We start from the raw sequence: 72,089 nt of genomic DNA, 5'->3' as shown, positions 1-72,089 counted from the left end.
GTGGCATGCCCCAAACACAATCGTGCATGTTGAGGGGCGTGTAACTTTTTATTTTTTCTTATCTTAAGCCTATCTTTTTTACATCACCCTAACATGAGGCATGTCCAAAGGAATGTCAAAGTACGTATTTTTTTTTTCCTTTTTCCATTTGTTTGCTCTACACACCTCTATCTAACAACACCAAAAACATAAATAAGGATATAAAAATACAAAGCAAACAAGAAAAAAATATGAAATAATCTAAAAGAAAATTTGTATTGCCTAAGTAGTGCTTGATTTAACATCTCTAGCTCAAAATACCTTACCAATTAAGCATCATGAAGTCGAAAGAGCATTACATCCATCCTATTTTTCTTTCCCTTGTTCTTTCAAGTATTTTCTTAGTTGATGAAAACTTAACTTTAATGTTCTCTTGAGTGGATAGATTATCTCTATAGTGCCAAACAATAACACTCATGTGATAGTAAACGACCCAAACCATCTAGACTTGAGGTTGCTTGGGAATAACTTGAGACAAGATTTATAAATCAAAACTTCATCACCTTCTTTGAGCAATTTAGTTTGCTCTCTCAAATCAAGCTTCTCAACCCATATTGTCTTTCTTCTCACCATAGGATCAATGAGTTTTAAGGGATTGACTTGTTTTATTGCCACAAAATGGTCACCCATATTTCCGTTGTGGATCAAGCCCCTTCTTTAATGGTCTTTACAACGGGAGATCTGCACACAATTTGGAACAACATGATCAATAAAAATATAAAATCAAAGTGACAAATTTTTGTGTGGACCATAATAAAAAAAATACATTTTTAATATACTAAATGTACATTGTTTGTGTATTGAATGTATATTATACAAAATAATGTACTTTTAATACTAAATAATATACTTTCTCTCAATACAAGGTACATTATTAATATACTAAAAGTACATTATTTTTATACTAAATCTACATTATTTTATAACATATGAAATTGGTCCACATGGTCCACACAATAATGGTTGAGTGTCATCCTTATGGGCCAATTCCTTAGGTTACCCAGACATCAAGCCACCATTAATTATATCGTGGAACATGGTCCACAAAGCTTTGTGGACCATGGTCAAAAAATAACGTCGATTCATTAAGAAAACTAACGGTCGCCATTACATCTTAACGGAGCACGAATGTTTACTGTGTTAATTACAAAATGAAACTACTGTGTATCTCAAATTAAACTGCTTCACATATTATTTTTATATTATTGAATGAAACTATAGTTATATCGATATGAAACTGTAATTGTGTTGAAATAAAACTGCAGTGTCTATCAAATGAAACTGAATAACAGTTTCACATATTTGAGTGTATAATGTTGAATGAAACTATAGCTATATCGAAATGAAACTACAATTGTGTTAAAATGAAACTACAGTTGTGTTGAAATGAAACTGGATAACAATTTCATATATTTGAGTGTATAATTGTCCAATCAAATTGTAGTTATATCGAAATGATATTGTACTTATGTTGTAATGAAACTGTAGTGTATAATGAAACTAAATAACAATTTCACATATTTGAGTGTATAATGTCGAATGAAATTGTAGTTATATCGAAATGAAACTTTAGTTGTGTTGAAATGAAACTGCGGTGTATATAAAATGAAATTGAAAATGTTATTCAAATAGAAGCTACTTTATACAGAACATCGCGGATCCAGTGCCGTTTCTTTTCATTAAAAGAAACGGCACCGTTTTAAAGTCTGGACCACAATATATTGTGGACTGTGGTTAAAATCGAAACTCGATATTTAGAGTTTATTAAAATCGCGATATTTAGAGTTTATTAAAATCGCGAATTGGAACGGTTGGTTCATGTTCCGAACTGAAAAGAATAAAACACATATATTGTTGAATTTATATTATTTTAAAATAAAAAATAAAAAATTAAAATAAAGACGGTTCAAAATCGCGAACCGGATCCAGAACCGTCGGTTCACGGTTCAAGATCCAATTTTTTCGATTCATAATTTTAATAAATTGAAATCCAAATATTGGGTTCTGGATCTGAATCATAACCGGAAATTTTCAATTCGATTGCTATAGTGTCTGGTTTAGTTCGAACCGAGCTGTGGTCATCCCTACGTATAAACAATAATTTGTTGAAGATGAAAAATAAATAAAATGTTTACTTTAAGGATAGAAACGTCAATTTAATATATGGGGGGGGGGGGTGTGAATGTCATTTTTAGAATAATTGAGGGGCTAATGTGCTTATATGAATAATTAAGGGAGATAATGCACTTTAAATATGTAATTAATGAAAAAAAAAGTGTTATTTTTCTTAAAATAAATAATACGGAGTAATAATTTTTTAAAATATAAAAATAAAAACAAAAATAAAAACCTAAACTTAACTAGTTGGAAACCTTAAATAAGCTTTTGTCAGAAGTCAGAACATCAACCTATTATACCTATGCTTCTCTACTTCTCTATCTATCTAGGTGTCTCTACGATCTATCTGTTCCTGTTCGTGGAGATGATATTATCTGTTCGTGTTTGTGGAGAGATCTATCTGCTGTTCGTCGATCAGGTCAGGTCTGGTTAAGGTTTTGCTTACCTATTTTATTTTCTAGATCTGATAGGGAATTGAAAATAATTTCCCGTCCCGTGGGGAATTCTGCGGGGAGTTTTGCGGGGACGGGAATTCTCCTTCCCGGTCCCTGATCAATCCCATAATCAAACACTCAAACTGTCAAATTAATACAATTTCTTAAAAAAAAAATGAAAAAATCAACAAACAATATAATTATTGAATCAATTTTGAAATGGTTTCACAGTATGTATACACCAACAAAGTAACATCAACAAACAATTATAGTATCCCAGTCAATCCACCAACAAACAATTATATGATTCATTTTTAAATTGTTTCACAGTATGTATATATACACGCAATACAGCAATACTCTTAATTCTTAAAATTATATATATATATATATATATATATATATATATATATATATATATATATATATTTATATTTATATTTACTTAATTATATATATATTTTTAATTTTGTGAAAGTCATTTGAATTTGTGAATTGTGAAAGTCCCCCGGACGGGGAATTTGAATTTGTGAATCCCCGGACGGGGAATTTGAATTTGTGAAATTTATGAATCCCCGGACGGGGAATTTGAATTTGTGAAAGCCCCGGACGGGGGGAATTTGAATTTGTGAAAGCCCCGGACGGGGGGAATTTGAATTTGTGAAAGCCCCGGACGGGGGGAATTTGAATTTGTGAAAGTCCCGGACGGGGAATTTGAATTTGTGAAAGCCCCGGACGGGGGGAATTTGAATTTGTGGATTTGTGAAAGCTCTGACGGGGGAATTTGAATTTGTGAAAGCTCTGACGGGGGAATTTGAATTTGTGAATTTGTGAAAGCCCCGACGGGGGAATTTGAATTTGTGAATTTGTGAAAGCCCCGACGGGGAATTTGTGAATTTGTGAATTTGTGAAAGCCCCGACAGGGAATTCGAAATTGGTGAATTTGTGAAAGTCTCCGACGGGGAATTTGAATTATTTGAATTTGTGAAAGCCCCCGACGGGGAATTTGAATTATTTGAATTTGTGAAAGCCCCCGACGGGGAATAATAAGTGAAAGCCCCCGACGGGGAATTTGAATTATTTGAATTTGTGAAAGCCCCCGACGGGGAATTTGAATTATTTGAATTTGTGAAAGCCCCCGACGGGGAATTTGAATTATTTGAATTTGTGAAAGCCCCCGACGGAGAATTTGAATTATTTGAATTTGTGAAAGCCCCCGACCACGATAAGAATATTATTTATCCAATACAAAGAGTCCCCAATTTTCCTTCCTTTCCACCCGATCTTGCCCCGGTTCCCTAATTATTTGAATTTGTGAAAGCCGGAATTTGAATTATTTGAATTTGTGAGAATTATTTGAATTTGTGAAAGCCCCCGACGGGGAATTTGAATTATTTGAATTTGTGAAAGCCCCCAACCCCGATAAGAATATTATTTATCCAATACAAAGAGTCCCCAATTTTCCTTCCTTTCCACCCGATCTTGCCCCGGTTCCCTAATTATTTGAATTTGTGAAAGCCGGAATTTGAATTATTTGAATTTGTGAGAATTATTTGAATTTGTGAAAGCCCCCGACGGGGAATTTGAATTATTTGAATTTGTGAAAGCCCCCAACCCCGATAAGAATATTATTTATCCAATACAAAGAGTCCCCAATTTTCCTTCCTTTCCACCTGATTTGCCTCGATTCCCTAATTATTTGAATTTGTGAAAGCCGGAATTTGAATTATTTGAATTTGTGAAAGCCCGGACATTCAAATTGTAATGATAACATCCATGTGAGTAAAAAAGACCTCAAAATCACCCCGATGGAGAATTTGAATTTGTGAAAGTCCTCTCGACGGAAAATTTAAATTTGTGAAAGTCCCTGACCCGGATCTCGCCTCCGTCCCTAAGAATGTTATTTATCCAATACAAAGAGTCCCCAATTTTCCTTCCTTTCCATTGTCTTGGTTCCCAAAACCTCTCCATTACAGTTTAGTAGGACAATAGCAGTATGTGCCTTCATCATAGTTATCATGGCGTCCTGTCCGTGGAGACAGGACGCCTGGAGGCTTCGCCTCGCCTGAAATGGTGAGGCGAGCTCCGGCGTCGCCAAGGCGTCGGCCAGGCGTCCTAGGCGACGCCTTTGGACGCCGATCCGGCGTCCAAGCCCAAATACCCGACCCATTTTATTTTATTTAAAAAAAATGGTAGAATAGAGAAGAGAGAGAAAAAACATTTCAGGTCAAGAAGAAACCCATTGCCCTCCCACTGCGTCGCCGTCCCACCACCGTCGTGACTCGTGAATCTTCTTCGGTCTTCTTGCTTCTCCATTTTCTATGGTGCTGGGAGTTTTTTTTTTTTTTTTTTTTTTTTTTTCTTTTTTTTTTTTCGGCTGAGGCCCCTTATAGTTTACCTGTCACTTACCCATTGTTTCTTTTTGGTTTATATTAGCAAAGGGGCTGGGCAGATGGGACATGGCAGTGGGCAGACTGGCAGAGGCAGTGAAACCAGTGCTTACTGTCTCCCACTTGTATAATATATATATATATATATATATATATATATATATATATATATATATATATATATATATAAATATAAATTTTCTAAGGCGACAAGGCGGTCGGGGGGCGCCGCGACTTAAAAGAGCGCCGTGATAACTATGGCCTTCATCATTTGAGAAAGAGCAATAAAATAACAAATTCACTTGGAAAAACAAAACCAGCCAGCTGTTGAGTGTTGCTTGGAGGTAAGAAGGGAATTAAATCATTGGCACAGATTTACTAGAAAACAGAGAGAGTTAGAGAGATTTTTCCTTCATCTCTTTTTCTTAGTCCTTTTTCATTTAATTATCTATTATCTGCCCCATTAAAATTTCTAAATGTCCAAATCAAGGATTTTTTAGGCATTCTACGAAAAGGATATAAATGTAGTTTCAAATCAATACATTTTGGAACAAGCTAAAATAATAGCCATGAACTTTAACAAAATCATAGGGCTAGAGATTTTTATTCATGAGACTTATGATATCAAGGTGCAACTGATTATGAGAAAGAAGACTCAACCAGTTTGTAAATGTTTAATTAGTTGAGTGAAAGACAACACAGTAATTATCTGCCCCATTAAAATTTCTAAATGTCCAAATCAAGGACTTTTTAGGCAGGGTACCTTAAAAAAAAGGACTTTTTAGGCATTTTACAAAAAGGATATAAATGTAGTTTCACATCAATACATTTTGGAACAAGCTAAAATAATAGCCATGAACTTTAACAAAATCATAGGGCTACAGATTTTTATTCATGAGACTTATGACATCAAGGTGCAACTCATTATGAGAAAGAAGACTCAACAGTTTGTAAATGTTTAATGAAAGACCCAACTATTGTGTTTTTTTCAACACATTTACATACTAAAAACACAAACACAAGTTCAGTTGCCTTTTTTATTTGCTGGCACACAGCTCTTTTTTTTGGGCATTTGTTGCAATGTGAAACTAACTCGTCGTAGGTTTCATAGTCGGTTTGACACCAGCTACAGACATGGTTTCTCTTTTCCTTATTTTTGTCCGGTTTGGACCCCTTTCCACTGCATGGTTTGGACCCATTTCCTTTGCTTCGGTTGGACCCTTTTGTGGGTTGATTTACCGTTTTAGTTCCTGCCATCTACAAGATTTCAAGTATAATTGCATATACCTATATGATCGTGAGGAGGACGGTTATGAATCTCAAACCAAAAAACAGGGAAAAGATTGCGGAGTCCTCCTAAAGTCTGCACATATATTTTTTGCAGGATCAACAACAGAATTTGGTCTATTTATTATGATTAAAGACTATTTTCAATTAATTTACTTATCATAACAACAAAACAAGGTATGTACAAGACACCTATATACATATACACACATATATACATATATTCACCAAAACAGAACTATTTAAGCAAATTATGTATCCACACTAGTTTAAATGTTCGATCCATGTCTTGGTATTTAGACTTGGCAAACAACCTTGCCACCATGCTCAAATTCTTACTTCCCCATGAAACTAGGTTGCCTCCAATGTATACACAATACCTTACACCTGGCCTTGCCACTATGCTCTCCAATGTATACACAATACCTTACACCTGGCCTTGCCACCATGCTCTCCAATGTATACACAATACCTTACACCTGGCCTTGCCACCATGCTTTAATTCTTACTCTCCTATGTATACACAATACCTTACACCTGGCCTTCTAGTCACTGGGTGATCCAACTAAAATCAGTAGCAAAAAAGGCTTCAAAATGCATGTCCCTGATTTGCAATACCTTACAATTCATTTCAATTGGAAAAAAATACAATTCAAGAACAAGAACAACTGAAAACAAGAAGACTTAAGCACAATACATTGTAAGGATGATGAGAGGGAGTTGACTCTGATATGAACAAAAAAGGATTCAAAATGTATATGTCCCTGATTTGCAATACCTTACAATTTATTTTAATTGGAAAAACACAATTCTAAGAACAAGAACAACTGAAAACAAGAAGATTCAAGCACAATACCTTGTAAGGATGATGAGAGGGAGTTGGCTCTGATATGAACACAAAAGGCTTTAAAATGCATGTCCCTGATTTACAAAACCTTACCATTCATTTTAATTGGAAAAACACAATTCAAGAACAAGAACAACTGAAAACAAGAAGACTCAAGCACAATACCTTTGTAAGAATGATGAGAGAGAGTTGACTCTGATATGAACAAAAAAAGGCTTCAAAATGCAAATGTCCTTGATTTGCAATACCTTACAATTCATTTCAATTGGAAAAAACACAATTCAAGAACAAGAACAACTGAAAACCAGAAGACTCAAGCACCCTGATTTGCAATACCTTACAATTCATTTCAATTGGAAAAAACACAATTCAAGAACAAGAACAACTGAAAACAAGAAGACTCAAGCACAATACTTTGTGAGGATGATGAGAGGGAGTTGACTCTGATATGAACAAAAAAGGCTTCAAAATGCATATGTCCCTGATTTGCAATACCTTACAATTCATTTCAATTGGAAATAACACAATTCAAGAACTAAGAACAACTGAAAACAAGAAGACTCAAGCACAATACCTTGTAAGGATGATGAGAGGGAGTTGACTCTGATTTTGGAACCGAACTAGGGAGAAATTATCACACAATCGAGCCGAAGTCTGTAAAGTTTATTTAATTGAGAAAAGAACTATTTAATTCACCAAAATAATTGGAAAATCGGTGAAAGTAGGGTTGTACCTATGATCGTATGGAAAGGGCGGCCGGCTGTGATTATGTTCGAAATCAGGAAAGAAAAGACATTCCGAAACCGGGAAATATAAAGATCACAAACACATTTACATACTAAAAACACAAACACAAGTTCAGTTGCCTTTTTTATTTGCTGGCACACAGCTCTTTTTTTTGGGCATTTGTTGGAATGTGAAACTAACTCGTCGTAAGTTTCATAGTCGGTTTGACACCAGCTACAGACATGGTTCTTCTTTTCCTTATTTTTGTCCGGTTTGGACCCCTTTCCACTGCATTGTTTGGACCCATTTTCTTTGCTTCGGTTGGACCCTTTTGTGGGTTGATTCACCGTTTTAGTTCTTGCCATCTACACAGTGATTAAGCCTGTTAATTGCAAAACAAATTCAAAAAAACAAGATTTCAAGAATAATTGTATATACCTATATGATCGTGAAGAGGACGGTTATGAATCTCAAACCAAAAAACAGGGAAAAGATGGATTGCGGAGTCCTCCTAAAGTCTGCACATATATTTTTTGCAGGATCAACAACAGAATTTGGTCTATTTATTATGATTAAAGACTATTTTCAATTAATTTACTTATCATAACAATAAAACAAGGTACGTAGAGGACACCTATATACATATACACACATATATACATATATTCACCAAAACAGAACTATTTAAGCAAATTATGTATCCACACTAGTTTAAATGTTCGATCCATGTCTTGGTATTTAGACTTGGCAAACAACCTTGCCACCATGCTCTAATTCTTACTTCCCCATGAAACTAGGTTGCCTCCTATGTATACAAGAACAACTGAAAACAAGAAGACTCAAGCACAATATTTTGTGAGGATAACGAGAGGGAGTTGGCTCTGATATGAACAAAAAAGGCTTCAAAATGCATATGTCCCTGATTTGCAATACCTTACAATTCATTTCAATTGGAAAAAACACAATTCAAGAACAAGAACAACTGAAAACAAGAAGACTCAAGCACAATACCTTGTAAGGATGATGAGAGGGAGTTGGCTCTGATATGAACAAAAAAGGCTACAAAATGCATGTGTCCCTGATTTGCAATACCTTACAATTCATTTCAATTGGAAAAAACACAATTCAAAAACAAGAACAACTGAAAACAAGAAATACTCAAGCACAATACCTTGTAAGGATGATGAGAGGAAGTTGGCTCTGATATGAACAAAAAAGGCTTCAAAATGCATGTCCCTGATTTGCAATACCTTACAATTCATTTTAATTGGAAAAACACAATTCAAGAACAAGAACAACTGAAAACAAGAAGACTCAAGCACAATACCTTGTATGGATGATGAGAGGGAGTTGACTCTGATTTTGGAACCGAACTAGGGAGAAATTATCACACAATCGAGCCGAAGTCTGTAAAGTTTATTTAATTGAGAAAAGAACTATTTAATTCACCAAAATAATTGGAAAATCGGTGAAAGTAGGGTTGTACCTATGATCGTATGGAAAGGGCGGCCGGCTGTGATTATGTTCGAAATCAGGAAAGAAAAGACATTCCGAAACCGGGAAATATAAAGATCACAAACACATTTACATACTAAAAACACAAACACAAGTTCAGTTGCCTTTTTTATTTGCTGGCACACAGCTCTTTTTTTTGGGCATTTGTTGGAATGTGAAACTAACTCGTCGTAGGTTTCATAGTCGGTTTGACACCAGCTACAGACATGGTTCTTCTTTTCCTTATTTTTGTCCGGTTTGGACCCCTTTCCACTGCATTGTTTGGACCCATTTTCTTTGCTTCGGTTGGACCCTTTTGTGGGTTGATTCACCGTTTTAGTTCTTGCCATTTACACAGTGATTAAGCCTGTTAATTGCAAAACAGATTCAAAAAAACAAGATTTCTAGAATAATTGTATATACCTATATGATCGTGAAGAGGACGGTTATGAATCTCAAACCAAAAAATAGGGAAAAGATGGATTGCGGAGTCCTCCTAAAGTCTGCACATATATTTTTTGCAGGATCAACAACAGAATTTGGTCTATTTATTATGATTAAAGACTATTTTCAATTAATTTACTTATCATAACAATAAAACAAGGTACGTACAAGACACCTATATACATATACACACATATATACATATATTCACCAAAACAGAACTATTTAAGCAAATTATGTATCCACACTAGTTTAAATGTTCGATCCATGTCTTGGTATTTAGACTTGGCAAACAACCTTGCCACCATGCTCTAATTCTTACTTCCCCATGAAACTAGGTTGCCTCCTATGTATACAAGAACAACTGAAAACAAGAAGACTCAAGCACAATACCTTGTAAGGATGATGAGAGGGAGTTGGCTCTTATTTGAACAAAAAAGGCTTCAAAATGCATATGTCCCTGATTTGCAATACCTTACAATTCATTTCAATTGGAAAAACACAATTCAAGAACAAGAACAACTGAAAACAAGAAGACTCAAGCACAATACCTTGTAAGGATGATGAGAGGGAGTTGGCTCTGATATTAACAAAAAAGGCTACAAAATGCATGTGTCCCTGATTTGCAATACCTTACAATTCATTTCAATTGGAAAAAACACAATTCAAGAACAAGAACAACTGAAAACAAGAAGACTCAAGCACAATACCTTGTAAGGATGATGAGAGGGAGTTGGCTCTGATATGAACAAAAAAGGCTACAAAATGCCTGTGTCCCTGATTTGCAATATCTTACAATTCATTTCAATTGGAAAAAACACAATTCAAGAACAAGAACAACTGAAAACAAAAAGACTCAAGCACAATACATTGTAAGGATGCTGAGAGGGAGTTAGCTCTGATATGAACAAAAAAGGCTTCAAAATGCATATGTCCCTGATTTGCAATACCTTACAATTCATTTCAATTGGAAAAAACAAAATTCAAGAACAAGAACAACTGAAAACAAGAAATACTCAAGCACAATACCTTGTAAGGATGATGAGAGGGAGTTGACTCTGATTTTGGAACCGAACTAGGGAGAAATTATCACACAATCGAGCCGAAGTCTGTAAACTTCATTTAATTGAGAAAAGAACTATTTAATTCACCAAAATAATTGTAAAATCGGTGAAAGTAGGGTTGTACCTATGATCGTATGGAAAGGGCGGCCGGCTGTGATTATGTTCGAAATCAGGAAAGAAAAGACATTCCGAAACCGGGAAATATAAAGATCACAAACACATTTACATACTAAAAACACAAACACAAGTTCAGTTGCCTTTTTTATTTGCTGGCACACAGCTCTTTTTTTTGGGCATTTGTTGGAATGTGAAACTAACTCGTCGTAGGTTTCATAGTCGGTTTGACACCAGCTACAGACATGGTTCTTCTTTTCCTTATTTTTGTCCGGTTTGGACCCCTTTCCACTGCATGGTTTGGACCCATTTTCTTTGCTTCGGTTGGACCCTTTTGTGGGTTGATTCACCGTTTTAGTTCTTGCCATCTACACAGTGATTAAGCCTGTTAATTGCAAAATAGATTCAAAAAAACAAGATTTCAAGAATAATTGTATATACCTATATGATCGTGAAGAGGACGGTTATGAATCTCAAACCAAAAAATAGGGAAAAGATGGATTGCGGAGTCCTCCTAAAGTCTGCACATATATTTTTTGCAGGATCAACAACAGAATTTGGTCTATTTATTATGATTAAAGACTATTTTCAATTAATTTACTTATCATAACAATAAAACAAGGTACGTACAAGACACCTATATACATATACACACATATATACATATATTCACCAAAACAGAACTATTTAAGCAAATTATGTATCCACACTAGTTTAAATGTTCGATCCATGTCTTGGTATTTAGACTTGGCAAACAACCTTGCCACCATGCTCTAATTCTTACTTCCCCATGAAACTAGGTTGCCTCCTATGTATACAAGAACAACTGAAAACAAGAAGACTCAAGCACAATACCTTGTAAGGATGATGAGAGGGAGTTGGCTCTTATTTGAACAAAAAAGGCTTCAAAATGCATATGTCCCTGATTTGCAATACCTTACAATTCATTTCAATTGGAAAAACACAATTCAAGAACAAGAACAACTGAAAACAAGAAGACTCAAGCACAATACCTTGTAAGGATGATGAGAGGGAGTTGGCTCTGATATGAACAAAAAAGGCTACAAAATGCATGTGTCCCTGATTTGCAATACCTTACAATTCATTTCAATTGGAAAAAACACAATTCAAGAACAAGAACAACTAAAAACAAAAAGACTCAAGCACAATACATTGTAAGGATGATGAGAGGGAGTTGGCTCTGATATGAACAAAAGAGGCTTCAAAATGCATATGTCCCTGATTTGCAATACCTTACAATTCATTTTAATTGGAAAAACACAATTCAAGAACAAGAACAACTGAAAACAAAAAGACTCAAGCACAATACTTTGTGAGGATGATGAGAGGGAGTTGGCTCTGATATGAATAAAAAAGGCTCCAAAATGCATATGTCCCTGATTTGCAATACCTTACCATTCATTTCAATTGGAAAAAACACAATTCAAGAACAAGAACAACTGAAAACAAGAAGACTCAAGCACAAAACTTTGTGAGGATGATGAGAGGGAGTTGGCTCTGATATGAACAAAAAAGGCTTCAAAATGCATATGTCGCTGATTTGCAATACCTTACAATTCATTTCAATTGGTAAAAACACAATTCAAGAACAAGATCCCGAGTTAGGCTCCGAATTTTTTATGTTTTTTTAAGGAATAAGGTTCAAATTGGCCACTAAACGTAACATGAAAATGCAATTAGGCAACTGAACGAAAAAAAAGTGCAATTAGGCCACTAAACACTCCAAAAATGTGCAATTAGGCCACTGAACACTCTAAATGTATGCAATTTCACCGGATATCAGGTTACCATCAATTTTAGCAGGTTACCTGCTTACGTGGCAGCTGAGTTGACATTTTTAATAAATTTTAATAAATTATTAGGCCCCGGAACACTCTAAATGTATGCAATTTCACTGGATATCAGGTTACCATCAATTTTAGCAGGTTACCTCTTACGTGGCAGCTGAATTGGCATTTTAAAAAATTTTTAATAAATTTTAATAATCATATTTACCTTAAAAGAAGTTGATAAAAATTAAATAAAAAAATTAAATGACAGCCACCATTTCGTTTTATTTTATTTTATTTTTTTTTAAATTATTAAAAATGCCACGTAAGGAGGTAACCTGCTATCACGTGAAATTACATACATTTGCACTTTTTTTTTTTTTTTTTTGCGTTCAGTGGCCTAATTGCATTTTCAGGTTACATTCAATGGTCAATTTGAACTTTATTCTTTTTTTAAATACATAAATTCTTATAAATTAAAATGTTTTTGTTTGAAATGAGATTTGAACCCTTAATCTTAGTTTATAAATGACTTTTATATCATTTACAAATGTGGGCAGCTGGTCAAAATTATATTTAAGGATTTTAGGCTAGCCTGCAACGTGCAACGGCTAAATATTTGGTCGTTGCACGTTGCATCACTTCAGTAGCCCAGACCCGAACACGACCCAGGCCCCTAACCGGCCCAGGCCCGGACCTAAGACCGGGAAAACGGAGCCATGGCAGATTGGCAGCAAAGCCATATATATATATATATATATATATATATATATATATATATATATATATATATATATATAAGTAGCTTTGGTTACTTGACTTCATCTTTTGTACATGTATTCGGTCTTTTAATTTTATTTACATTCCCGTATTCATCGATCACACAAACATCAAAATCCAATTTTCTTTTGTGTGAATAATATTACTCCCTCGGTCCTATTTTATGTATCTAGTTTGATTAACAAAACTTGATTGAAATTATTTTTAATCCAATTTTTCGTACTATTAAGTTTAGTATTAAAATACAAAATTTATATATTTAGAAACTACACTAATAGTTGAATACAAAAATAAAAAAATAAAAAAATCAAGAGTAAATACCTAAAATGGTCCCTCAACTATAGCTAAATTCACAAATTGGTCCTCGATTTTTAATTTTAACCAATTAAGTCCTTAACTTTGCAATTATAACACAATTTGGTCCTCCGTCTATTTGACCATTTGTTGACCGTGATCTCTGAGGATATATATGTAATTTCACCGCCGCTCGCCCTCATCTGCTGCCGTCCTCCGTCTATTTGACCATTTGTTGACCGTGATCTCTGAGGATATATATGTAATTTCACCACCGCTCGCCCTCATCTACTGCCGTGACACATTCTATTACCCAGCCATAAGCCACTGCCCAACCACCCTCATCTACTATTCTACTGTCGTGACACACTCCACAGCCTAACCTTCACCTACTGCCACGACACAATCCACCGCCCAAACACCTTCGCATAATTCATCATTGCCGGCGCTACAACCCAATTTCCAATCTTCATCAGGTCTAACGCCACAAACAACAGTGTCTGAGTCTTCTGGGCGGCGCCGCGATTCTCGTGTCCAATAAGAAGCGTGATTCGGGTCGGGCCAAGTACCGGCTCATTCACGTGGTCCGCACGCACAAGGGCGCTGACGATAAAGCCTACCGCTACGTTTACAAGCAGGAAGATCCGCAAGGGAAAGTCGAAATCAACCTCTCAAAAGACTGACGATGGACCATGAAATTACTTTCGGCAGTGAATTCAAATGTAATAGTGCGGTCTGGAAATGCAATCGGAACCTTAAAAAATCAACGATGAACCTTGAAATTACATATATATCCTCAAAACTCACAGTCAACAAACAGTCAAATAGATGGATGACCAAATCGTGTTAAAATTGTAAAGTTAAGGACATAATTGGTTAAAATTGAAAGTTGATGACCAATTTGTGAATTTAGCTATAGTCGAGTGACCATTTTGGGTATTTACTCAAAAATCAAATTAAAAAATGAAGAAAAAGTTGCTTTGACTGATGAATAATAAGTATCATAGATAAAATGAGATTTATAGAGTATATTTTAAAGGAATCTTAGGGCATCCACAATAGATGGTTCTTAGGTGATTTTTTTTGTGGTAGCCCAGCATGGGTGGATGAGAGGGAAATATGAGAGAATAAAAAATGTTCTCTTGCAAGAACCTTGGTTCTTCATTTTAAAGTGGACCTCACCAACTATAAAAAAGCTCATGCGGGTTCGCGTGAGGCACAACCAACGCACACCACGTGCCCGCTAGGCGCCTTATTTCCTTTCTTGTTTTTTTTTTTTTTTTTTTTTTTTTTTTTTTTTTCTTTCCCTTCTATCTTCGTATTTTTTTTCTAGTCACACATGTAAAAACTCTTCAAAAACTACAACTATTGAAGATGCTCTTAGGTGTATCTAAGTGTGATTTTAAAGAAATAATAATTATTGGGAGGGTGAGGGTAGTTATGAAGGCAGCAGTATTTGACTTTTGTTGTTGGGTTAGCCCGTTGTTTATGGGATGGGAATTGAAGGCAAATTAAAGCTAAGCTAAGCTAATTAAGCTAAGGTGGATATTATTGATGTGATTAATACTGCCTTCCTTGTCTTGCATTGCACGAGTTCAACAGTTCAATCTTACATTGTACGGACCCTCCTCTCATTAAATCATTAGTCAGACAATACCTTTTTAATTAACAACGTAACCAAGAATTAGAAGTTGAGTGAAGTTCCAACAATAAAAAAACAAAAACTTTTTGATGCACCCGTTGTACCGTCGGTGTATAGATGCTATACATCGACGGTGAATGAAGATATGACACATCATTAAAAACTAAAATCAATATTAATTGAGTCATTTTATGCAAAATATTTAAGATTTGTATTGTTTAGAAAACTTCTTTTATTTCTAATTTACAAAATATATATATATATATATATATATATATATATATATATATATATATTATATATATATATATATATATATATATATAATTATGTAATAAATTAACACAATACATCACATATTAATTCATTACTTAATTATTGGATTGATCCATTATTAAAAAGTTACAATGTAATACACTCCACACAACAATATCCAATAATTTGACTATTACATAATATTTGATCAAGTGTTGATTTTTTACATTATTGAATATATATTGCAATTTTAATTTCTACAAGATATTGCAATTGTTTCTTATAGTAACTAAGGTTGTAATTTAAATTTAGGAGTTTAGGGGTTTAAATAGATTTAGGAGTTAATATAGATATAGAAAATTAGATGATTTTTATTAATTAAAATTAAAGAATTTTTAATTATAAATATAACAATATAGACATTTATTTTTACATATCAATTAGAATTCTTAATAATAATAGTTTGAGTAAAGAACCTGTTAATTAACATTATTGTTAATTAGAATTCTTTTACAGGTTAATTAACATTAATGGATTAATCCCGTAATTAAATAATGAATTAGTCCAATAATTAACTAATGAATTAATATTATTCTCAAAAAAAAAAACAAACAAAAAAAAACTAATGAATTAATATGTGATGCATTATGTTAATTAACGTGTAAGTTATTAATCTTTCATTAATAATAATTAGATAATTAGATATATATATATATATATATATATATAATAATTAAGTAATAAATATATTTAGGAAAGTATATATATTTTGTTATTTAGAAATAAAGAAGTTTCCTAAAAAAATACAAATCTTATATATTTTGCATAAAAGGACTCAATTAGTATTGATTTTAATTTTAATGATGTGTCATCTTCTCATTCACCGCCAGTGTATAACATCTATACACCGACGGTGCATCAAATATTAATCCTTATTTAATTTGGAATCTTTGCCATATAAGTATTTAATGACCAACAAATGAAATTAATTGTTTTTGAGGAAATTAATTACTTGCACACAAAAGCAGAATTCTTTCACTTCTAGGACCCAACAGAATAGTAGATGGATAAATCACGTTGCGCTTGATCATTCGGTAGGAGGACCATTGCTTGGTCCCGTCACATTGGGCGTAACTACATACTCTAAAGACATTGTAGCTTTTAGGACTTGATGATCATGTGTATATATGCCCACAATCTATTACCTATGAACTAACTGAATTGCTCGTGCAAACAATGAAATTAATTATTTGAATAAACAATAAGCATTTTTTATCCCTCAATTTTGTAGCTTTATTCATTTTAATTCTTTCCTTTCATTTGTTGTACAATACACCACTAATTTTATGGAAATGAAATTACAATTCCGTTCCTCTAGCACCAGACTCATGAACCTCCTATACAGTTTGGCTCATCAAACGGAATGAATTATATTAAGTAATGTGATTACAAATGTACAGATTATATGTATATATAAAGGGAGAGTCTGAGAGAGACTGAAATAGCGAATCATAATCTAACTCAAATACATAGAGAATCCTAATAATATTTCACATATAATTAGCAATATAAAGATAAAGATATAAATCTTCTTTGAGAAAAAGGTCAAATAAGCCCCTAAACATTACCCCAAAGGTCAATTAGGCCCCTAAACTTTAAAAAAGTTCAATTAAACACTCAAACATGTCAAATTTGGTCAATGGAGCTCATGGCACGGGGCCTGTTTGGAAGAGGCTTGATCATTTCCTCATGAATTCGCACATGCGAGATTCCTTCTCAGAAGTGCGGATCAATATCCTTGCGAGAACTTCCTCGGATCATGCACCAATTTTTCTCACTGGCGCCAATGATGCCATGACCTGTCCGAAACAATTCAGGTTCCAAAACATGTGGCTCTGTCACCCTAATTTTGTCTTCGTGGTCAAGCACAATTGGGACTTGCCGGCGGATGGAGGGGGCATGCGCGCTCTGGCTTTTAGCTGAAGCGTCTGAAAATTTTCTTACGTATCTGGAATAAGAAAATCTTCGGGAATGTTTTTGATCGTGTTAAAAGCCTGGAATAGGGAGTGTCCGAGGCGGAATGTAAGTATGCTGAATACCCAACGGTTGATAACCGAACTATGCTTCACTCTCTGCAGGCAGATCTTCTCTTAGCCTTGAAACAAGAAGAATGCTTCTGGAGGCAAAAAGCCCGGATCAAGTGGTTGAAGGAGGGAGATGCTAATACCCATTTCTTCCACTTGGTGGTTAAGGACAGGCACCATCGACAACGAATTTGTGCTGTAAAAAGCTCTGAGGGCACTCTTCTCACCTCCCAGGTTGACATTCAAGTAGAGGCAGTAAGATTTTTTTCAAGGCTTTTTACTGTCGAAGATTGCCAAAATGTGGACACTCTTCTCCAATCCCTTCCCCTAGACTTGGCAGATGCAGACGCGTCGACCTTGATTGCACTAGTTTCACGGGAAGAAGTAAAATCTGCAGTCTGGATGCTAGACCTTGATAGTGCAGCCGGACCGGATGGTTTCCCAGGCTCATTCTTTCGGCACTGTTGGAGCATAGTAGAAAATTACGTCTACAATGCGGTGCAAGACTTCTTTGTGGGGGTCCCGATCCCTCGAGCTTTGGCAAGTGTGCAGATTGTTTTAATACCAAAAAAGAGCAACCCGGACTCATTTGCCGATTATAGACCAAAATGTTTATGCACCTTCATCAGTAAGGTTTTCACGCGGATTATTGCTTCGCGGTTGAGCCCAATACTGCCAAAACTGATCTCCAGGGAACAAGCGGGTTTTGTTAAAGGCCGAAGTATTCAAGATAACATCCTCTTGGCGTTTGAGCTGTTGCAACACATTGATAAGAAGTGTCGTGGATCGAATATTGTGATTAAACTTGATATGATGAAGGTCTTTGACCTTGATTGCACCGGTTTCACGGGAAGAAGTAAAATCTGCAGTCTGGATGCTAGACCTTGATAGTGCAGCCGGACCGGATGGTTTCCCAGGCTCATTCTTTCGGCACTGTTGAAGCATAGTAGAAAATGACGTCTACAATGCGGTGCAAGACTTCTTTGTGGGGGTTCCGATCCCTCGAGCTTTGGCAAGTGCACAAATTGTTTTAATACCAAAAAAGAGCAACCCGGAATCATTTGTCGACTATAGACCGATATGTTTATGCACCTTCATCAGTAAGGTTTTCACGCGGATTATTGCTTCACGGTTGAGCCCAATACTGCCAAAACTGATCTCCAGGGAACAAGCGGGTTTTGTTAAAGGCCGAAGTATTCAAGATAACATCCTCTTGGCGTTTGAGCTGTTGCAACACATTGATAAGAAGTGTCGTGGATCGAATATTGTGATTAAACTTGATATGATGAAGGCCTTTGACCTTGATTGCACCGGTTTCACGGGAAGAAGTAAAATCTGCAGTCTGGATGCTAGACCTTGATAGTGCAGCCGGACCGGATGGTTTCCGAGGCTCATTCTTTCGGCACTGTTGGAGCATAGTAGAAAATGACGTCTACAATGCGGTGCAAGACTTCTTTGTGGGGGTTCCGATCCCTCGAGCTTTGGCAAGTGCGCAGATTGTTTTAATACCAAAAAAGAGCAACCCGGAATCATTTGCCGATTATAGACCGATATGTTTATGCACCTTCATCAGTAAGGTTTTCACGCGGATTATTGCTTCACGGTTGAGCCCAATACTGCCAAAACTGATCTCCAGGGAACAAGCGGGTTTTGTTAAAGGCCGAAGTATTCAAGATAACATCCTCTTGGCGTTTGAGCTGTTGCAACACATTGATAAAAAGTGTCGTGGATCGAATATTGTGATTAAACTTGATATGATGAAGGCCTTTGACCTTGATTGCACCGGTTTCACGGGAAGAAGTAAAATTTGCAGTCTGGATGCTAGACCTTGATAGTGCAGCCGGACCGGATGGTTTCCCAGGCTCATTCTTTCGGCACTGTTGGAGCATAGTAGAAAATGACGTCTATAATGCGGTGCAAGACTTCTTTGTGGGGGGTTCCGATCCCTCGAGCTTTGGCAAGTGCGCAGATTGTTTTAATACCAAAAAAGAGCAACCCGGACTCATTTGCCGATTATAGACCGATATGTTTATGCACCTTCATCAGTAAGGTTTTCACGCGGATTATTGCTTCACTGTTGAGCCCAATACTGCCAAAACTGATCTCCAGGGAACAAGCGGGTTTTGTTAAAGGCCGAAGTATTCAAGATAACATCCCCTTGGCATTTGAGCTGTTACAACACATTGATAAGATGTGTCGTGGATCGAATATTGTGATTAAACTTGATATGATGAAGGCCTTTGACCTTGATTGCACCGGTTTCACGGGAAGAAGTAAAATCTGCAGTCTGGATGCTAGACCTTGATAGTGCAGCCGGACCGGATTTGGGTCGGGTCAAAGTGGCTATTTTGTGGTACAATTATTAGTGGGGTCCACTTCCGATTTGGGTCGGGTCAAAGTGGATTCGAGTTCTTCGTAGTGAGACGAAGAGATTGATATATTGTACGCTCAAAACGGATAATGGATGAATGAGATATTGATTCTCAAAGTAGACCCATTTGAGTTGGGAAATGAAGTGAAAATAGTGGACTTTGTCCCACATTGGTTTGGAAACAAGATTTGCCCCCACGTGCGGGGGGGGGGGGGGGGGGTGGGGTGGGGTGCAAATCAAAATCCAACTAGAAGAGCTCAAAAGGCTTGATTCAAGCCCGAGCTCGCGTGCGCCGGCACCTGCGGGCACGAATGTCGTCCGGAAATTGGCTGGCCTTGCGGGCTAAGTTCGGCATAGAGCACGAGAGGTTGTGGTGCACCAAGAGCAAAACTCTCGTGCAACGGTGAACACGAGAGGTGTACTCTCGTTTTAATTCCAATTTTAAAACTAAGTTTAATCTTACTTAGTGGGTGGCCGTTACAGGTGTTACACAATTGGTTTTAATACCAATTTATTGGCCATGTTGGATGTTATCACTCCAACATCCCTATATATGGAGAGGTAGAGCAGTAGCATTTTACACAGTGAAGAAACTAAGGAATTCCAGTAAATTTCCAGCTCCCAAAACTCTGCTTCTACTCTCTTCTTTAGCCAGCCAGTGTTCCAAGCTTTGCTTTGTTTGTCGGGTTCCTTGTTTAGGTGCTTAAACAAGGAATCATAGCACGTTTTATCCTGGGAAGCCTAGGCTACAACGCTCCTAGCACTTGTGGGAGGTAGCAAATAATGTTTTAAGGAAAAGAACATTACATTCGAACTTGTGCTAACCCTTATCCAGTTTTTTCCACCTCTTTTCCTTCCCAGTTTTTTTGTTTTCCCTTATAATAATAATAATAATTTTTCTGTAGAATTATTGTTTTGGGATTTTTCGAACCATATTACCCAACAATCTTAAAACCTTATATTCGTTTCCCGTTGGTTGTTTATCTCTATTTTCCTAGAAGAAATGGAGAATCCAGTTTTGCTAGCTCTCGGGGAGGAGAATGTTGTTGAGAACAACAATGGTGGGAATGGCAATAATGTTGCTAATTCCCAAGCTACACCAGTGAACGTTGGTTCACAAGATGGTGGGAGCACTGAGGGATATATTCCCATGACTCGGGTACCTACGGTACCGAGTGGTTCGGCCGAAAGACCGGAGAAGTTCACCGGTAGTGGATCGAACTTCAAAAGGTGGCAGCAAAAGATGCTGTTCTACCTGGCAACTCTCGGCTTGGCGAGATTCTTGACCGAGACGGTTCCCGAATTAAGGGAACAGGATGCCCAATCCGTGATGGCAGTTAGCTATTGGAAGGATTCGGACTTCCTATGCCGAAACTACATCCTAAACGGATTATGTGATGCGTTATACGATGTATATCGCAAGATTGGCACAGCGAAAGCGCTGTGGGAAGCCTTGGATCATAAATACCGAAGTGAGGATGCCGGCGTAAAGAAATTTGTGGTTGGCCGATTCCTTGACTTCAAAATGGTTGATTCCAAAACCGTGCTAAGTCAGGTTGAAGATTTACAACTAATCTTTGATGAAATCCGTGACGAAGGCATGACGTTGAGTGAAGCCTTCCTAGTGGGATCTGTTATCCACTTGTTGCCTCCAAGGTGGAAGGACTTCAAGAATTACCTTAAGCATAAGCGAAAGAAAATGAACCTGGAGGACCTGATCCAGCGACTCCGAATTGAGGAGGGGAACAGGACGAATGATGGCAGAAATTCTGTCACTGTTGGCGCTAAGGCCAATGTTGTGGAGCATGCTAAAAGCTCCAAGAAGAACAAGAAGGACGAGCAAAAGCTAGGTCCGAAAGGAGGCATTACCAAGAAGAAATTTCATGGAAAATGCTTCAATTGTGGCAAGTCTGGCCACAAGTCCTCTGAATGCAGAGTTCCAAAGAAAAAGAACAAGAGTTCTGAAGCCAACATGGTTGAGGAAAGCAGTCAGAAGGAGGTCGAGATTAGCCTTTCGGCTATGGTGACCGAGGTGAACCTCATGGACTCTAACCCACGAGAGTGGTTCATCGACACTGGTGCAACAAGGCATTTGTGTTGCAACCGAGAAATGTTCAACACCTTTGAGACCGTTGAGGGCGAGAAGGTTTAGATGGGAAACTCTGCTCAGTCTGCTGTGGGAGGCGTGGGCAAGGTGGTTCTGAAGATGACTTCCGGGAAGGAACTGACGTTGAACAATGTGCTGTATGTTCTGGAGCTGAGGAAGAATCTTGTGTCTGGCTCTCTGTTGAACAAGCATGGCTTCCGCATGGTGTTCGAGTCAGACAAGGTTGTTTTGTCTAAGTTAGGAATGTTTGTAGGCAAAGGTTATGTAACCGATGGGCTCTTTAAGCTCAATGTAATGCCTATTATTATGAATAAAAGCAAAGTTACTTCCGTTTACTTGCTTGAGTCTTCCAATTTGTGGCATGGTAGACTAGGTCACGTTAATTATAATTCTATGCGTAGATTAATTAACTTGAACCATATTCCTAATTTCCAAATTAACACAAATAACAAATGTGAAATTTGTGTTGAGGCAAAACTAACGAAAGTACCTTTCAAATCGGTTGAAAGAGAAACTGAACCACTAGAATTAATCCATAGTGATTTGTGCGATTTTAGATCGATACAAACAAGAGGTGGTAATAAATATTTTATCACGTTTATCGATGATAGCACACGGTATTGCTATGTGTATTTGCTTAAAAGCAAAGACGAAGCCTTGGAAAAATTCATTCTTTATAAGAATGAAGTTGAAAACCAACTTAATTGTAAGATTAAGAAAGTTAGAAGCGATAGAGGTGGTGAGTACGAAGCACCTATTGGTGACTTCTGTGCGAGTGTAGGTATAATACACGAGCGTACTGCACCTTACTCACCTCAATCGAATGGTGTTGCCGAACGAAAGAATCGTACATTGAAAGATATGATGAATGCGATGCTTATAAGTTCGGGCCTACCTCAAGATGTGTGGGGTGAAGCTATTTTGACAAGTAATTACCTTTTAAATAAGGTACCCCACAAGAAGCTTAATAAGACTCCTTATGAGCTGTGGAACGATAGGAAACCTTCCTACCAGTACCTGAAAGTATGGGGGTGTCTTGCCAAAGTCTTGGTGCCAACACCTAAGAAAGTAAAGATAGGTCCTAAGACGGTGGACTGTATCTTTATTGGTTATGCACATAACAGTAGTGCTTATCGGTTCTTAGTACACGAATCCCTTATTCTGGACGTACATAAGAACACGATAATAGAACCAAGAAATGCATCTTTCTTTGAAAATGTATTTCCTTGTAGGTCCAACGATGGACCAAGTACGTCAAAACGAACGTTTGACGAAGCTATGGATAATGATAGTGGGGAATCCGAGAGAGAACCCGAGCTCGAGCCGAGACGTAGTAAGCGGGCGAGAGTTGAAAAATCATTTGGTCCTGATTTTCTAACTTACTTGTTGGAGTACGATTCGAGTACTCTAACTTGTTTATTAGAAAATAAACCCGATTTTCTAACTTGTTTGATAGAAAACGAGCCTCGAACGTATGTAGAAGACGTGACTTCTACAGAAGGACCAATGTGGAAAGAGGCTATTAAAAGTGAAGTGGATTCTATTTTACATAATCACACTTGGGAACTTGTTGATCTTCCTCCGGGTAGTAAACCCTTAGGATCCAAGTGGGTCTTTAAAAGGAAGATGAAACCCGTTGGTTCCATCGAGAAGTATAAGGCTAGGCTTGTAATCAAGGGTTATAGGCAACGCGAAGGCCTTGATTACTTCGACACGTATTCTCCCGTGACGAGAATAAATTCCATTAGAATGATACTTGCTATAGCCGCGTTGCGGAATTTGGAAGTTCATCAAATGGACGTTAAAACCGCTTTCCTAAATGGTGAGTTAGATGAGGAAATCAATATGGAACAACCCGAAGGGTTCGTGGTTCCGGGCCAAGAAAGGAAAGTGTGTAAGTTGGTTAAATCGCTATATGGTTTAAAACAAGCGCCTAAACAATGGCACGAGAAGTTTGACCATGCGATGTTAACTAACGGATTTAAAATAAACGAAAGTGACAAATGTGTCTACGTTAAGGAAACGATAGACGGCTATGTCATTCTTTGTTTATACGTAGATGATATGCTCATCGTTGGTAGTAACGATCGGATGATCAAGTCTACCAAAAACATGTTAAATGCGAGATTTGACATGAAGGATATGGGTTTGGCTGATTTAATCCTCGGGATTAGAATCATTAGAAGACCTGATGGTCTGGTGTTAAGCCAATCACATTATATTGATAAAATCCTTGAAAAATTTAACAAGGATAATCATCGAGGGACTAGGACGCCTCTAGATCGAAGCGTTCATCTAACCAAGAACCACGGGAAGTGTATTTCTCAAGTAGAATATGCTCGGATTATTGGTAGCTTGATGTATCTTATGAGCTGTACTAGGCTAGATATTGCATTTGCGGTTAGTAAACTCAGTAGATATACGAGTAACCCCGGTGCCATGCACTGGACGGCAATAGTGAAGGTTCTGAGATACTTAAGGTATACTCGAGACCTTGGACTGCACTATGGGAGATATCCTGCTGTACTTGAAGGGTATAGCGACGCTAGCTGGATATCCGATATTAAGGACTCCAAGTCCACGAGTGGCTATGTGTTTACACTAGCCGGTGCAGCCGTTGCATGGAAATCCTCTAAACAAACCGTAATAGCTAGATCCACGATGGAATCTGAGCTGATAGCCTTGGACAAATGTTGTGAAGAGGCTGAATGGCTACACCATTTTTTAGAGGATATTCCTAATTGGGAAAGACATGTACCTCCAATGTGTGTGCATTGTGATAGTCAAGCCGCAATTGGAAGAGTACAGAATCATATGTATAATGGTAAGTCTAGACATGTGCGTCGTAGACATAATACCATTAGACAACTTCTCACAACTGGTGTTGTCTCGATTGACTACGTAAAGTCAGAAGACAATATAGCGGATCCGCTAACCAAAGGGTTATGTAGAGTAGCTGTGGAGAAGTTGAGACGAGGAATGGGTCTAAAGCCCTTGGTATAAAGTTCTATAGTGGACACCCAACCTAGCTGGCACCTAGGTTCAATGGGACAACTAAATTATGGAACGGAGCGTGTCACTATGGGGGTCTCGGACTCCCTACCACTCCTCGTCAGAAACAGTGGCTCCCGCACTAGGTTAGCATGTTAAATGCTTTAATGATTCGAATGCCGGTTGACATGTGTGAGTATGCGGGATACTCGGAAAAGAATCACCTATGTGAGAGAGAAGTGAGGGTCGCTTCAAAGGAGAATTGATGGGCACAATTCTTCACAAACTCTTACAGAACCAGGAATGGTGACACACGACCAAAATGGGCACAATTATGAGAACAAAGCATTGTTGGGGGGTTCCTGTGTGAGATATGTCATCGTCTTCACAAACGGCAATCGGTTCAAAGACGCGTTCTACCGTATAGCCAGTAGAGTAAATGTATCTTCACGAGGGAAGGTTCAAAGGGTGTGACCCTACCTATCCTATGCAGGGATCGACCGTTGAACACAGTTGTTTCCGATTTTAAAATACCCCGAAAATCAATTTTTCATTCATGTGGGGGATTGTTGGAAAAAATAGCTTAAATTGGCATAAATGGCATATTAAGTGGCTATTTTGTGGTACAATTATCAGTGGGGTCCACTTCCGATTTGGGTCGGGTCAAAGTGGATTCGGGTTCTTCGTAGTGAGTCGAAGAGATTAATATATTGTACGCTCAAAACGGATAATGGGTGAATGAGATATTGATTCTCAAAGTAGACCCATTTGAGTTGGGAAATGAAGGGAAAATAGTGGACTTTGTCCCACATTGGTTTGGAAACAAGATTTGCCCCCCTTATATACAAGAGCTCATTTGAAGCTTGTAGAATTGTATAGCATAGAGGCTCTCTCGCGCGCAGGGGGGGGGGGGTGCAAATCAAAATCCAACTAGAAGAGCTCAAAAGGCTTGATTCAAGCTCGCGTGCGCCGGCACGAATGTCGTCTGAAAATTGGCTGGCCTTGCGGGGGGCTAAGTTATGCCAAACTTCGGTATCATTTTCCATATGATATAGTCACTTGGCTCGGCCGAAACCAAGAGCACCACTCTCGTGCTACAGAGAGCACGAGAGGTTGTGGTGCACCGAGAATAAAACTCTCTTGCAACGGTGAACACGAGAGGTGTACTCTCGTGTTGCACCACGATGCACTCTCGTGCACCCCAACGGTCTGAAACCCGAAAGTTCAAAAGATTAAACTCATCTGTTACTGGAATTAACACTGTTTTAATTCCAATTTTAAAACTGAGTTTAATCCTACTTAGTGGGTGGCCGTTACAGGTGTTACACAATTGGTTTTAATACCAATTTAATGGTCATGTTGAATGTTATCACTCCAACATCCCTATATAAAGAGAGGTAGAGCAGTAGCATTTTACACAGTGAAGAAACTAAGGAATTCCAGTAAATTTCCAGCTCCCAAAACTCTGCTTCTACTCTCTTCTTTAGTCAGCCAGTGTTCCAAGCTTTGCTTTGTTTGTCGGGTTCCTTGTTTAGGTACTTAAACAAGGAATCGTAGCACGTTTTATCCTGGGAAACCTAGGCTACAACGCTCCCAGCACTTGTGGGAGGTTGCAAATAAGGTTTTAAGGAAAAGAACATTACGTTCGAACTCGTGCTAACCCTTACCCAGTTTTTTCCACCTCTTTTCCTTCCCAGTTTTTCTGTTTTCCCTTATAATAATAATAATTTTTCTGTAGAATTATTATTTTGGGATTTTTCAACCATATTACCCAACAAATGCCACTTTAACCAAAAAGCCCACTGATAGCTGTGGAGTTCCCTCATCTCATTTGTTTTCACCGGAACAATGGAAGGCATTAACAGGCTAGTTAGTAGTACAAAGGTTTTTGATGAATAATTGAATGGTAAGTTTGATACATGGTTGTGGATAATTGACACAGGGGCCTCTCTTCACGTTACTGGTGAATCCACTCGAATGATTGATACAAAAGATATATTTCACTGCCCTGTTGGTTTACCCAACAGACAAACAGTGGTTACAACTCAAGAAGGCTCGGTCGATTAACAAATAAAATTATTCTTAATCATGTTCTTTATAGAGTAAATACCTAAAATGGTCCCTCGACTATAGCTAAATTCACAAATTGGTCCTCGACTTTCAATTTCAACCAATTAAGTCCTTAACTTTACAATTTTGACACGATTTGGTCCTCCATCTATCTTACAGTAAATGGTGTGACAACTTCAATTAATCTTTGGCATCAGCGAATGGGTCATCCATCTGAAAAGTGGTAAAGCTACTTCCTTCGGTTGGCACTGTGGGAAGTTTTAATAAAGCTTGTGAGGTTTGCTTTCGTGCTAAGCAACCTAGAGAAAAGTTTCTAGTAATAATAGAGCATCTCATATATTTGAGAAAATACATTGTGATTTGTGGAGTCTTACAAACATCAATCCTCTTGTGGTGCACGTTATTTCTTGACTATAATAGATGATTATTCACGAGTAGTTTGGATTTATTTGTTGGTTGATAAAACTGAGGTTCTCAAAATATTTTTGTCTTTTGTGGCTATGATTGATTGACAATTCTCTCAATCAATCAAAGTCGTTCAGGGTGACAACGGTACTGAATTCAATTGCTTGCATGATTTCTTTTTTCTGCCACTGGAATTATATTTCAAACTTCTTGCGTGGGAACTCTTCAACAAAATGGTAGGGTTGGGCGGAAACATAAACATATTCTCAATGTAGCGAGAGTTTTGCGATTCCAAGCCAGTTTGCCAATTTATTTTTGAGGAGAATGTGTTCTTGCGGCTGCACATCTGATCAATCAGACACCAACATCATTGCTTGATAACAAAAGTTCCTATGAAATTCTTTGTGGTAGTCCTCCATCTTACAACACAATTTGTGCTAAGGCAAAAGGCGATAAATTTGCTAGTAAGAGTCGGGAGTGCATCTTTGTGGGATATCCGTTTGGGAAAAAAGGGTTGGAAGCTGTATGATCTTGAAACCAAAGAATTTTTTGTTTCCCGTGATGTGAAATTTTTTGAGGATGTTTTTCCCTTTCCCCTCGCGGATATGACTACCATTCTTCATGAAGAATTTGCTCACGAAGATTTTTCTGCAATCATTGATGAGGCGGAGACCAGCTCCACAAACGAGCTAAACCCTCAACCTGAGCTAAGCTTTACTCCCGAGCCACTCCTCTCAACCAGAGTCAGACTCCGGACCCGAGTTCAGCTCACAACTTGAACAACACACTAGTAATCTTGTTCCGATTAACCAAGATCAGAATGTTCAAATGGGTCGGGTATGAGAAATAAAGTTCCTTCAGTGTGGTTGCGCGACTATGTTATTAATTCTTCTATTGTTAAAAGTTCATCCTCCGTCACACCGTCTCCACAGTCTCCCTCAAGTACTCCTTATCCTTTAGCACATTACATAAATTGTGACAATTTTTCTCTGCCATACAGAACTTTTCTGGAAGCAATTCTTTCTAAAAAAGAACCAAAATCTTTTAAGGAGGCGATGACACATAGCGGCTGGAAAGAACCTATGAAAAATGAAATTCGGGCCCTAGAAGACAATCAAACTTGGACTTTTGAACATCTCTCACCTGGGAAAAAGGCTCTTGGAAGTCACTGAGTGTATCAAATCAAATATAACTCAAATGGGTCGATTGAAAGACTCAAATCAAGATTAGTGGATCTCGGTAATCATCAGGAAGAAGGTATCAATTACACTGAAACTTTTGCTCCTGTTGCCAAAATGACTACTTTTTGTGCGCTTCTTGCCAAAGCAGCCTCTAAAAATTGGAAACTACATCAGATGGATGTGCACAATGTTTTTCTGCACGATGATCTCGATGAAGAGGTGTATATGAAGCTTCCCCCTGGCTTTGAGGCATCCGATCCTAAATTAGTGTGTCGATTGCGCAAGTCCTTGTATGGATTAAAGCAGGCACCGAGGTGCTGATTTGCAAAACTTGTTACGGCCTTGAAAGGATATGGTTTCTTACAATCCTATTCTGACTTCTCCTTATTCACCTTCACTCGGGGTGGAATATTCATATAAATGTACTTGTTTATGTCGATGATCTCATCATTTCTAGGAATGATTCTGATGCTCTAACGACGTTTAGGGCTTATCTTAGTGATTGTTTTCATATGAAAGATCTCGGCTCTCTAAAGTACTTTCTTGGTATTGAAGTTGCTCGTAGCGCTTCTGGGCTATTTTTGTGTCAAAGAAAATATACTCTTGATATTATTTCTAAAACATGATTGTTAGGGGTCAAGCCGGTTAGTGTTCCTATTGAGAAAAACCACAAACTCAGCCTAGCTAGTGGCCCAATTTTCTATAATCCTGCAGCATATCGACGTCTTGTTGGAAGACTTATCTACTTGGCCGTAACCCGACTGGATCTCGCATTCTCTGTTCATGTGTTTGTCTCCATTCATGCAGGAACCGCATGATGAGCACTAGGAGGCAGCTCTAAGAGTTGTCCGTTATTTGAAAGGTACCCCGGGTCAAGGGATTCTCCTACGAGCAGACATTGATCTAATGCTACAGGAATTTTGTGATTCGGATTGGGCCACATGACCTACTACTCAGCGATCTCTTACTGGTTGGTTGGTATTTTTTGGCCATTCTCCAATCTCGTGGAAAACAAAGAAACAAAATACTGTTTCTCATATCATTGAGATGTTTCAAAGATATTAATCATCTATATTAATCATCTTGTATCTCTTTGTTTTTCATCCCTTTGTTTTCCAACTGTAACACCCCTAATTTTTAAAACATTTAAAGCCTATGAAATAAAGGCAAATCTATCATTATTCATCACAAACAAAGCGGAACTAACAACATAAGTATCAGGGTGTTATGCCACATCCAGGTTTGAGAACCTAGATGCACAGGCTAAACAAGCATAAACTGTAATTAATATCCCTAATACAATCCAAGACTCACAGGCCATCTAACTAATACTAAACTATCAGAGCTAGGTTCTCGTGTCCATCTAGCGCACTCTGAAGCTACTGATCTGTACCTGAAAAACATACGGTGTAACAACTGTCCGCGAATAATGCTGGTAACTCACTCCCACGCGTTAAGTACAATATAGATAGATATAATAAAATCATTTTGAAACCGGAATACATATATAACCTAAGTAACTCTAGCTTTAAACCAAGATCAAGACTCAAGACACAACAACAGACTTGACACTATAGAACAATCATAAAGACTAGCATGCATCCTAATGAACACAAGACAAGGCAGAATAGACAAGTAAGCTCATAAATAGCAATTAAAGGCAACAATGGGATCCAATGACAATCAATTAGCAAGTAATCATCAAAGCACACAATCCATCTTCCAACCTTATACCAAGTTCCAACATTTACTCCTCTCCATCCTTATATCAGTTCCAACCTGTACCTCCAGGCCACCCTTATATTGCCTCCCTTATTCCTCCGGAGAAACTACATGCCCCACACCGAAACCACCAACAAGTCCACCAACATGGTAGCACCGAAGTGCCATTCGCATGATCCGTGCCTCTAGCACCACTACCAAGGGGTCAGCGCATATAGCTCTGACATGGCACCGCGGCGCTTATACCCTGACCCAAGCCTTTAGCCAGCAAGTCTAAGGGGTGGTCTGTGCCTTTAACACAATAACCGAGCACTTGTTGTGCTTTCCGCCAACAATTCATTTCCACCGATCACAATCTCATTCTCATCAGTCACATCAATCATTGCGCATTGATCATAACACTCATCATAATTCCATCAATCAACATTTAATCAACAATAATAATCAAGGCACATTAACGGACGACACACACTACACACAAATTCCTAGAACGGTACTCAAAACATCATACGAGACTCATTAACATCAAACGGGATACAACGGGGTGCAACGGATCACGAGGAAACATCAAACGGGGCGCACCGTGGACCGCACAATATTGATCATTTGGTGCAAGGACAAGCCCTATGTGTTCTCTGTGCCATGTGATAAGCCACGGTCAGCGCCTTTGAACGGCGACGCTACCAATCGAATTTCTGGATCATCAATGTAAGGGAAAGAGTGTCTATAGAGACCTAGCTAAGGAAATGGCCATTTTAGCCCTTACACTAACGCCTAACAAACGGATGGTTAACGGAAGGACCAATGCTGGAACAAATCTGATAGTCAAGGTCTTTTTCATCCAAATTAAAAGACGATGACTAATTTTAGAAAATCACAATAGTCGAAGGACTATGACTGGAATTAACTTAGTAAAAAAATTATTTTAACTATGTAATTTTTATTTTTATTTAAAAAAAAAAAAAAAAAAAAAAAAAAAAAAAAAAAAAAAAAACAACTTATAACTTGAGACTTTAAGAGTTTCAAGTTTCACCCACATGTATATACTATAATGTACTAGTGAGTTTTATTAGGAATAGACTATGATTAGATTCGAATTCGAAGGGACTTGCAATCACAACATTTATTTTAATTACGTGCCAAACACAAGAAACGAGAACAAATATGAAATTGAGAGGATCTGAGTTTGATGGCTAGTTCGCAAGGCAAGTGAACCTTACAATTCATTTTAAAAAATTCACTCATTTTCATCAGTCTTCATCAAAGAAATACAAGTATGGAGTTGAGTAACTTTCAACTTCTCTTTCCTCCTCATCCTTAGTTATTTCAGGGAATTTCCAGCCTAGATGCTGGACATAAACTTTGTCAAAGGCATCCATTGTCAACTCCGAAGCTAAAAACAGTTGTACCTCATTCACAAAACGATCCGTTCTACCTGTCAAAAAAGGCCTTGCTGCTTGAGAGACCAAGACTCGGAATTCCTCTTGATTTGCCTCTGGAGTCATTTGTATATGGCTTTGCTCATTTCTGCGATATTACAACATTAATCGAACAAATGTGTTGAATGCATGATAGTCTGCAGTTTTCTAATTAAAAGTAAGCACGAGAACACATTCATCCAACATAAAACTGGCTTTGAGAATCAGGCTACATACTTAAACTGCAAATGTTCAGGTCAAAGGCACAAAACTCTGAGCAAAATAGTCTAATGGAGAAGATTATACAAATATGTTTGGTTTAGTTATACATTACTTGGCAAAGCAAATATTACCTCTTGAAGGATTCAATTACTCCGAATACATGATGCACAATGATATCAACATCTTCTTCCTGAATATGAAGTAAATGGAGTGAATTAGCAAACACATGATCAAGAATGAAGCACAATCAAAGTTTATGATTGAGTTAACCTTGTGATAACACTTAGGTTGTAATGACATAAGCACAACTACCTATGCAAAGACAATTACATATTCATCTCTTAATTAATGCAATGTTGTAGAAGACGCTAGGCACGCAGTGTAGTGTACATTTGCTAAAACACTCTTGTACAAATAACAAACACCTTTTCAAGCAAATCCATTCAACATAAGTGTTATGGAATATAGATATAATATTTGGAACCTCGATAGATTAGGCAGTCTTAGGGATTTAGGTAGGTAGGCATATGGAAACTTGGTTTCCTATTCGAAGTCTTCTAGCATGTATTTATATATAGGGCTTTGTATTCTCTTTTTCTATACGACAGCATATTTAGAAATCTTTTCTTTACTTTCGTAACAATAAGATTTGTAAACAACCAAGTGCAACGACGGCTGGAACTTGGACTCATGGAGGGGTATGGCTGTGCAACAACGACGGCGAGGCTGTCTAGCAACGGACTAGGGAGCTTGGTTGTGGCGCCGTACTGCACTGCTGAGACAGCGAGGCTGTCTGGCTGTGTGACGAGTCAACAACGGCAATGCTGTGCGACGAGCCGACGATGTTGTGGAGTGTGGGGTGGCTGTGTGACGGCATGGCTGTGCACGAGGCAATGGAACTCGAAAGGGAAGGGAGAAGGGAAGGCGAGGCTCGGTTTGTCAGATGATGTGGGCGATTGTTTGCAATTTTTTTTTTTGGGTGGGGGTAGGGATTTTGGCAGATTGGGATTTTTAAAATTAGGTTTATTTCGCTCAAAAAGACATCGTTTTGAGCAAAATAAACAAATTAAATATGAAAAAAAAAAAAAAAAAAAAAAAAAAAAAAAAAAACTCGGCCAAGTTGGCTCTAAGTTGGCCAACTAGTCGGCCGGCTAGTCTAAATAGCGCCTAGGAAGGAAATCCCTTAGGTCTAGGGGTGCCTAGAGCCTAATCGGTGCCTAGGCCGGATTTTTACAACACTGAATTCATGATACCAATACTTATTTCAGCATGCTATGGTCCATCCCTTTGGCAAGAAGACAACTGTTACAATACATTGAGGACAGACAGAAAAAATAAATCAGCTTTAGGTTCCATTAACCAACAGAACCTGTTTGGTTATGAATTTATAGAGCTTTGTATTATCTTTTCTATACGACAGCATATTCAGAAATCTTCTCTTTACTTTCGTAACAAGATTTGTAAACAACCAAGTGCAACGACGACTGGAACTTGGACTCCTGGAGGGGTATGGCTGTGCAACGACGACGGCGAGGCTGTCTAGCAACGGACTAGGAGCTTGGTTGTGGCGCTGTACTGCACTGCTGCGACAGCGAGGCTATCTGACGAGTCAACGACGGCAATGCCTATCTGACGAGTCAACGACGGCAATGCTGTGCGACGAGCCGACGATGCTGTGGAGTGTGGAGTAGCTGTGCGACGGGAAGGCAGTGCACGAGATGATGGAACTCAGAAGGGAAGGGAGAAGGGACGGCGAGGCTCGGTTCGTCAGATGATGTGGGCGATTTTTTGCAATTTTTTTTTTGGGGGGGCGGGGAGGGGTATGGATTTTGGCAGATTGGGATTTTTAAATTTTGGTTTATTTCGCTCAAAAATACATCGTTTTGAGCAAAATAAACCAAATTCAAAAAAAAAAAAAAAAAAAAAAAAAAAACTCGGCCAAGTTGGCTCGGAGTTGGCCAACTAGTCGGCCGGCTAGTCTAAATAGAGCCTAGGAGGGAAATCCCTTAGGTCTAGGGGCGCCTAATCGGTGCCTAGGCCAATTTTTACAACACTTATTTCAGCATGCTATGGTCCATCCCTTTGGCAAGAAGACAACTGTTACAATACATCGAGGACAGACAGATAAAAATAAATGTTGGGGGTCTGTTTCAACAAGATGACATTATAAACAAAAATAAAAAAATCACATCTAGGTTCCATTAACCAACAGAACCTGTTTGGTTATGAAGGATATGTTTCTCTTTCATGCATTTAGCCAAACCAACAGGTGCATGGGGCAGTTCAGCAAAGCAAAGAGACAGGCTAGCCATAATACTACAATAGTCATTAAATACCCTCTCCAAACTATAACAGCTCATTGTTTGTCTATTGCATCTATCACCACTGAACACCAAAATCAACACAAACGAAGGAACTGCAGAATACATAAATATTCAGGCCATGCACATCCTGTCGCCAGTTGAGAAGATAGGAGGTGCATCAAGAATGGAGCTTAGAATTTTGTTAGAGAAGTAGAACTTGATCAAATGAAAACAGCGAAGAAACCAAGAATAGAGAGTACCAAAATAGTAGATAACTGGCAATCATAGGAAGTTTTGTTTAGAGGTAGGAAGCAGTTGCTAAAGCTTTCCTTCTTTTTTCCAAATGTGTACTTGGTACCAATAAGAATGGGATGGGGGACAGGCTGTTAGCATCCATGAAAAATTACAAACTTGATATTCCAGTCAACACCAAGATATGGGATATCCCTTCCTTTTTCCCCCCAAGTTATCCATCTTTTTGTTTCACAATCAGAAAATTTCTCTCTACTTGAAGTGCTTGTATCTTTTCAAAGGAAAAGGAGAAATTTGGTGACCTCAAACAGCTGCGAAAAGTGTAAAGGTAGTTGACTAACACCATCCTGATGTGCACTTCCCATAATGTGCAAAATTGAATGATTCACATGCACAAACAGTATGCAGAGTGATTGAGAGAAGAAATTGCATAAGCAATCAGTGGTGAAGAACAGGGCACAGTAACATGGAGGAGAAAGAGAGTTGGACATATTAACCTGTGTTAATGCTTGGATTTCCCTTGTCAGCCAACTGTAAAGTTGATGAGCAGGCTGACGATACTTGTGCAACTTCCAGTATCGCATTACCTTCAATTTGTCAGCCAGAGTACCTGCACAACTCATAATTCATAATAGATGGATACGAACTTGGGTTAGAATAGAGTAAATGGGAGAGGAAAGCTTGATAATAGATCACAAACAGCTAGATAGATACCTGCTTCGGTGTAATAGCACTGTAATCTATACTTGTGAAGTTTCGTGAAAAATGCACTGACTCACATGTCAAAGGGAAAGTGAATATGTTAATGATTTTCAAATAGCCAAACAGAAGACTGATTTTTGAAAAGCTAAAAAGGAAGATCAAATATAAAGCTAATCTAAGGGGAGCCTGAGAGGAGCTTACCTACTTCCCAGATCCTGACCAACATAATGTCTTTGAAAAGAACTTCCATCATATCCATGTACGATTGAAAAGCTTTCTATCTGAATATTTGCAATAAAAAAATGTTAATCTGACTGGAAGTCAAAGGGTGTACCAGGAAATGCTGTAAATTACTATTATAAAAGCATAATGCAATCAGAATTGAAGATTTGTCATTCAAATCAAGTTCAAAAGCACACTTGAGCAAAAAGATATTTCGGAGATATTAAAACTCCATATAGAAAAAGCAGACAAGAAAATGTCATCAGGATTGTGTTCACGGGGTGTTACGTAAGTGCTTTCATCTTACAGCCAGTCTGGTAACACTCATAAACTAGCAGACAATAAAAAATGAATACTATACTGGTCATTTTGCTGTGAGTCTAAAATATTCTGAGGTTACAAGGCTTCTTGAGAGCAAAATAGCAGAGCTGAATGAGTACCAGAAACTTCAGATGCAAGTAACATCAGTTCTTTTCGCATAAACATGAAGCTAGAAATAGTATTTCATGTTCTCTAATTGATATGGAGCACTTCGTACAGAAGATTTAGGTATGTTCATTGATAAATATACTTGCATCTGAAACAGAAAAAGTAATTTTTTATTTCATTTTTATGACATCTGTATCAGTTTGAAAATTCTTAATTCAATTAACAAAGATCAGGGTTGGAGGGGGGACTAGGGTAACACAGGCCCACAAAACTTTTGGGATTTATATATATGTGTAGTGATACACATACACACATATACTGTTTATTTAGTCCAAACAGTCAAAAGTTCAAAAAAAAAAAAAAAAATCACTGGTTCAAATTTCATTAATTATATTATGGGAAAATGTGATTTTGGCATCTCAACTGTTTGCATTTAGTCGCTTTGATCCCTTGTTGTCATGGGTGAGGAAATGTCACCTGTTTTTGTTCAAAAAAGTTGCAATGTTAGCTCCTCTAGTGATGGTCTCATTTGATGACATTACAGTTTTGAGGTCATGTGACTAGAATAGTCAAAATGGAGGGCTTTTATATAATTTCACACATATTCTCTTACTACTCATCAAAGGTGTCTCAACTTCGGCAATTTTCCCCAATTCTCTGAGTCTTAATTTCCCTAATCCCTATAGGCAACTTTGGCACTTTTAAACTATTATGACCTATTTATAGGGTCTTTTTACATTGTTCAGGGGGAGATATGAAATATTATATGTTTTGAGTTATTTTGTTACTTAGAGAATTTTCTCTTATCAGGTGTTGAGTGTTGACATTCCCGTTCCCTTGTTCTACATCAGAAAACCTCCCTACTTTGAACCAAAAAACTATTACAACCTAACATTTTTGCCTTTTTACACTACTGGAAATTATGGAATTTCCGACCACCTTAAAGTGATCTTAAATCAAGTTGATACCAAAAAGTGGTCGGAAATAGCAACAAAGGTTTTTCCGGATACCAAAAGTGGTCGAAACAAGGCTTTCGACTTGATTTAAGATCACTTTCAGGTGGTCGGAAATTCCATAATTTCCAGTAGTGTTATAGTGTCAATTTTGAAGTAAAGGGAGGTAAGCTGCAATGATGAATAGGGCTTTTTTCTCCACATACCAGTCCACAGAGGTAAATGGGTTGAGAATAAGGGAAAATGGAGAGAAAATAAGGAATGAAGTCAAATAAAGAAGACAAAATAGAAATTACAAAAATAACCAAACCCTAACTTTGTCAAGCAAGTCCATTAAACGAATAGTAGTTATTAGGCAATAGTAGTTGGATACTAAGCATCAAACGAATGATAGCACCCCTCAAGCTGCCTATCTTTTCTGATTCATTTCCATAGTGTAAAATTCAGATAGAATAAATTAATGGTTATTAAGAATTAAGATCATGAAAGCAATACAACTAAATTGTGAGTAGGCCTCCAATCTTCTAATGTGATTGCTCTAATTTTCCCTCTGTTAGTTCCAAGATTTTTCCCACCACTGACCCACTCTCTACAGCATGCTAGGTCAATCTAGACAAATCAGAGCCCATAACCAACAAAAATGATAAACAGGACCAGACCTTACAGAGAGGGCACTTTACAGAAGTCTGTCTACAAGAATGCTTGCTAGCAACCACTTTGGTCCAACGTAGAATGCAGTTGTAGCAAAACTTATCTGCAAAATACCAAAAACCCTCAAAGACTATGATCACACCATAGCTTTTCTTGTTATGTGTAACTTTCAGCCATTCAGTACCCCACTTTTGAATCATCTTTAGGGCCAAACAACATCAGGTATCCCATAAATGTTCCTAAACTAGAAACAATGCAAGGTTTACAAATTTGCAAGGACAACGAAACCATACTTGAACCCTTGATCTCAATTTAATACAAAAGGTCATCGACCAAGATATCAGACCGATAAAATGATGCTGATCTTCTCAATTGACATAATACAGGTCTCAAGTTTTAGATAAATTAAGAGCAATAACTTTCAACCCTAATTTTCAACAAGCCTATAACTGCAGATTGAATTCCAGTGACAGTATGATAAAGCATAATTCACAAAAATGTAAAATTTACGTGTATTTAGCAAAATTAAGAATTTGTATAACTACATACAAATGCGCGTATTGATGTGAATCAGGCATTATATAAGCTGAGAGAATGGGAATGAAACGTACGAAAGCATTGCTCCAAGTATGAATCTTGAGTCACGGGTCCGAGGCAGATAGGGCACGGATTCGGGTCGGGTACTGGCTCGTTTGCGCTTCTTTCCCCTTCCGCCATAATATATGCCTTCACAACGTACAGGAAAAGATATGAGCTGTAGTATATAACACTATAACTCGAAGCCTGGAGGGAATTCTTTTCTCTTATTTTGAATTTTTTTTCTGAGATGGTTTAATCCTCTTTTGGCTTTTGTAATTTGGTACTCCGTATTAGTCAAGTGACTTTAAATAAATGATGAGACGAGTCACGTTAGTAAAATTTTGATACAAATGGCATTTTGTATAATTGAGTTAGTAGGTTTGACTAGTTAATTGAGTTAGTAGGTTTAACTACTTAATAGTATTAGTTGATTGTAGGAAGATATTTGGTAAATTAGTTGTTAGCTGATTACATGCAAAATGACTTTCTCAAAAGTCAGTCGAAAAAGTTACTTTGGGTCGTTTTTTGAATTTTAGCGTTTTGGAGCAATAAGTTGTTACAAACACTTATATTGGCTATTTAACCAAGTCAAAAAGCTAATAATGATCAAATAAGTTAAAATTAGTTGATAAGCTAACTGTGTTACCAAATATAGTCTTTATATTTTATTTGTATCCTTATTTATTACATCAACCTGGGTAAATAAACTTTTGTTGAGTTGGTTGGTCAATCTCAATCAAATGTTTAATAATTAGTTGAGTCAATTCCTTTTTTGGTCCTAGACTTATTGGAGCGTAGACAATTTTCATCCTCCATAATAAAAATTGTCAATTTGTAGCCACGTTTATTGGTTCTTGAACACTTTTAGTCCTCCGTTTAAATTTTTGTTTGTTGACCGTCTAAACGAGGGATATTTCTATCCTTCCATGTGTTCTTCTTCTCAACCTTATCTTAAAGAGCAACAGCTTGAAGATTTCCGGCAACTTCAGGAGTTCCGGCGACTTACGTATCTGCTCTGATTTGTTCTTCGGTCAAAGTTGTTTGAATGGATTTTATTTTGGACTTGCTGGGATTTTGATGGGCGACTCAGTGAAGATCGTCGGGTTCTCTGTGGTTTCCGGCAACAAGTTTTCTGCTCAGATTTCTCCTCTGGCAACTGAGTTCTTTGCTCATATATTTCCCCCCAATTTTGAGTTTATTATGCCCTAGAAACGACCAAAATCTCTCTCAGCAGCTCGAAAACCCAATAACCCAGAACTTTCTACCCCTTTCGTAGCCTCTGCCTCCTCCTGCTCAAGCCTTCTCCGACCGGCGCCGTCATCGACAATCGGCACTCCAGCGCCATCAAACACCGCGTCATCCTCGACTGCAACCAACTCCATCGCCTCCTCCACCTCCAGTCCCCTCACATCACCTTCTCCTTCTCGACTCATCCTTCGACACTCTGTCATAGCCATAGCATGACCAAATCAACCACAACTAGAGCAATATGCCGGCACTTTCTCCACCTCAATCCTCTGCCAAAATCCATTCAATTCCCCTTCACCTCCAACAATTTCCACCCAAACTCGATCAATCAAAGGTTTAGAGGCATCAATTTCTACTCAAACTTTGGCTACGCTCGGCTTAGTTCGCCTGATGGTTGCCAAGTCTAGGGCTACGACATTGGAGAATCTATGTTGCCCCACCCCCCCCCCCCCCCCCCCCCCTTCTGGTGTCCACTTCGTGAACCAAAATCGATTTCAGAGATCCAACCTGCAATTCCCCTTCTAGACGCAAAACCGATCATAGCTCCGCCCTAAGAAATTCCAGAGACGTCGCAATTCTTTGACCGATCGCAAACATCTTACTGATCGCACTCCAATCTGGGTTGTTGGGGGTCTTCAAACTACTTAGATCTTTGAGGTCTTCATCGAGCCCTTTCTTGTTACTGTCTTTATCGCCACTGAGATCTTCAATGTCATTGCAAATCCCTTTTGGACGAGCGTCACAGCGATTTCGTTTGAACAGCCCATCGAACGATGAGGAAAAGATGGTCGCATCGTCGTCTTTGCCTTTACTTCGATTCCACTCTCGCTTCTCAACCTCTTCGTCAGTGAGCGATCAGTAAAACAGAGTTGTATATGCATAGGATCAATTGATGATCAAAAAAATAAGCTGGATTGACAGAAATGCCCTTCATTTAGACGGCCAACAAACGAAAATTTCGACGGAGGACTAAAAGTGTCCAACAACCAATAAGTGTGGCTACAAATTGACAATTTTTATTATGGAGAATGAAAACTGTCCACGCCCCAATAAATCTAGGACCAAAAAAAAAAATTGACTCTAATTAGTTGATAATTTATATAAAAACACTCTCCAAGCAACATTTTGAAAATTAGTTGAAGTAGTCAACCATTTACCAAACACATTTTAATTGTTTAACTATAAAAACATTGCTCCAAATAGTCTTTTAAAAATCACTTGATTGACAATAATCAGCAAAAGTAATCAATCATTTACCAAACATTCATTTTAATTATGCAACAACTCACAAGTAAATCAAATTAACTAAAAAGAGAGTTGGTCACTTATTTACCAAACACCCATAAACTATAAACTATTTTGCATTAATTTGATAAGAGTTATTCCATATATTGACTAGAACAACACATGACCGGTTATTAATACCCGTAACATTAGTCAAAATGAAATATGGCCAAATAGAGTGGAAGGAGATATCAGTGTCAAATTTACTAGCCATTAGGAAATATGAAAGAAAAAAAAAAACACACACACACATTTTCATGATTCCTAGTGGTCTCATAATCAAAATGTCGAGGGAAGAGAAGCTAAGGTAATTATCCAAAAACAGAAGGAGCATAATTGTTCTTCTCCCAAAAGGTTGAATCCCCAATTACAAGGGTCTTCATGTCCCAATCCGAAGAGAAAATGCCCAATGCCCAATGCCCAAACCATGCCCAAGGATCAAATGAGTGCAGGCTTGTTGATTTGCCTCTGAAGTTCCATTCTACACATCTGCAGTTTCCCCACTTGAATCTTCAACATCTCAACATCTTTCTTCATCACTTTAACATCCTCCTTTTGAGACCTCAACTCCTTGCTAATTCTCAGCACTGCCCGGCCGCCAGATGAACAGCTAACTAAAGTGCCTGCAGATGCAGATGATCTGGCCATGCTCACTTGCTCCAGGAGTATAAACCGCACCATCATGCTCTCTGGCAGCCTGTGGTTCCTCATCACATGTGCCCGCGCCTCCGCTGACAGCTTATGGTATTCCAATGTCCTGCATATCTCTCTTCTTTCCTCATCTGTTAGCTTAGGATGTGCCTGCATGCGGCCATATCATCATATCATATCTGTGAGCATATAACCATTAATGTGCAATCCAACTATCAGCTTAGACTTTTAATTGAGATGCAGCACATGCTTCAGTATCAAACTTTAATTTTTTATGTCGATCTTGTCTCTCAAAAATAAAAAATATACCTTGAGGTACATGTCTATGGCTGTATATAGGTTGTCATCGCAGTTTCGAGCTTCTTTGGGCAGTACTTGGATAAGCATCTGAAATTTTTTTGCAGTTAGGCTCTCATCTCTTGCCACCAGAACCAGATATTCATCTACCAGCTTTGCAACCTGATGAGTTTTTCCTGATATGTGGTGAAAGCAGGCATAGGTCGCTTCTACTATTTGGCCAACAATTTCGACATCAAAGAGGGCCAGGAGATCTTTAGCCCTACACCTCTCCACCATCATTGCTATTCTTGTTTTCACTTGGTTTAGCAATTCAGAGTCAATTCTCATCCCCACCCCAATCTTGAAAAGTTGGAGAAGAAAATTGCAGGAAACAGAATTATCTTCATTGGGTAGTATCCTTATTAAGCATTCTAGTGTGACTCTGTGTAGCCGAATAGTCAGGTCATCGTCATCATCATCATTGTTGTCATTATTTGATTTCTGTTTCCCTATTCGGACTCTCGGGAGCCATTTCTTGGTCCAGTGAGCTATGCATGATCCAACGAGCTCGGGCTTTATCTTCCTCCTCTTCTTGATTGATGAGACGAGCTCGATAAAATGGTCTATTCGGAGGGTTGAGGCATCCTCAAACCACCAATTTGAAGGGAGGTCTTTGTCATCTGTGCTGGTCTTTCCCACCACATTCAAGAACACTTCATTGCTTACAAAACTACTCGCGTTTGTGCCCGAGCAGACCTTCCAAGCAATCGATTCTGAGCATTGCTTCACAATCTGCAGTTCTTTCGCCCACGTGGAAACCGATTCACAGCTCCTCACCACTCTAAATGTGTCTTTCCATGATGAGAGGACTATGAAGCTGAGAAATGCTTCTGCTTTCGAGATCAGATTCCCGGGCTCGAGATCATCGTTCATTTCCAGGAAATGTGCAGCACAGTAGAGAGGGGCAATGTTCGTTGGAGTAGCATTGATCTTCAGTCCATAGCAGAATCTCACTACTTGCTCAAAGATTTTAGCCCCACCTGGAATACTGTCCATCTGAATGCTGCTGGGATCGCTGTCTGGTGATGATCCGTTGCTTCGAAATGCTAATCTGTTAATATATCCACTTTTTAAAGCCATAGGAATCTGCAGAACAAATCTTTGTGATCTGAATTCAACTATAAATCTTATAATAAAGGACAAGAGAGAAACTATGCTGCAGAAATTCACCTTGTGCAGGTGAAAGCTTTTATTTTCAATTTGTATAGTCAAATCAGAAGAAGCTTTGGTCTTCACAAACCTGCATGATCAGTTGGATTATACTCAATTCCAGAAAATTGAAGAATCATACAAACATAAGCCAAAAGCCGAAGAAATTTAAATTAAAAACGAAAAGAAGAAGAGACTATACCAGTGGTTGTTTCTTCTTTCTACAGAGTATGCTACCATGTTTACATTATTGGGTGGAAAAATGAAGCAGTGGTTTCGTTTTTCGACGCATACTGAACCAGATGCAGGTGGGTTTTGTTGTATCAAACCTTTGATTCCCATGCTAGAATTCTCAGTTCCAGGTCTGTGAAGTTTGTATATACTTCAGTCTTCCTTTCTGTATGCTCTCAGAGATGTTTGGTTAGCCCACTCAGATAAACTCCAAGACTGACCATTTAGTCCCATCTTATTCTTATAGCTGCAGCTTCAATTCATAAAGTGATTGCATTGTCATTAGAGTTTTGGACCCACCTCCAATCAATCTTATGGATTCCTCTATCAAAATTTTCCCTTTTATGTTTTTTTTTTGGTGTTATCCAGTTATCAAACACAAGGACTAATCTCGTTACTGAATTGTAGGCATCTTTAAAGGTGGGGCAGTTGGCATGGAGATTTAAGGTTGTTCCATACCCAATGTCAATGATGATATTTGACGTTTAGTGAAGGATGAATGAGTCGCTTATTCGCTTTTACTCAACTAGACCCTAGATTAAAATTTTGTTTTCGTATATTTATCTGTTTAATGCAATTAGCTTTTTATTTCCAAATGGTCAGTTGCATAGAGCTAAAATGTCTTCTCTCAAGTCTCAAGGGACTAATAGGTGGCATTGATGTTGAGATGTGTTGTAGTGTCCATAATATAGTGGATGGCTTTGAATTCTTCATTCATAGTCATGTGCTTAAAGTGATATACAGAAAGCAAAATACAACCACCATTTTAATATTCCAACTACTATTACTTGCTTTTGGCAAGAAAGTGCAAGAAAGAGCAATTATACCTCTACATGATATGAGAATCCTAAATTTGGCCATTTCACTATCTATGTAATAAATGCACAGTTGCACACACATATAGGTCCAAGATATAATAGACCAAAAGAAAAGTGCAAATTATAAAAGTTCTCCCAATCATGGATTGAGAAACTAAATTAAGCATGTCAAAAGTTTTAAGTTTTTATTAAAATCAAATACTAATTTGAGGACCAATATTATTCAATTATTATTATATTGGGATTGGAAAGACAAATTTTACCATGGATCATGGTCCACATAGTTGTATGGACTATGGTCTAAAACATCGTCGGTTCTTTTAATGAAAAGAAACGTCCCGTTCCGTCTAATTAATTATGTTTGTATGACGTATTTAGTTTCATTTTATATACATTGTAAATTCATTTAAGCATAATTATAGTATCATTTTGTTCCAAGTACAATTTCACTTTATACCTCTAACACAAAGGAAGAAAGATGAAAAAAAAAAAAAAAAAAAAAAAAAGAAGAAGAAGAAGAAGAGAAAAATAATGAAAGGAAAGTTTGTAACACGTGTGTGTGCGCGCATATATATATATATATATATATATATATATATATATATATATATATATATATATATATATATATATGTATATATATATATATATGTATATATATATATGAGCGCAACTAAATGGTAGAAGGGATTGTTTCACACACACATATATGGGTGTTTTCAAATGAGAATGACTCTCTCCTATAAAAAGTGAGTATTGATCTTAGTCGTATATCAGAGATTTATTAATTAATGATGATTTTAGTAAAAAAAAAAAACACTTAATTAATTTTATAATTATTTTAAACTTTTAAGTTTGTAATATTTATAAAAACTGATCATGTCATTTGTCCCATTATTTTTTTAGTAACTCTCAACTGTTGATTTATCCAAATAGACGGAACAAATCAGCTCTCACTTCTTTTTTCACGAGTTTGTGGAATACGTTGTTAAACTCTACAAAGTACCTTTTGTGATTCTCTCATTTTTTTTTTTATTAAGTTTCTTTAAGCTACATGAGAACTAATTCTGATCATTCCAACACCAACTAAAGGAAGTAATTTTGATCATTCTAGAAAGCTTGCCGTCATTTCAATGGGAAACACCAAACACAAACACATCTCCAATCCGCTTAAAGGGAAGTCTCCTAGAAGTAAGTGAAGTTTAAACCATGATTTCGTTTTGTGATTGTTAGTACGAAAATATTAAGTATATTTACTTTTTTTTTTTATATATAATGAAGAAGGATACCCTACATATACACACTAGTTGCACTATTTGCTTCAACTGAGGTTCAAACCTTACACCTCCCACTTAGGGGAATAACTCGATACCAGTGGACTAGAGAAAATTACACTTTTGGTCCTGTGACTATTGTGGTCATGTTAATTTGAGTACTTGACTTTAAAAATTATCAATTTAGTCCCATAACTATGCAATTTTTAACAGATTTGGTCCTACCGGCCAAATCGCCGGTCAAATGTTGCCGGAAAAATGTAATTCATTTAAAATTGTTTACTTATGGGGGTAAAATGGTCAATTTAGGTTTTTTTTTTTTTAAAGAAAAAAGAAAAAATCATCTGGTCGGGTGCTGCAACTGATTCTAGGAAAAAAATCATCTTCTGCATAGTCGTTGTTCTCAGGGACGACTTAAGTTGTTTTCAGGGACGAAAAATAAAGGAAAAAATCAATTTAAGTTGTTTTCTTCTTGAAGAAGCCTGGGACGGGCAGGGAGCTTGGCGGCGGAGAGGAATCGCATGCCGATCCGGCATAAAAGTCGGCGATGTTCAACTTTTTCGGCGTTGTTTCGGGTCGGTGTATGAACACCGACTCACCCTCCACTCTTTCAACACAGCCCATGGGCTCAACCTTCTCCCCGATCTTCTTCAATGGCGCAGTATCACCCAACCTTTCACCGCATTTCAAAATCCTCACTTGCCCCACCATGAATTTTCCATTGTCTCCGTCGGTGAAAAAAGAAACTGACGCCGCCGTTTCCGTGAAACGATGAAGAAATGGAATGGAATTATGTTAACCAAATTACTCTCAACGAGTCAACGTTTTGACATTCACCTATCAACAAACACTGGATTGAGCATTATTTGAATTAAACTTTGAAAAAAATTAATAGTGACTATATAATGGCGGATCCGGCAACGGCGGCGGAGCCATTAATTCCTTTGCAGCGACGACCGGTGTATTAAGAATTAAATGCATGTATTTGAAAATTTTAAAATAAATTGTTTGGCAGTCTGTGAGGTGAAGGATCTGTAAGAGACGGCACTCCCTAGCCCCAACGTATTTCTAAACTAGATGAAGATGACAAGTGCAAATTAGTACCAGAAAGTTTTTTTTTTTTTTTTTTTTGTTCAATAACTTCACCGTCCACAATGGTAGCCTCGATTTGCATGTATTGGAGGAGAAAACAGAGTCGGAGTTTTTCGTCATCATGGTTGTGCCGTTCGCGTTGACAGAGCCTGAAGAGGAGGAAGAAGGCTCAACTTTCCCCTTTTTTTTCCACCTGAAATGACCAAGTTGCCCCCGAATTAAACAAATAAGATTGGATTAAAAGATTCCGGCGACATTTGGCCGGCGATTTGGTGGGCAGGACCAAATCTGTTAAAAATTGCATAGTTACAGGACTAAATTGATAGTTTTTAAAGTCAAGTACTCAAATTAACAAGACCACAATAGTCACAGGACCAAAAGTGTAATTTGCTCCAGTGGACTACAAGCCACTTGGTAAGTATATTTACTTTTGTACTGACTATACTTGTTTTACTTTTTTTTTTTTTTTTTTTTGAAAATACTACTCCGTACTTGTTTTACTTTAATTGGCATATATGGCTCTGTTTGGCAACGCTAAGCTAGGAGTTTATAACTTATTTTAAGCTACTAATAAGCTATAAGCTCTGTTTGGTAATGTTCCCAAAATAAGCTCCTAGCTTAAAATAAGAGCTTATTTTGGAACGCTACTTTAGGTAGCGTTTCAAAATAAGCTACTAGCTTCCTAACTTTTTTTCCATCTTTACTCTTATTATTTTAAAGTAATGACATATTTTAACTTTATGAATTAAAACCCTTTCTCTTCCCCTATCCCAACTTTCACGTCAATCCCTTCCTTAGTCTTGTTTCCTGCTAAACAATTATGTTGAAACTTTAGCTTATTATTATTATTATTATTATTATTATTATTATTATTATTATTATTATTATTATTTTTAAATTAGCAATATGGCTTCAATCTCAATTTGAACAAGAGCCGCCAACTAATGCTCAAGAAGCATTCAATCGTGCACATTCTTCTCTTCGAAGTTGTATTGAGAGATCGTTTGGAGTATTGAATAAGAGATGGAAGATACTTGCTAAAATGCCGCAGTTTAGTGAGGAGACTCAAATTGATGTTATTATGGCCACATTTGCACTACATAATTATATTCGGAAGAATTCACAAGATGACATGATTTTTAATGTGCTTGAGTAGCATCCAGATTACATACCGCCCGATGAACTTCAAGATTCAAGTAGTAATATCTCCATCAACGAAAATTTAAGTCACACCTCTATGGAGATGAAGGAGATTCGCAACAATATTGCTACTTCATTATGGGATGCTAGATCATGATCATGCTAAAGTTTTATTTTAAAAAGTGTTTACTTTTTTTGGAAGACGAAATGTTAAATTTTAATATGTAAACAAACTAATTTAAATGTTATGAAGATGTCCTTTTTAGTCTTTTTACATTTATCAGCTTATCAAAAAGCTAATTTTACCAAACACTTTTAATCATAACAGCTAGCTTAACAGCTCTTCAATTTTCAGCTCCGAGCTTATAGCTTTTCAGCTTTCAACTCCTTTTCAGCTTTTCAGCTCCGAGCTTATAGCTTTTCAGCTTTCAACTCCTTTTCAGCTATCAGCTCCTAGCTTATAGCTTTTCAGCTAGGTTTGCCAAACAGAGTCTATGTTGGTCCAAGAGAGACTTATTTCTGCTAGAAGTCTTATTTATTTCATAATTCCTATTTGTAAGGAATTTTATTGTGGCCAAGATTTATTCTTGGATACTAATCTGTTATTCCTTGTTTCTCCGAACTATATTGTGGTTGGGATTTATCCTCTCCAGACGACCACAACATGACGAGTGAACATGCTGTCTTTGAAACCTAAAACCAAGGGTGTCTGAATGCTATTTAAAAGGGATGTGTAAGAGAAGTTTTTTTTTTTTTTTTTTTTTTTTGAATATTATTGACTCTATTACAATGTAGTATCTGTTCATAGTTACTTTCTCAATGGAACACAAAGAGTCAATATCACCTCAACTGAAGCTCGAACTCACAACCTCCTATATCTACATAAACTTCAATCAAGGGACAAAAAAGAGTACTATTAAGAAAAATTGCTCCAGTCGAGATCACGGTATAAATAGTATTAAAAATTCATGTCGGTATACGATTTGTGTAATCAAAGAGATGAAGTCAAATTATATTGTAGAACTTTTATTTTACAAGATTAATGTTTAAATATGTGGTAAACTTAGTTTAGTAAATCATTTAAACCGTGTAATCGTAAAAACAAATGATGATCTTTAGTGAAAAGAATTTTGGGCGTGACTTTGCAGATTATGAGGTTTTCTTCAATTGGAAATTTGCAATATCAATTTCTAGTTCCCCTAAGACGGTTAGATCTTTGCAGATTGACAACTTTGATTGGTTCCTAGTTCTATCATGGACGCGAGTTCTTATTTGATCCGAATTCTCTGTGTGTATTATATTTAAAAGATCCCAGTTAGAGTTTTTTTAACAATATATTTTTATATATATTAATTTTATTTGTATTTGTTATGTGTATCTAGCAAAATGCACTCTGACCCACGATATAAATATTGGGGAAAATGACACTTTTTCCCTCTGAGTTATATACTTATAGCACTTTTCTTCCCTAAATTATTCATGTAAGCACATTAGCCCCCTCAATTATTCTAAAAGTGGTGGTTTTTTCTCTCTGATATATTAAATTGACATTTCTACCTTTAAAATAAACATTTTATTTATTTTTCTTTTCCAACAAATTATTGCGTATACGTAGGGATGACCACTGTTCGGTTCGAACTAAACCGGACACTATAACAATCGAATTGAAAGTTTCCGGTTATGATTCATATCAGAACCTAATATTTGGATTTCAGTTTATTAAAATTCTGAATCGAAAAAATTGGATCATGAACCGTAGACCGGCGGTTCCGGATCCGGTTCACGATTTTGAACCGTCTTTATTTTAAAATTTTATTTTTTATTTTAAAATAGTCTAAATTCAACAATAAATGTATTTTTTTTCAGTTCGGAACATGAACCAACCGTTCCGGTTCGCGATTTTAATAAACTCTAAATATCGGGTTTCGCTTCTAAATTGTAATTGGAATATTTCGATTTGATTGCTATAGTGTATGTTCAGTTTGAATCAAATCGTGATCATAATTTGTTGGAGAAGAAAAATAAAAGAAATATTTAGTTTAAGGGTATATAACTTAGGAAAAAAATGCTAATTTTCCCTAAGAGCAAATTACACTTTTGGTCCTGTGACTATTGGGGTATTATTAATTTGAGTACTCGACTTTAAAAATTAACACTTTAGTCCTATAACTATGCAATTTTTAACACATTTGGTCCACCCGGCCAAATAACCGGCCAAACGTCGCCGGAAAAACGTAAAACTTTTTAAATTATTTATTCATGAGGGCAAAATGGACATTTTATGTTTAAAAAAAGGAAAGTTATTTGCTGAATTGCTTCCTTCTTCTTCGTGTACCATTTGCGACTCCGACACTGACTACCTCGTTGCCTGAAGGGGGAGGGGAAGCAGCGACGACGATTTCGCCGGGAAGCCAAGCCTGCCTCCGCCGGACTACCTCGCTGCAACGCTAAAGCTTCCCTTCGTCGACCCAAAACCAGCAACACGGAGATGAAGCAGCGGCAGCCGGGAGCCAGCGACGCATGAAGGAGGAGAGATTTTTTTTTCTTGACACGGAGATGTCCGGCTTGCCAAGAGCAGAACTAGTAATATTTGCAGATTTTTTTTTGCATAGAACGGCGAACCCACGAGTCCAAATCGCCAGGAACTTTGAACGGGTGCTGGAGAAGAGCGACTCCGCCAGTTACACCTCGGAGCCATTCCGCTGCTGCTCGACGTCGGCGACCCCGAGTCAACGACAACTGGAGTCCAAAATCACCGGCAAACACGATCCAGTGAGTTATACGTATATATGTATTCGAGTTTGTTGTTATTATATTGTATTTTTAGCTTGTAGATTTGGATGGTTCTGACTTTGTTGTTGAATTCTGTGGTGGATCATATCATCAACGATCATGAGACTAGGAAATCCAGAGGTTTTGGCTTCGTTACCTTCAAGGATGAGCAAGCAATGAAGGATGCTATCGAGGGGATGAACGGCCAGTCCCTTGATGGGCGTAACATAACAGTTAACAAGTCTCAGTCTCGCGGAAGCGGTGGCAGTGGTGCACGTCGTGAGGGTGGCAGCGGTGGTGGCTACGACCGCAGGGACGGTGGTTACGGTGGAGGCGGTGGTGGCTATAGCCACAGGGATGGTGGTTATGACAGCGGTGGCTACGGCGGAGGTGACCGCTACTCTAGGGGAGGCGATGATGGAAGCTGGAGGAGCTCATCTAGAATTAAGCTAAGGGATTTGAAATTACCGGCCAGCAGGTGAATGAAGAAGAAGAACGGAATTTGAAATTACCGATTTGCCCTCTCATTAAATAATTAAAAATGGTTTAAATTTTTCCGGCCACATTTGGCCGGTGATTTGGCCGGATGGACCAAATGTGTTAAAAATTGCATAGTTATGGGACTAAATTGTTAGTTTTTAAAGTCGAGTACTCAAATTAACAAGACCACAATAGTCACAGGACCAAAAGTGTAATTTGCTCTTTTCCCTAAATAGTGACCATTAGCATTCTTTACAAATTTGATAACGAAGAATTGTCCAACCCCCACCCCCTCCCCCCCCCCCCCCAAAAAAAAATAAAAAATTCTCGGGTTACACACAAGGGGGGTTTTTATCAGATAAAAAATTAAATCTTTCGAACTGACTTATAGCTCCTAACTGTATTCGAGTCAGACAAACTCTAATTTTACATTTCGAACGTCTGAGGACTCTAAGAAACTAGAATAACAATATATTTCTTTGAGTGGTTTCTCATATACAATGTGCATACTCATACTAAGGGGGGTGTATTCAATCACGACTTTCAAAGACTCTCTAAAAGTTTGAATTGAATACCCCCAAACTTTTAAAGTTCATAAAAGTCTTTAAAACTCTATGAAAGTCATGATTGAATACACCCCCCTAAATTACAGTACATATAATAATTTATAACCTACTAAAATTATACTAACTATACAAGGTAATGATTATATATAATTTTCTCCTACTAATCTATAATCAATCATCTTCCTTTTCCTTTCAAGCTCTCCCCTAATTAAGTCACCAATTGATTCTTCCCTTTTATGCGTATCAGGCCCCCCACACCTCGGCACGGATGTAAATCACGGTTACTCAGTGGCTCAGTAGACCAGAGCAAATGTCGGTGCGTACAAAGAATCTGTCCACTTTGACATAATTCCCACACTGTCACCGCCGAAATTCAAATATTGATCTCTTCTCCTAAATATTATTTACTGAACCATTAAGTTAAGCCTGTGCGGACAAAAAAAAATGATTCTTACCTTAACATCAAAGGTAGCTGTGAGACATTTCAAGATGAAAAAGCGATTTTTGAATGTAGTAGTTCATTTCTTTCAATGAATCCCTTTATTTTCAAATTAAGTATCTACAAAATGTAACAAATGGATTACCGTGCTCCCTACTTTGAACAATGTAATAAGTAATTAGTATGACAATATCTTTGCGTTGGTGATGGAAAAAATAATAATTAAAAAAGTGAGCACACAGGGTGGAGATTAATTTCCAAAATTGATAAGAGGTAATGGAGACTCTTTATGCACAGAGTGTACAGATAAAATAGAAATTGATAATTTGATCGCGATTTACCTCATCTAACACTTTGGCCAGAGGGGTTTTAATCCAATGTAAGCTGGAAAATCTAAAAGAGACTAGTAAATAGACAACACTGTAATGTTATTTCTCATTCCAACAGGCAACAACAGTGTAATAGAAAATTATTTACAATTTTTTTTGAAATCAGTAATGACCACAAACTTTCAGTAAACAAGCGCCAATTGACTTTTTTGAAGATGTTTGAGCGATACTTTTTCGACTTTTTTTTTTTTTTTTTGAGAAAATACTTTTTCGAATTTGAATGTCCCAATTGCATAATCCCAAAATATTTAACTCACCAGAAAAAAAAAAATGAAAATTTTAAAATTCTTAATTCCTGGCTTGTAAGCTGCAACGGTCTCTTCGTCTTTCTTCACCACTCCCCTTCCCCTTGCAAATTTCTTGCAAGAGAAAAATGCAGATCAAGCTTTTATTCGAGCTCCAGTGTTTTCCAGATCCAAAATTCCTCTACAAATCAAGAAGTAAACCAACACAATCCCCCTGCTTTTCACTCAAACAATCTTCATTTTCGAAGTCTTCTAGGAACATTCAAGAATCCCTGTGTCATCCCTATAAATTTTCATCCCAAATCCATGTCGTATCTGCTTTGAGGAGGAAAAGGAGATCCGGGTCAGCAAGATCAACTAAAATCCTGCTAGAATCGGCATACTTGGTAGCATCCAAGCTCAAGATTTTTCCGGAGCCAATCGAGTTGTTGATAAGAGAATTTTGCGGTGGAAATGGGGGTGGGGGTTTATCCTTGAAGGGTTATGGAGGGGAAGGCTCTGGCGGGTGGGGAAAGAGGAGGAAAGTGAATTGGGTTGTTTTGGGAAGCTTGGTAATTCTTGGTATCGCCTTGTCGCTGGCACTCTGGAAAGAATATGATCAAGAAATGGTGTTTGGAATTGTAGGTTTAAGCCTATTTGGGTTATCAATCAATGTGTGGAAAAGAGGGGTTCTGGATTGGGCTTTAGGGTTTTGCTGTTGTGCTGCTTTGGGAGGGTTTCTGTTGAAGGGAGATTTGCAGAGAGGGGTTAAGTTTCTTGGGACTATGAAGATTTCTAGGAGAAGAAAAAGAAGATGGTTTTGAAAGGGGAATGCATGGCAGATCAGAAAGAGGTTTGTTTGGCTTTATTATTCTTTTTGTAGGCTTTAGATGAACTGTCATTTGTGTGTGCGCCTAAGGTGTTTGCTCATTTGCGGCTATGAAATTTGCAAAATGAGATATGTTTATTTTGAGAACATAATTCCATTTTCACCTATATATCAGTAAGTACTATAGAGGCCTTAGAAATCATTTCATGTTGGCTTTCACAGATTGAAAAGCTGCATGCTTTTAATTTTGATTGAGAATGTAGATTAGTGGCATATATGTGATGTTCTGAATTTAAAAATCAATAATATCTGATTTGTCAGAATGTAGAGATTCCTATTTGTGAGTTTGTGCAAGAGCTCCTGTTGTATGTTTTTGAAGTTGTGAACATGGTTTGAGCAAACAATTTGGCTACTGATATATGATGGATCTTAGTGCTTAACCACAAGTTCTTTGTCTAAGTAGGTAGACATTAATCATTAAACTATATCCCTCCATGTTAAGCCACAACATCACGTTTCGAATCGAGCAGGGGCTGAACTCGACCAACGCCCAACGATACCCATACTAGAGAGGGTTTCAAGTAAATGTAAAGAATAGTGCATTGCATTAGTTATTTCCAGCGTTGCAAAAGCCTCTTAGGCGCCTAGCGATTTTTTCAACATTGGTTATTTCGAGACTTTTAGATGTAAAAAATTGTTGGTAAACTTGGCACCAGCAGTACAGTTTGGTTTTGATTTCGCAGCAGTCACTAGTTGGTTCTGTTATGATGATCAGCTTCAACCTTATTTTGTTCTAATACTCGAGGCCAAATGTGCTTGAAGGACATCAAGAATGGTCATTTGAATACACTAAGGGTCGGTTTGGAAATTTGAAAAATAACTTCTGGAAAATGTTTTTCGAGTTTCCAGTGTTTGGATGCAACAGGGAAATCCAGTCAACAGAGAATATTTTTTGTTGATTGGGGAAAATGAAGCCATTTTGGCAGAAAATGACTTACGTCAAAATTTGGGGGAAGTCATTTTCTACCAAAATGTTTAAACATACAATTCTACTCATTTTTTCAGAAAATAAACTAAACACACCATCCAAACACTAGAAAGGAAAATGTTTTTTTGAAAAATGACTCATTTTCCAGAAAATATTTTCCAAAAGTCATTTTCCTACTTTCCAAACGGATCCTAAATATCCATTGGGATATCAGGTTACTTTGACAACATGTTTAGTTCATGGGATATCAGATTACTTTAAAACAATAGATTGATAAGAATGTCATGTCATAGTTTTGGAAATGTGTTAAAAGGTCTGTAATTTAGGCTGGGAAAATGGAAATTACTCGAAATTTTTGCAAATTGTCTGAATAAAAATTCAAAGGGTTTCTACAACAACACTGAGGAATGAGGATATCATCTTTCAAAACATACATTCAAAAGGAACAATGACTTTTCTCCACAATGTAGTTCCAACTCTTTTTCTTTTCCTTGTCCTTGTCCATCTGCTGAAGCCAAAAGAGCAAGTTTTCAGGAAAACACTAATGAATGATATATACTCTGTAAAGAAATCCCAAGCAAAAGATACCTAGGCTACAGCTTTAAAGCATTTGAGGAACATAACACCGTTCCATGACCGATTGATCCCAAGGTAAAAAGACGTTATGAAGCATAGAAAACATTATTAGTATGTAAGCCACCGTACCGAGGAAAAGGTTTCCAATCCAAAGGACAGCTCGGCTCCACTGCAAATCAAGAATTGTTTGGCTGTCCTTTCTTCACAGATGCTTCAAAAATTCCATCAGATCCAAATGTGGTTAAAAATTGATTTGCAGTTGGGCCAGGAAGCTGAAATGAAATGGTGAACTTTCCTGGTGGGCACAGATTCGGTGTGTTCATCTTGAATACCATGTTATTTTTGTAAACTGCTCGCACTCCAGTCAATGTTATACCCTTTATATCTACCTTCCCGCTAGGTTCAATGTTACAGCGAAAGTTTTCTGTCACCATATAAGCACCAACTAAGATAAATCACCCAATGCATCTAGCATATGAACCGTAAAACAAAATTCATAAATGGTAAGATGGTACTGACTACTGAAAAATACATTAGGTCTCTGTTGATTAAAGAATCTGCATTAGCCTGTGATGATTTAGTATAACTTCAGAATATAACCAAATATTCTTTCGACGGCTTGGCTTGAACAAAATTTCATTAAAACTGAGCTTCCAAACATACTGAACTTTAGAGAACAGAGAATCAACTCTAAAGTTCCACAGACAGTGGCAAATAGGAAACATACCTGCATCTTTTGCAACACCAGGAAGTGAGACACGAAAAAAGTATTCGGTATCAGACTCCAAAATATCTACCGCTCCTATAGGAGGTCCCACTTTCCCCATTACAGCAGTTCCAGTAAGCAAACTTCCTACTTTGGATTGACCACAGGTGGCAGCAAAGAGACTGGCCCTCTCTTCAAGAGTTGTAATAGTATAATAAACCATTGCAGGCTGAGGGCTGGCGTTTGTAGAAGATTGAGCATTTTCCATTGAGAATGAAGCTGCGTTAGGTCCAGATAGAGAAGCATCACGGTTGGATGTTGGAAGAGGACCAGTGTATGGCACACAACGGAGAGGGGCTACATCAATGACTGGTTGTCCAGGATCCATTGGATGCATACCATTATTTTCACCATTGTGTCCCCTAGAGTAGCCATGAAATTAGACAATCAGAAAGACAGCATATTTAATCCAATTTGGAAAATTACTTTTTTAGACAAAAATCAACGTTTAACATGCTTAATAGAAGCAATGCACACATTATAGATTGATACATGTACATTATGTACATGGATGGATACATGTAGCAATAGGATCACACCAGATCTGGAAAAGAAGCACACATTATAGATTGGAAAGAACAAAAGTTTTGCCACAACAATCCTGCAATTCCCGAATGTTCAATGTTAAAGCAATTCTTCCTAACAGCTGTTCAACAAATAAGGCTTCTATAAAAAGAAAGAAAGATAAACCTAACAATTAATTAAAAGTAGTATGTAGCTAGAACATTCCCTTAGGAAAAACACCAAAGCCACATGGAAATAAGTATGAGAAGATTTATACTTCCATAGGCATAAAAATACTACACTGACTTGTATAGTATTTACTAGAATGCAGATATGGCTGACATCCTCCCAAGACAACCCATAAAACAATATTGATTGTCTTTTAATCTTTGATATTCACCATTCTTTGTTCAGTTTGGTTAAATCTTCTATACCTTCTCCCCAACATAAAGACAGGATTTGGGGAGTGGAGATACTTGAAACATTTTAGAAAATAAATTATACCAATAATATCCATTCTATTACCCCCCCCCCCCCCCCCCCCCAAGGCTCCCACACCATGGAGAGAAGAACACTAGAACAGGAACAAAAAATGAATAGAGGATTTGCTACAACGTTTGTCAGTGAAAACATCATTGACTGTCACAAAAAAGAATCACAATCACCTGGAATCTGAGTTATCTTCATGTAATTAAGTCAACATCATAATCAACAACCAGACAAAATCAAATGAACCAGGTTAGAAGTTACCAAGATTAGGGTGATCTTTACTTGGATCAACTAGTAATTCAAATTTGATCATCATATAATAATAACTATATAAGTGGTGGTAATTAGCTACCAAACCAAAGGCGTCAAGGTTTGTTCACTGTTGTTGCTACTGCACCGACCTCTTCATTTCTTTCTTGTTTCCTTTTTATTTTTTAGGTGGGGGAATACAATAACATATAAAAGGGGAACAAATTTCCTATTTTCTATCCAGTCATTAGGGTATTTACAAATCCTAAAGCTTAAAGAGTTAAAGCCTATCACATAAAAGAAAATCCAAGAGTGGACAAATTTGAAATTTTATGCTTAATGTGCAAGCCACACAAAGCACGTCATTCACTTAAAACAAATAATAAAAAAACTTACAAAATAAGGTACTTTTGAGATCCAAAGATCATCCACCCTAAACCCTAAACCCTAAATTCACATAATATAAATCTCCAATCCTTCATTTCAAGTATAATTTATAAAGTTTTGGCCCCAGTTAGAAGGATTGCACATCATTCAGGATTTAGGAAAGAAAGATACTTGAAAGCTTCTGGTTTGTAGAGAAGTTGTTTACAAGGCCAAATCCATGACCTAACACTCTATAAATGAGAACTTGGCCACTAAATAAGGAAAATAAGTCAATGAGGAAAAATAACTAAATGACATAAAGAAAAGAAAAAAAAATTAAGTAGCAGAAAGCATTCATTATCTAAGAATTTATAGAAGGATATAACAAATATGATTTACTTATTGCTGTTCTTGCACCTTCTACTTTGGTTGAATGACTTTAGCATGAAGGATTTGTGGATTACATTGGTGATTGGTGACCTAATGAACCATCTTTCTTCTTGGTCTCTCTCTAATGAACCATCTTGGTCTCTCTCTAAGTGACAACTAATGAACCATCTTTCTTCTTGGTCTCTCTCTAACACACACTTGCACTGAAGCACACTCACAATTACATAAATGGAATGAATGGAAGATAAGAAAAAAATCTTGCCTAGGAAAACAATTTAAATGCAATGATGCAATCCTAAAATGAAGGAAGCTTTTCCAAATGGGTAAATGGTGAACAAAACCTTATCAGGTAAAAACATTACTAAGAAGAGTAAGTAGTACAATAAGTCAATAATATTTGGATTTTGGAGGAAACTTTTAAAGGTGACTAAAGGTTTTTTTTTCTTCTTATTATTATTTTAAAAAAATGTTAAAACCCCAATCACTTCCTTACATGATTACAAAATAAATAGGGAGCTATCACCCTTAAGAAGCCACAAGAGGCAAAATTTAGATAAATATGATTCAAGTCTCAGGAATTAGATACTTGTGTTGAACACAAATGACATATTAGATTTGAAATGAAGACCATACAGGCAAAATGCGAATCTGTAGAATCCAGTAAACTAAAGACATATATTTATAACAAGTTATGAAGGGCATTATAATGTTGAAATAACAACTATCAAGCTGACTAGACAGCATGCTGCCTTTCAGCTCAAAACCATAGCCACATCTTACGCTATGTTTATGCAAAAGTGACTTTTCATGCACAAAAAGCCCTGCTCATGGAGCAAATATAGAAGGGTAGTCTTCCAAATAATTCCTAGTCTAGAATCAAATTCTGAGCTAGCATATCATCATCATCCCATTTGACCTAATAGCAATCAGCCAATCACAACTACAATTCAGGGTTCTTAAATCATTCAAGATATTAGGTCTTTGACAAAGCGGGTTTATAGCCAAGAGTCATTCTAAAGGCCATTTAAAGAAAACATCACAGCCTCACAGGCATGCACCTATGCAAATAGACATCCAAAAAGAGGCTCCTATCAGGTGCCAAGTTAAATACCATCTCTATTACTCTATGGGACAAACACAAGACAAGGGCCCAATGTAATCTATACTTGTCCCACCAACAAGACAGCCACTGTACATGTACAAGATCAAAACATTCTCTAAACTACTCTAGTATTATGTTAATAGGATTTCTCGAGGTGAACTGGGATCACTTTAACATCTCTTGTTAGCAAGGCACAATTACCAAGCATTGCCAACGACAGCAACTTAAGTCTTAAAATACCTCAAAACTAATCAAGCAAAATCAATGTTAAAACAAGTAGCACAACCTAAGTTCAATGCAATGGTTAGATTTGTGCATTCAGCTTGTTGAGTAAACGAGTGTTTCAAGAAAATTTCCCTACAATTGTGGACAAAAGATGAGCTGACGGGATAAATTAACATTAGAGAACTACATATACACCCAAAAGTGTTCCAATGGGAAGGAATATTTGTAATCCACCTAAGGAAAAAAATGCATTCATCCAGTGGAAGTCTATGTGCAGTGTACTGAAGGCCAGGGGACTGGGGAGGGAATTTAAATTTTAAATGCATCTCCTCCTCAGAGGAGACTCAAGTTTCACCGAAACATGAAGTCCTAGGCCAAGATTTCTATGCTTACGCACTCACTGGCATCTCTTCTTGACATTTTTCTTCAAATTAGGATATTAATTACCATTTACACACAAAAGCTCCCGTTGAGTAACCTTCTCAGTTTTGAACCACAAATACAAGTACAAGAGGTCAAAATCAAAAGTTGATATAAATTTAGGCACAGAAAAACAAATACGGAGCAGTAGAATAACAATTCCACCATTCGTTTCAGGTAATCGAAACAGTACCTTGATTGAGAACTCATCGGAAAGGCGCCGGAGGAGAATTAGCGAGCGAGATGTAACTGAAGTTTCCGGTGTGGTGGCTGGCTGGGGTTTAGGAAAATTTTAAATTCATGGAGCAAGTGAAATGACAGTTTTGGCCCCCGTAAGGCTTATTGCCTCGGCGACACGCCTACGCCGCTTGCCTGCTCAACCGTATAGCCTTCTCTATAACTGATAAGGCCTCGACTACAAACTATGTACTTCTTGTAATGGCTCTGTTTGGCAACGCTAAGCTAGGAGCTTATAGCTTATTTTAAGCTACTAATAAGCTATAAGCTCTGTTTGGTAATGTTCCCAAAATAAGCTCCTAGCTTAAAATAAGAGCTTATTTTGGAACGCTACTTTAAGTAGCGTTTCAAAATAAGCTACTAGCTTCCTAACTTTTTTTCCATCTTTACCCTTATTATTTTAAAGTAATGACATATTTTAACCTTATGAATTAAAACCCTTTCTCTTCCCCTATCCCAACTTTCACATCAATTCCATCTTTAGTCTTGTTTCCTGCTAAACAATTATGTTAAAACTTTAGCTTATTATTATTATTATTATTATTATTATTATTATTTTAAAAATTAGCAATATGGCTTCAATCTCAAATTGAACAAGAGCCGCCAACTAATGCTCAAGAAGTTGTATTGAGAAGTTGTTTGGAGTATTGAATAAGAGATGGAAGATACTTGCTATAATATCGCAGTTTAGTGAGGAGACCCAAATTGATGTTATTATGGTCACATTTGCAATACATAATTATATTCGGAAGAATTCACAAGATGACATGATGTTTAATGTGCTTGAGCAGCATCCAGATTACATACCGCCCGATGAACTTCAAGATTCAAGTAGTAATATCTCCATCAACGAAAATTTAAGTCACACCTCTATGAAGATGAAGGAGATTCGCAACAATATTGTTACTTCATTATGGGATTGTAGATCATGATCGTGCTAATAGTTTTATTTTAAAAAGTGTTTACTTTTTTTGGAGGACGAAATGTTAAATTTTAATATGTAAACAAACTAATTTAAATTTTATGAAGATGTCCTTTTTAGTCTTTTTACATTTATCAGCTTATCAAAAAGCTAATTTTACCAAACACTTTCAATCATAACAGCTAGCTTGACAGCTATTCAATTTTTAGCTCCGAGGAGCTTATAACTTTTCAGCTTTCAGCTCCTTTTCAGCTATCAGCTCCTAGCTTATAGCTTTTGAGCTAGGTTTGCCAAACAGAGCCAATAAGTTCAGAGAAGAGAAGAAAGGAGAAGTGAGCAAAAAATAAAAAATCAGAACACAATACACTATCAATATGTGAAATTTGTTCTTCATAGTTTTATTACGGGTATCATTATTATTCTACTAGTTTGTATTATTTTATTTAACAATATACATTCAATCTGTTATTCAATTTTATTTTATACACACATTGTAATTTCATTATTGAGAAAATTTCAATTTCGGTCCTATAACTATAGGGGCTTTGTTAATTTCAGCGCTTAACTTTCAAAAGTGTCAATTTAGTACCTTAAGTATGTAATTTTTGTCAATTTTGATCACTCCGGTTAAATTGCCTTTTAAATTTCGCCGAAAAATTTTAATAGGTAAAATAATAAGAGTATTTTAATCATTTTTACCATTTTTCCTTTCTTCTCGACCAAAGAGAGGGATTAACAAGACCGCGGTGAGGACGTGGGCCACGGTGATGACAACATCTCTTTCTTCTCCGATGAGTGGAATAGCATTGGCCGACCGCACGGAGTCCGTCGAACACCTCCGTGGTCCTTGGAGTGCGCCGAGGCTAATATCACCGACCTGCCGGCCATCTCGTACTTCTTCGGTTGCCTGGTCGGCGAACTCGCACTCTCCACGTTCGCCGACACCTCCATTGGCCGGAAGAAAATGCTAGAATGGCTGCAGAACCTTCGATTTGGTCCTCCACGATGGTTCCCCCAACGTCGATGGTGCCCAGTGTAAGGAGACTACCAATCAAAATGCTTTGGTCATTGATTCCGTTAAGCTCGCAAAAGTGGCGTTTAGATTTGTTTTGCTTTTAAAAGTGGCCTTGAGCTGCTTCGCCTGTACTTTCGAAACCAGGAGAACTCGGTGGAAACAACTGAAACATGATAAACTCGTCGGAGAAGAATAAAAGAGATGTGAAATGATTAAAATACCCTCATTATTTCAACTATTAAAATTTTCCGGTGAAATTTGGCCGACAATTTGACCGGAGTGACAAAAATTGACAAAAATTACATACTCAAGGTACTAAATTGATAGTTTTCAAAGTTAGGTTATGAAATTAAGAAAATCCCTATAGTCATATGACCAAAATTGAAATTTTCTCTTTCATTATTCTAACACTAGAGTATCATTTTAATTCAAATACAAATTTATTTAACAATATACACTCAATATATAAAATTTGATATTTAGTTTCATTTTATACCCAATATAGTTTCATTACAATATAACTGCAAAATGTAACGGTTGATGTTTCTTTTCATTAAAAGAAACGGTACCATTTTGGGAAACATGATGATGTGCAACCGTGTGCACCATGCAAGGTGCATACGATTCTAATTTATAATTTCTATACTATAGATTCATAATTTCTATACTATATATTCATAATTTCTATATTGTAGATTCATAAAATCAATACTGTAGATTCATAATTTCTAAACCGTACATTCATAATTTAAATACAATAGATTCATAATTTCTATACAGTAGATTCATAATTTCTATACTACAGATTCATAATATTTGTAGTGTAGATTTATAATTTCTAAACTGTATAGTTATTAAATTATGAACATATAGTTATGTGATTTGTGAATACAGAGTTCAACAATTGGGAATATGAACATAGAGTTCTGTAATTATGAATATAGAGTTCAATACTTATTAATATGAAGTTAAAAAATTATAAATATATAACTTTATAATTATGAACATATAGTTCAGTAATTATGAACATAAAATAGCATGGTCTACACGGTTGCATATCATAATTTGTTTTTAGCTTCATTATAGTAACGTTGAAATATCAATTTAATTACACTTAATGTCTCTGGTGTCTAGTTTCATTTTATACACACAATATATGTTCATTATAGCAACACTGAAGTAGGGGAGGATTTAGAAATCTTCTCCTAGGGGCGAAAAATTAAAACTAACGAGTTTTTTTTTTAAAAAATAAAACACTTAGAAATCGAGTCATAAATATTGTTGATTAGAGATGAAAAATCAAAATACATCAAGATAAAAAAAATTTAAAACATAATTAATTAGATAAAATAGTTTAAATGTAAAACACATTATAATTTATAAATCACTGATATCACTATTAATATTAAACAAAAAAACAAATAAAAATAAAAAAGAGAAGAAGTCACAATATTACAAATAAAAAAATATAATCTAATTAGAATTCTCACTATTAATATTTAAAAATGTCAAAAATAAAAGTTCACCCATCTTACTATAATATTTAAAAATAAATAAATAAATAAATAAGCCACAATCTTACAAATATAAAATCCAATTAGAATTCTCAATATTGGCATATAAAAATTCGAAAACAAAAATTAAGTGTTGTAAGAGTTCGAACCGTGAACCATTACATATTACATAAAAGTAGTGACCTTACCATCTAAACCAAATTAACATTTCATAAAGTTTTGGTATATTTAATATATAAGGAGTGGGGGCAGCTGCCCCCATTGTGGCTCCGCTACTGCACTAAAGTATTAAACTGTCCTCCATTGTGGCTCCGCTACTGCACTAAAGTATCATTTTAATTCTACTATAAGTTCATGTTCAGGAAGGGAGACACCCACATATACACAATATTCACCTACATTGAGGCTCGAATACTAAACGTCCCACATAAGGGGCCAAACCGAATACCAATGGACCGCAAGCCACTTGGTACAACCATTTCTTTTAATTAAAAGAAACAACATCATATTAGATCATGGTCCACACACTTGTGTCTACCATGGTCGTCCACCATACAACGATATAACGGGACCATGTTCTTCATATTTAATTACATTATCACTTACTATGTTGTTTATAATATTAATTTTATATCATCATAAATCTAAATCTTAATGTATATAACAGTAAAATTAAATTATATCATATGTACACTTCATAATAAGTTTCTAATGTTATTTCTATATATTCATAAAAGCAAAACTAAATGTACATAACATTCATCATATACTATGTTCATAATATTTATTCTATATAATCATAAATCTAAACATTAATGTGCACAAACACTAAATTATATGTACATCACATCTATTTACATTCATTTTATAGTAAAGTCGTAATATTTATTTTATATGTTTATAAAAACAAATAATGTATATAAAAGTACATTATATGTGTATAATATTTAATATCATTCATCATTACTATATTCATAATATTTGTTTTATATAATTAATTAATTATAAATCTAAATTTTAATATATAAACATTAAAATGCAAATACATCATATCAATTTTAATTTTCTTTATAGTAGGTTCACAGTGTTATTTTTATACGTTTAGGGCCAAACCAATACTTCACATCTCCAATATATTTATAACCTGGTCCACGATATACTATTAGGTTTTTTATTAACAAATATGCAGGTCTTTACAAAGGTTTAAAGTAGTCCTTAAAAGACTGCAACAGGTAAACCTTAAAACATTTTAATTGTTTACATATTAAATAGACTTTTTAAAAAAGATATAGACCAAGTCAGACTACTTATCGGGCAAATTATGCCGTGCATCAGTATGCACCATAGTGCATACTGATGCAAAAACGACGTCGTTTTGATTAAAAATGCGCGCCCCCTTTAAAAAAATCAGTTTTAGTTTTCAGCAAGAACATTATGTTGTTTATTTTTTTAGTTCATTCATTCTGGATTTTTAGTTATGAAATTATGTATATGTAGTTATGCAATTCTGGATTTATAGTTATGAAGTTATGGATGTGTAATTATGCATGGTGTAGTTATGCAATTCTAGATTTTATAGTTATGGGTGTATAGTTATGCAATTCTGGATGTATAGTTATGAAGTTATAGATGTGTAGTTATGAAGTTATGGATGTGCAGTTATGCAATTCTGGATTTATAGTTATAAAGTTATGGATGTATAGTTATGCAATTCTGGATGTATAGTTATGAAGTTATGTGTGTGTAGTTATGCATACGGATGCACAGCATAACGATCCTACTTATCATAGGCTCATGCTTGAGCCGAGCCTAGGCCTAATTTGTCGAAGCGTTATGCTATGGACCCGTGTTCACTATGTGCATGGTAGACACGTTGTACATTCATAATTTCTATACTGTAGATTCATAATTTGTATACTGTAGATTCATAATTTCTATATTGTAGATTCATAAAATTTATAATGTAGATTCATAATTTCTGTACTGCACACTCATAATTTCTGTACTGTAGATTCATAATTTCTATACTGCACATTCATAATTTCTGTACTGTAGATTCATAATTTTTATACTGTAGATTCATAATTTCTATACTATAGATTCATTAAATTTATAATGTAGATTCATAATTTATATACTGCACATTCATAATTTTTGTACTATAGATTCATAATTTAATAACTATGTATTCATAATTTGATAACTATACAGTTTAGAAACTATGAATCTACAATACATAAATTATGAATGTGCAGTATAGAAATTATGAATCTACAGTATAGATTTTATGAATCTACAATATAAAAATTATGGATCTACAGTTTAAAATTATGAATCTATAGTATAGAAATTATGAATTTACAGTATAAAAATTATGAATGTATAGCGTGTCTACCATGCACATGGTGGACACGGGTCGACAACATAATTTGCCTAATTTGTCATGGTCTGACTTAGCATGACCTTTTTCGGCAAATTTTACTGTGGATCATGGTAAACGTAGCAGCATGGACTAGGTAAAAAATCGTCATTTGAAGTTTTTTCCATTAACAATGGTAGACGGCAAAATTTTGTTTGGTCCATATAACAACATATCTCATTATTCAATTTCATTTTATACACTCTATAGTTTCATTATAGCACTACTAAAGTATCATTCTAATTCAACTGTAGGTTCATTTGACAATATACATTTAATATGTGAGACCTATTATTTTGTTTAATTTTATACACAATGTTGTTTAATTACAAAACCACTAAAGTGTCATTATTACTCAACTACAATTTCATTTGACAATATATACTTAATATGTGAGACCTGCTATTCAGTTTTATTTTATTCACATTGTAGTTTCATTACAACACCACTAAAGTATCATTCTAATTCAACTATAGTTTCATACGATAATATATACTCAATATGTGAGACATGTTATTCAGTTTAATTTTATACGTAATGTAGTTTCATTACATCACACTAAAGTATCATTATATTATTATTCAACTACAGTTTCGTTTGATAATATACTGAATATTTGAGACATGATATTCGGTTTCATTGTATATACACTGTAGTTTTATTCCAGCACCACTAAAGTATCATTCTTATTCAACTACAGTTTCATTTGACAATATACACTCAATATGTTAGACCTATTATTCAAATTTCATTATATATATATATATATATATATATATATATATATATATATATATATATATATATATATATATATATTGTAGTTTCATTATACATCCAAAAAAAAACACAAAAAAAAAAAAACAAAAAACAAAAAACAAAAAAAAAAAGAACAAAAAAAAAACAAAAAACAAACAAAATTTGGATGCGTCACAGAACGTAACGGGTGCCGTTTCTCTTCACTGAAAAAAAAAAACGACACTGTTTTAGATCATAATTCATTATATAACAATTGACATATTCACTGCTGAAAAAATGACATTTTCCGTCCACTTTTTCGACCATCCAAAAAAGTGGACGATAAATTAAGTTTTTTTCTAAATTATTGACCACCCTATCGGATGGTCGGAATGTGGACAGTATTTCCGGCCACTCTTAAATGGTGGTCGGAAATATTATGACCATTATTTTTTAATTAGTTGGCTTTGACGGTTTTGAAAAAGAAGAATGAGCAGTTTGAGCATGAAGAAGGGGAGATTTTGAGGATAAATAAGTAAATTAGTGTAAATGTGTAAATAAATAAATAAATAATAAATTTTAATACTCCGTATTATTTATTGACGACACTGGACTCCCCCTCATTTCTCTTGACTACACTTAGACTCCCCCCCTCCTTTCTCTTGAATACTCATCCCCAACGGACCATCTTCATTCTTCAAGCTAAAGCTACGGACTCCAATGTTCTCTCAGCTTCATCCACAACCGAGTAGCACCTCAAGCTAATGCTACGGAGTCACACATCGTCATCCTCATCCTCAACCAACAGGTACCACCATTTTAGTCTCTATTTAGGGTTTAAGGCTTATAAATCTTATTTCAACTACATTTTTTTCTTACTTTTTTGCTTTGACATTTCTGAACAGATATGCAAACATGAGACATTGTTGAAGATTATTCGAACTCTTTTCATTTGATTCATATGTGTCATTAGTTTTAATGGAGTTCATCGATTGTTAAGCAAAATTTCAAACTTAAATTAGCTTTTGTCTCTTTTACAACGTCTGTTTGTTAATTACCTGTTCTTGTTGGATTAAATGCCTAAGTTTTTGCATAACTATTAGTATATATTAGTATGTGATGATTTAAGGGCTAATTGATTATGTATTTCATATCTGGAGTTTTGGTTCCATCATATGACTTACCTTCCCTTTAAGTGCTGAAATCAACGACTACAGATCTGCCCAACTCAAGCTCCAAGTGAGATTTCTGGAGATATCGAAGTTGTATATCAGTCTGGATCTGTTTGCTTGCATTTACATGTACTGAGTGTTGCTATTTTCAACTAAGCAATTATAGAATCATAATGTTTTCAAAGTGATGTGAAAAATCTATGATGCAATCATGGGAACATTAGTGATTATGAAAGATTAGGAAGAGCAGTAGTTGATAGTTATTATAATATACTCAACTGCTGTATGTGGAAGAGTTTTAGTTATTTGTTTTTTAAAGCAATCACCACCATTGCGGTGAGGGGTTAGAAATTCTCTATTGATTGAGAATTTCTTTCAGTGGCTAGCCAAATAGAGGATTTTAGTCTTCAAAATTCCTGCCACTTCTTTATGATCTTATAAAACATTTTGAGCTACAATCTTATGTTCTTTTTTTCCTTTCAAGATCTGACTGTAGAGATTTTACAGATTATTTGAATGAATCCTTTTGTTTTTTGTATTCATGTTTCAGCGCGCTGGCTTAGAAAATCTTGGAAATGCTTGTTTTCTCAATGCAGTCTTACAATGTCTGACATACACTAAACCTCTAGCAGCATATTTGGAAAGTGGAAAGCATCAAAATTCTTGTGAGTGTTTCTTTCGCTTTCCCACCTATCTCCATCATTTTCCCCAACCCAAAACAAAATTGAGAACATCATGGGTAGGAATAATGCCTGACCTCCTCCTAATCTGTGGAACATGCTGCACCTAACTTCCCCATGGCTACTCCAGTAATGACAGACATTATTTTTAACATATGAACACTGTAGTCTCCTCTGCACTAACTGAAATTTGGTCAAACTCCAACTCTGGATTCTCAGAAGCTTGTTCATCTAATTATGTTGCTAGTTCGTCTATAGTAGTATTATTGCACGCATATGCTTATTGTTAACATTTTTTTTCCTTTGACGACTTTACGCATCCACAATAGATTTTTTTGTTTATTAGTACAAAAACATTTTGGTCCCGGGGCATGGTCTTCTTTATTTGCCACACCAAGATTTATCCTCTTATTCAAGTTCGTTTATCACTAGTTAAAGCTGATGCAAGTGAAGCAATGTTTTTTAACAAAAAAAATGAGAGAGAAAACCATCCATATGCTAGAGTCAGAATATGCAGGTTTTTATTAGTAGAATGTGATTAGAAGTAGCATTACATGCACATTTTGTAGTGATTTAGTTTGCAATGAAAATAAATTGAAGAAATTTAATCAAATTTTCTAGTCCCCAAGGTGTTGTAGATATAAGCCCCAAGCTCTAGAATCACAATTCAAGCACAACCACACCAGCAACTGTCTTTCCTCTTTCGAATAAAAAACGACTTTATTATTAACATATACTTATAGAATATTATTATTCTTTCTATAGTGCATGGATAATTGATAAACAAACCCTTCCCCTCCCCACTTCTATTTAATATAATACTGATACTATTTAGTTAGTTTGACTTAGTTGCCTGTTTCTTGCTCTAGTGCAAGGTGTTTATGTGAAGAATTTCTTTAATATAAATGAGTTTTGAAATTGATCTTGTATATGGACATTTTAGTGGATGAACTGAAGATATGAATCACCGGCAAGAGAAGTTTGTAAGGTCAGTTTTAGTAATGCATCAATGCTTTGTTGTTATTGATGTGAGTTCTATTGGATGGTCCATTGGTCTAGAAAGAAAATATGAGAGTTTGCTTGACATGAAATACCTTTTCTGCTTCCCTTTTTTAGTAAACAAGAACTGATAGTTAAATGTTTTCCATGTTGGTATCATTATTATTATAGAACTTTTTCTCTTGTTGGTATCATTTTAGGGCACTTGTGTGATTCCGCACAATAAAACTGATGATTTGAATTCAGTTGGAGCTATGAGGTCTGTGTTTGGACCGTTCGTTGAGCTCGTTAAATCATGGAACCTTCCTGACTGGCTCGTGCACTGGGGCCATCCCGGCAACATGGTACACTTGTCTGTTTGAAGGAAATTCCATTCCATTGATCCAATTAAGATTGCATCTACTGTCATTTATTTATTTAGTATTCCCTAAATGCTGTTATTGTTGTTGTTCCACTTTATAGGTTGTTGTGCTCTTTGCCATGGGTGGTTATCGAACTTACCTGGGAAGGCTGGGATTCATAATCCGGTTTCTAATGATGTGGTAACAACTATGCAATCTATCTTTTGTATTCATAACTGGATGGGTTCTTGAATGTATGTCTGTTTATATTTATAGTTCCGGCCTGTTTCTAAATTGGGTATACGAATATCATATCGAAGCAGCTTATGAAATCGTTTCTAAGATAGTGACATATTTTACCATGACAAAAAATAGTGGTACATATATAGTATTCATTCAAATTGGTGTACAATGAATGTGTAGGAGGAAAGAGCAAAAGCCAAAGACTTGCATAGCAAACTCCTTGCTGGAATGTTCTTCTTCTTTGCTCTTGGAGCTACTGGAGGTATAACTTCTTTGCACACTTCAGACAAACCCATCTTGGAAAGGTAATTAATTAATTTCCTCAGATTAAGTTAACCTTAGCTTATTTTCATCGAATCCATCAAACATACATGTCATCCGAAGTGTCTGTCTACAATTCTTGCAGCCGTCATGCAGTAACTTATAGCTATAATGTTTAGAAATCATATTATTATTTCACATTCTCTTACATTTCATGAGGCCAATTTAGAGCACTGTTCTTGAATTTGTGTTTGTTTCAAGTACTTTGTTTTTGACAAATTTCCTCTATTATTCTGTTCGGTTTTGCCAATTTATTTCTAATCACCAAGTGCTACTATAGATTCATTTCTAGGAACTATATGTTAAGGTTAATGCATTCTTTAAAAGTTTAAAGCCTTTTTGTGTATGCACATATCATCTTTTGCTAAGCCTAGATCAGTAGTTTGCCACGTGTGAATTACTTAATCTTTATATCGGCCTTATTTTGAACTATTATACTTTCTCAACGCGCAGGACTCTTTGAAAGAGACTGCTGGAGATGAACAAGGCCAATCAAATATCAAAGTAACCTGTAGGCTATGCTTTCGTGGTGACAATGAAGGAAGTGAAATAGCAAGGAAGATGTTGTCTTGCAAAACTTGTGACAAGAAGTATCATCGTAACTCCTTAAAAAGTTGGGCGCAACATAGAGGTTAGTTCATTGGCCTCAAGGATCTGATAGTCTGGCTTGTTCAACCTTCTGCACTACGTGGTTCTAATTCATTTTTCTTTTGCAGATCTGTTTCATTGGAGTTCATGGACATGCCACCTGCCCCCCCCCCCCCCCCCCCAATGTGGAATTTGTGAGGTGAATGTTCATATGTGCACAGGCGCACACACACACACATTGTTTTAAGACATAATCATTGCATTTTTTGTTTTTTGTGGGGGCAGAAAAAGGGGAAAAATATATCTAAGAACGGGTGACTTAATATCATCCAAACACTTTATGTTGTTTGCTAATTGATGATCTTAATGCCCACTTTAATATTTTTGCCCTTTATCCCAGTGTGTGTATGCTTGATTTGGTCTTATTCATATTATGCAAGAAATGTGATGCAACATCTCACTGTTACTCTTTGCAGCCTCCTCACATGGTTACTGCTCTCCTATTCTAGAGAAAGCTATAGGGTAAATTTTTTTTCTACTGATATGCGACATATTGCTTATCTTTACATTTTTCAATTTCTTTTTGTGCTGATTAGCTGATTGATGGTTTTTGTAGACCAAGTGCAACTGATGTTACTGTTTTAGTCCACTTAAGTCCGGAGGATGAAGATGACATTGATGAAGAAGCTGTAAGAATTGCATCCGTGTATCATAGCTTTTGTCTTTTCTTTCTAGATTGACTTGTGTTAAATTTTCAAGTGTATATTCATGAATGGATTCTTTTCAAGTGTATGAAATGTCTATATATTTTTAAGCAAATATCTTACCAGCTTGCAACAATATATATATATATATATATATATATATATATATATATATATATATATATATATATATATATATATATATATATATATATTCATTTCACTACAGAGGAATCTTCTGTAGTGAAATGAATTTTTTTATTGACTACATCCAGTTTTCCGACCACCAAAGTGGTCGAAATTTCCGACTACAGGTGGTCGGAAAATTGGACCCGCCCGAGTATTCTCCTAGTCATTTTCACCGACGGTGTTAAAAAAGTGGTCGCTATTTGCGACTACTTCTCCGGTGGTTGGAAATAGCTAGGGGGATTTTTCCGAATACCCAAATTGGTCGGAAAAGAGGTCGGAACAAGTGTTTCCGACCTAATTAAGGCCATTTCCGACCACTTTCAGGTGGTCGGGAATCTGCTGATTTCCAGTCGTGTATTTCAACCATAGATGTGAATTTAAACTAGTATAAGTATCATATTTAACTCAAATAAACCCAACAGGATAGCTCAAGTGACAAATGAGCTCTAGGAAAATTTTAAAATAATTCGAGTTCGATTTCTACAAGTGATGATTCCCACATCGTGATTTACACAAAAAAATATATACATATATATTTAACTCAAACAAATCGTAATCGACGCTACAACGCTCACCTACAGCTCTTTGCTTCCTAATTTCAGTTCACTAACCGCAGAATGTTAACAA

At 36.4% G+C, this 72,089-nt stretch overlaps 5 protein-coding genes and 1 long non-coding RNA gene across 12 annotated transcripts; 3 read left to right on the top strand and 3 right to left on the bottom strand.

The window, feature by feature from the left end:
* Nucleotides 1–31,800: 31,800 nt before the first annotated feature.
* LOC109182227 lies at nucleotides 31,801–38,647 on the bottom strand. Of its 3 annotated transcripts, none has more exons than XM_019332333.1 (7): nucleotides 38,413–38,647; nucleotides 37,810–37,904; nucleotides 35,745–35,827; nucleotides 35,559–35,614; nucleotides 35,342–35,454; nucleotides 32,421–32,479; nucleotides 31,801–32,176 (listed from the first exon to the last, which is right to left on the bottom strand). In XM_019332333.1, the coding sequence occupies exons 1-7, from the start codon at nucleotides 38,516–38,518 to the stop codon at nucleotides 31,900–31,902; spliced, it is 789 nt and encodes a 262-aa protein (XP_019187878.1). In that variant the 5' UTR covers nucleotides 38,519–38,647; the 3' UTR covers nucleotides 31,801–31,899. The 3 variants fall into 3 exon arrangements, with proteins under 3 accessions (XP_019187878.1, XP_019187879.1, XP_019187880.1); XM_019332334.1 differs by having other exon boundaries at nucleotides 35,748–35,827; XM_019332335.1 differs by lacking the exon at nucleotides 31,801–32,176 and adding an exon at nucleotides 32,186–32,309.
* On the top strand, nucleotides 35,353–35,685 carry LOC109182228. The gene is made up of 2 exons (XR_002054344.1): nucleotides 35,353–35,450; nucleotides 35,555–35,685. It is a non-coding gene; the product is annotated as an uncharacterized LOC109182228 (long non-coding RNA).
* A 2,590-nt stretch (nucleotides 38,648–41,237) lies between the features above and the next one.
* Nucleotides 41,238–43,493, bottom strand: LOC109182225 (root phototropism protein 3-like). The gene is made up of 4 exons (XM_019332332.1): nucleotides 43,254–43,493; nucleotides 43,073–43,142; nucleotides 41,873–42,988; nucleotides 41,238–41,713 (listed from the first exon to the last, which is right to left on the bottom strand). The coding sequence occupies exons 1-4, from the start codon at nucleotides 43,391–43,393 to the stop codon at nucleotides 41,351–41,353; spliced, it is 1,689 nt and encodes a 562-aa protein (XP_019187877.1). The 5' UTR covers nucleotides 43,394–43,493; the 3' UTR covers nucleotides 41,238–41,350.
* Nucleotides 43,494–50,389: 6,896 nt separating this feature from the next.
* Nucleotides 50,390–50,860, top strand: LOC109181258 (glycine-rich RNA-binding protein GRP1A-like). The gene has a single exon (XM_019331009.1). It carries the CDS (start codon nucleotides 50,447–50,449, stop codon nucleotides 50,858–50,860), a length of 414 nt encoding a protein of 137 aa, XP_019186554.1. The 5' UTR covers nucleotides 50,390–50,446.
* Nucleotides 50,861–52,625: 1,765 nt separating this feature from the next.
* Nucleotides 52,626–53,300, top strand: LOC109181257. The gene has a single exon (XM_019331008.1). The coding sequence runs from the start codon at nucleotides 52,626–52,628 to the stop codon at nucleotides 53,298–53,300; it is 675 nt and encodes a 224-aa protein (XP_019186553.1).
* A 1,314-nt stretch (nucleotides 53,301–54,614) lies between these two features.
* LOC109181747 (alpha-crystallin domain-containing protein 22.3-like) lies at nucleotides 54,615–59,808 on the bottom strand. Of its 5 annotated transcripts, none has more exons than XR_002054256.1 (4): nucleotides 59,574–59,808; nucleotides 55,597–55,997; nucleotides 54,994–55,293; nucleotides 54,615–54,812 (listed from the first exon to the last, which is right to left on the bottom strand). XR_002054256.1 is itself a non-coding variant. In XM_019331652.1 (4 exons), exons 1-3 carry the CDS (start codon nucleotides 59,588–59,590, stop codon nucleotides 55,046–55,048), a joined length of 666 nt encoding a protein of 221 aa, XP_019187197.1. In that variant the 5' UTR covers nucleotides 59,591–59,808; the 3' UTR covers nucleotides 54,615–54,801; nucleotides 54,999–55,045. The 5 variants fall into 5 exon arrangements, 2 of the variants coding, with proteins under 2 accessions (XP_019187197.1, XP_019187196.1); XR_002054254.1 differs by having other exon boundaries at nucleotides 54,615–54,801; XR_002054255.1 differs by having other exon boundaries at nucleotides 54,615–54,798.
* Between the last annotated feature and the right edge of the window lie 12,281 nt (nucleotides 59,809–72,089).

Source organism: Ipomoea nil, unplaced genomic scaffold (genome assembly GCF_001879475.1).
Source record: "Ipomoea nil cultivar Tokyo-kokei standard unplaced genomic scaffold, Asagao_1.1 scaffold1043, whole genome shotgun sequence".
Lineage (NCBI taxonomy): Eukaryota > Viridiplantae > Streptophyta > Magnoliopsida > Solanales > Convolvulaceae > Ipomoea > Ipomoea nil.
The sequence above is the reverse complement of the archived record's forward strand: the minus strand, read 5'-3'. Positions and strand labels throughout refer to the sequence as shown.

Excerpts from the sequence above, each read along its gene's own strand:
- LOC109182227 (XM_019332333.1), bottom strand. The coding sequence starts at position 38,518 with ATGGCGGAAGGGGAAAGAAGCGCAAACGAGCCAGTACCCGACCCGAAT. Across the intron at positions 35,615-35,744 it reads CAGGATCTGGGAAGTAGGTA|TGCATTTTTCACGAAACTTC; the intron begins AGCTCCTCTCAG and ends CATGTGAGTCAG. Across the intron at positions 32,177-32,420 it reads GTAATTGAATCCTTCAAGAG|AAATGAGCAAAGCCATATAC; the intron begins GTAATATTTGCT and ends GTAATATCGCAG.
- LOC109182225 (XM_019332332.1), bottom strand. The coding sequence starts at position 43,393 with ATGGGAATCAAAGGTTTGATACAACAAAACCCACCTGCATCTGGTTCA. Across the intron at positions 42,989-43,072 it reads AAAGCTTTCACCTGCACAAG|ATTCCTATGGCTTTAAAAAG; the intron begins GTGAATTTCTGC and ends TTTGTTCTGCAG. Across the intron at positions 41,714-41,872 it reads CCATAGACATGTACCTCAAG|GCACATCCTAAGCTAACAGA; the intron begins GTATATTTTTTA and ends GGCCGCATGCAG.
- LOC109181258 (XM_019331009.1), top strand. The coding sequence starts at position 50,447 with ATGGTTCTGACTTTGTTGTTGAATTCTGTGGTGGATCATATCATCAAC.
- LOC109181257 (XM_019331008.1), top strand. The coding sequence starts at position 52,626 with ATGCAGATCAAGCTTTTATTCGAGCTCCAGTGTTTTCCAGATCCAAAA.
- LOC109181747 (XM_019331652.1), bottom strand. Across the intron at positions 55,294-55,596 it reads TGGTGTTGCAAAAGATGCAG|AAAACTTTCGCTGTAACATT; the intron begins GTATGTTTCCTA and ends ATATGGTGACAG.